The 61915-nt window shown below is 39.6% G+C and overlaps 2 protein-coding genes across 5 annotated transcripts in view; one reads left to right on the top strand and one right to left on the bottom strand.

Moving 5' to 3' along the window:
- Nucleotides 1-7678: 7678 nt before the first annotated feature.
- On the top strand, nucleotides 7679-35566 carry LOC136836292 (zinc finger protein 678-like). Its single transcript, XM_067100363.1, has 3 exons — nucleotides 7679-7772; nucleotides 29941-30087; nucleotides 32194-35566. Exon 3 carries the CDS (start codon nucleotides 32253-32255, stop codon nucleotides 34167-34169), a length of 1917 nt encoding a protein of 638 aa, XP_066956464.1. The 5' UTR covers nucleotides 7679-7772; nucleotides 29941-30087; nucleotides 32194-32252; the 3' UTR covers nucleotides 34170-35566.
- A 6998-nt stretch (nucleotides 35567-42564) lies between these two features.
- LOC136836291 (kinesin-like protein KIF12) overlaps nucleotides 42565-61915 on the bottom strand; it is a 147257-nt gene continuing 127906 nt past the window's right edge. The window contains exons 21-22 of one of the 4 annotated variants that reach the window (XR_010852364.1): nucleotides 45188-46046; nucleotides 42565-43254 (exon numbers count right to left, since the gene is read on the bottom strand). Coding sequence is in view for 2 of the 4 variants with exons in the window: in XM_067100359.1 (XP_066956460.1) it covers nucleotides 46004-46046 (43 nt within the window). In the remaining 2 variants the exon portion in view is untranslated. Of the gene's footprint in view, nucleotides 46047-61915 lie in introns of all 4 variants that reach the window. The other 3 variants (XR_010852363.1, XM_067100360.1, XM_067100359.1) reach the window with 3 other exon arrangements.

Raw genomic sequence — 61915 nt, 5'->3', positions numbered from 1 at the left:
ACAATATCACAGACTGATTCCAGTACAGGCGACTGTTACACTTGGCAAAATGTCATGTCGTTCCCGTAAATTTTCACGAATGGCCAATTTAGTGCATCATAAGTAACTAACTATTAAAACAAATCATTGTCACCAGTCAAACCGATAAAGACATCAAAAAACCAAAACCAAACGTTTCATAGTACTCTGATACTACTGCAACTCCAGGGCACAGAGAAATACTCTTTTACGGTAAATTAGTAGCATACTGGGCCTATTCGCTTCTACCTTTGGCGATATGACACCCTGTCGTATACACAAGATGGCTGAGGTCTCTTGCAAGTTAAACTGATGTCTGGCTTTCCAACCATATGCTTTCATCTGGGCCTCAAACTGGCATTAAAAGAAAAGAATTCCATCTTAAATATATACTGTATTCACTACCAGGAGTGAGAAACTGCATAATGAAACTGTGTCATAGACATCAAACCAATTATGATGAATTTTAGGTAAAAATAAATATAACAGGTTTATTCAGGAAGGGGCTGCGAATGAACAAAACTTACCATACACACTTCTCCTTATGGTATGTGAGGCACCAAGGAGATGCACCCTTCTGGCATGTAGAACTCTAGTACAGTAGCTCGCATGACCTGCCTGACACCAGGAAACCCTCTGATCTACAGATCAGACTGTTAACTTGACCCAAGATACCATGAGCAAGCAGCTAACACACCAGACAGAATAACTGCTTTATCCCCTGCTTAACCCCCAAAAGTAAGCTCTATCAATGAGATGGGCTCAACAAGGGGGCACTGGTTACTTCCTTGAGAACATTAGGCTCTGAATGAGCCAAACAATCCAGTCAAGCTCTGCCTTAAGGGGTTCTGAAGGCAAATTCTCAGGTCCTACTAGATTCTGCAAAGCAAGAGTTGGATCCTCTCCTGTAAGAAAGGCTTACACACCACTCTGCCCTGATGAACACTCAGACTATGGACATGAGCAATCAGACCTTGTGATAGCAATCAATAAATGATGATTCAAAGTTGGCTCGTGACTACTCGAAACTAAGGTCCAAGGTCCCACAGACTTCTCTATGACTGGCTGAGACCTAACTAGAGGCTACACAAGAGCGCTCTTGTTTGCTAACGTACACATACACGTTGGGAGATTTAGGGAAACCAAGTACGTGAACCCAGGAGCCTGCACAATCACGTTGGCATAGGCCTATCTTGCCAATGGTATCATAAAGTGGTGACCTGTTAGCGAACACTGTTACATGCATAATCAAGGAATTATGTAAAAATACACTGGGAGTTCTAGGCAAACCAGACACCACACAAGGATTCACAAGATCAAATGCATACACAGACGGACTCACTACCCAAGAGTATCATACAGCAGTGACCTGCTGCATGTGAACCTTTCACTTGCCAAGCAAGAAGCTAAAGGCAACCCTCCTATACCTATTGGTGCAGAAATACAAACAGAGGAATAGTCAGTCTGAGATAGTACTCGTGTTTCTTATGTAAACAAGGAGACAATGACTTACGAGCATCCTTAGAGAACTGTCAACCTTGCAGACATTCCACTTGAAAGTTAGGGATGTCATCACCAACCCCGAAAATAAGAAGATGATCACTTGAAATTTGATTAAATTTCTTGTGAGAGGGCTTTCCTTCTTCCTACATAAGGAAGACGAGGCAGATGATGTGGAGGAAGAGCTCAATGATGAGGCAGAGGAACAACATGAGTGCTTGCATTTTACCCATTAATCAGTCCAAGAGACTTACTCTCTCCAGCTACAGTAGATGATGGTATTGGGCTTTTCTCTGCTTAGGCTACCTAAGCAGATCGATGAAGAGGCAACAAATCCAGGACAATCCTTGTGAACTGTAGAGAGGGACACTGGTTTACTAACTTGCTCAAAGAATACTGTGTCAACCTACAGCAGACCTTCCACCTGCAGGTGGGTGAACGTTATCACCAACTCCCAACGAAGGAAGGTTCTCACTTGGAGTTCAACATAACTTCTAGTTAGAGGACTTCCAAAACCACCTCTTCTTCTTTTTCTTCCTCCTCCCATAGAAGGAGGACGAAGCAAAAGAGGAAGATGGGAAGGAGCTCCTCAACTAGGCTATAGTGGAAGTGTTGAGGCAGGAAGCTGCATCAGACTCTTCTTTCCAAATGTACAAACAAGGGAAGAGAAAAGGACATTCCTTGTGTTTTAGAAATAAACAAGGATAAAGTGATTCATGAGCTTACTCACAGAACACTATTAACCTTACCTACGACAGACATTCTACCTGCAGGTCAGTGAATGCCACCACCAGCCCCCAAAGAAGGAAGGTGCTTGCTCTAAGTCAGACAGAACTTCCGGTGAGAAGGATTCCATTAACTTTGCTTCCTCTCCCAAAGAAGGAAGAAGATGGAGACGAAGATGATGAGGAAAAGGCAGGGAATATCAATTTTGAGGAGGATGAACATAAGCACTTGCAATCCTTCTCCTTATTCCTGTCCAAAGTCTTAATCTCCTCAGCTACAGTACAAATAAATATTAAGAGGCAGGAGGCTTCATGATACTTCTCTGCAGATGTATGAACAGAAGAGTCCGGGTTAATCCTTGTACTGTATTTTGAAAACACACAGAGATACACTGGTTCACAAGCTTGCCCAGGGAACCCTGTATCAACCCTACCTACATCAGAACTTCCATTCAAAGGTGAGCGAATGCCATTGCCAACCCTAAAAAAGAAGAATGGCATTTGCCAAAAGTAGGAAGAGCTCAAAAACAAGGAGCATTAAGATGATATGCTCTTGCTTTTATTCCCCTGTCACCTTACTCCATCCATGGGTTATATTCTCTTCAGGAAGCAGTACCAAGAAGAGTACAGCCTGTACTCAAGAACATGCACAAGCATCCTGGTCTCACTGTTGGAAAGCATGGCTGGTTGCCTACTTTCACAAGTGTAACGAGAGAGAGAGAGAGAGAGAGAGAGAGAGAGAGAGAGAGAGAGAGAGAGAGAGAGAGAGAGAGAGAGAGAGTGTGTGTGTGTCCAGAAGGAGCCAAAAAGATTCAGCAGTAAGAAAGGCAGTATAATCCCCTTTAAAGTAACAACGAACATCTTTAGGCCTGATGGTCAATCACAGTGCTGTAAAATGTCTTAACTCAGCCACGGCAGAGGGAAAATAGGTTGGTGATGGTAAGAGAGTGGAGGATTGCCTCACTCACCATTTTCATTACTCAACTACCACATTTCTAAGTTTCAACAGTCAATTTCATCCTGTACTCAGGGTAAATTTTTACTTGAAACTATAATCACATGCAGGGGTTGAAAACATGATTTTCCTGTTGTCATGTGTGCTCTGAATGTTTCTGATGTTCATTTTGGCAGCAAGTTAGAAATTTTCAAAGATACTTGACCCCACCCCTTTATTTCTTTAAGTTGTGGGGAAGTAAAGTGATAAAGTGGAGTTTTAGGTAAGGGAAAACACAAAATGTGTGAAATACAAGGATGTGCTTAACCTAAACTTGCTGAGGTGGGGGGAGGTGGAAGGGCTTCGCCATAGGGTACCAGGCCCTTAACCCGGCAGGGGGACACGGTCCTGCTTAATCTAAGCTCTGGCATGGTAAATTAAAATTAGCCTATGAGGGTTGCAACGTAACCTTGCCACACTAAAGCTACAACACCGGGTCCTTACCTGGCTTGGGCCTTCCCCACCCTAGATCTCCCTCTAACATAACCCAGGTCGGCAAGTCCTTACTTATCTACTGTGTGGTGTTATTTTAAAAGCGTTCAATAAACTTTGCCTTATTCAGAATCACAACTTGCAGAATGATCATCATGATGTTAGAATAAATCACTCTAGGTCTATTCACTATTTTTTCTTTTCCCTTCACACAAAAAAACCAGCTTTCTCATTGTAGTCCTCCATAATTCTACGATTCCAGTACCTTTAAACTAGTGTTACTGAAATGAATCAGAAATATTGAAAAAATAACAAAATAATATTCAAATGGGCCAAACATAACCTCAGGAACAAGAGTTCAATGTCTGTACCTGTGGAAACATGACTAAAAAATGAACAAAGACCCACTCAGGTTTCCACATTGTCCACAGAGCCTACAGTATTCACATTTCTTGATGAAAATTATAAAATGAAGTTTCAAATACATTTGTCATCCTTACTGACAATGCACCGAAAAAATTCCAATCTGGAGCCCTACATAATGGCGAGACACAAGAACAAAAGAGAAAAACGTCAATGGTTTGTATTCCCGTATGAACAAGGAGAAGAGTGAATCGGCCGTGAGGATACTTCTTATCGCCTACGAACAAGGAGAAAAGTGAATCGGCCGTGAGGATACTTCTTATAGCCTACTACCCAGTCAAAGATTGAAAAAAAAAATCCCATCTATAACCAGTCAAATGCCAGCGTTGTGTGGTGCAATAATTCATTAAAAGTTCTGTATATTAACAGTACTAAAACTTAAATAAATTCCCAAATGTTGGAAAAACTCACCTAGGCCTATGCATGATTGTCCTCTCATTGTGAAACGGTATGGTGTTCCTCAAGTGGATCCCTTGTGATGACAATTTACCTACGACGATTAAAAATGTCTAATACGCAGCACACAACTATATAACACAGTAAATGGACGCCGATTATTTGTACCCTAGTCACTATGTACACTTCACATCACAATTTTAAGAACAACTTAAAGGTTTTCATGAAACCGACAGTCCAGAAGGATTTACAATTGACACTGAGTGAGCGTCTGTTTACCCTTTGTTCGGTTGCAAACAGTATCTTCCATTTGTCAGAAGTACATAAAAACCTTTGTAAATCAGCCTTAAATAAAATATCTATAAACTTATAAACCTCTTGAATTTTTATTATGAAAAAGTTAATAAAATCTGTTTTATGTGCATGAATACTTCAAGAGACTTCACGATATCTAAAGTGCTAGTATGGAGTCTGGACATTGATAACAATAGAATATTCCCATTAGCCCATTTGCCAGTGTATAACATGAAAATAAGAAATGTTATATAAAGACAAATATAATGTTTATCATGATGATAATCTTTTCTTAAAGAGGGTTGGCCTTGGAGGTGATGGATGAAATTGCCAGCACAGACAGAAACAGAATATCAGTTACTCCCGCCATTCTCATTCCCCTAAGCAACGAGTAATCCAGGATGTCTGAACATTATATTTTTGTTCATAGGAAGAACTACAGCGTGTTAACACTTGCCCAAAATCTAGAGTGGTTTTATTAACAATATTATTATTATTATTATTATTATTATTATTATTATTATTATTATTATTATTATTATTATTGTTGTTGTTGTTGTATTTCCAATGACTTTATCTATATTACACGTTCCTCAATAATTAATGTATGATGTTTCCTAGCATTAACTTCTGTCTAAAGACATTACTATTCATCTTCCTAAGTAGAAATATATTATTATTATTATTATTATTATTATTATTATTATTATTCAAAAGGGCATATCCAGGATTTCAGTCACGTAGGAGGCCGGACAAAAATCCATCCTATCACATTTTAATTTTATTTAATTTTCTTGAAGCATTACCAAGACTATCATTTTGTTAGTAGCGTAACATTAACGATATATATGTTATATATCAGTATATATGTTATATATCAGTTGCATTACATAACCGTCATGATTTTCTCGAACCAATAACTACTTGCCAAAATTTTGGAATAATGAGAACCAACTCAGGTGCATTCACAGTTATTATTATTGTTTTTGTTGCTGTTTATTGCATATGTAACGTCGCTAGAAATTAATTCATGGTGTTTTAGACAATGGAGTTTTTTTTTTATCCCTAATCGCACAATTCCTTTACGTAAACGGAAGCTATTTATGAGGACGTAACAACTATTGATATGTGACAATTCGTCATTTCTTATATAAAGGCTACATCAGGCTGAAATGTCTCCTTGCTGTCATCTAAAAGCGTTCTCTTGGTATGAGGGCATATAAATATTTTGGCTGATACTCCATTAAGCCTGGATTGGTGTCAAATACATTCGCCAGTGATCTGAGATGTAGTATCAGTCGAAATATGTGGTATTCCTGGGATAATCTCATTTCCATGAGCTTCTATATCTAAATATTCTTAGAATATATTCACAATGAAGTAGTTATTGTCTTATTTAACTCGTCTTTCGTCATACTATATGGCAGCTTGATTTCCCTCTTTTACCGGCACTTTTTCCACCACCATTCTGTTAAACTAAAGGAAAAGTTTCTTTCACATCAGTGCAGCTTTTTTTTTCTACAGAAATCAGCAGTCCTCTTTTTGTTCCATTTAATGGACATTTTTTCTGTCTACCAAGAAATTATGGGTTTTCACTTAATAATTTTTAGTATCCCTGGGTCCCAAAAAACCTGACTTCATTGATAAGAAATGGTCAGATTGATTGCTTTAAAGTTAGGTTTCACCCTTTTTTTAGACACTCCTTTCGCTTCCCTTTATTATTCTTTTCCTGGGAAGATAAGAAAAAATTTACTTGCACCATTATTTCGTTTCTCTCACAAGAATGATTTATTGTAAAATCAGGTTCCCATAAATGTGTCATGGGCTGTATAACTACCCACTTTAAAATAATGCTCTTTCCTTTGACCAATAACTGAAGTCCATTTTGTTATTATCAGCAAGGATATAGCTCCTCTCTGGTATGAGGTCAACTTATTCTAGAAGTCGAAGACTTTAATCAGGACACCAAGAGGCTAATGTGATGTTCAAGAGTTAAACTTTGGGGAAATGCACCCTTGACCCCTGAGTAAGTCAGAAGATTTCCGACGAAATCTGGATGTGTGACAGGCATGCTAGCTGGAAAGGGCAATGAAAAGGTGAGGAAGGCTATGATAACAAATATAAAGCGTTATTCTGTGTGGATGAATAACTAGGCAAAATCAATTTGGACTTGTTTGCAGAAGGATGAGGATATGGAAACGGACAGCTCAAGCTGTAAGCAATGCTGTACTTGAGAAAGTGGGGGAGATGAAGGAAACATGGAAAAGAATGACCATGACACAAGAAAATATAACTTAACCACCCATGTGGTGAAAAATAGTGGGGGAAAATGGTTTATCAAATAAACAAATTATTAAAAACAAGAATGAGGGATATTGTTAGGCTTCACAAATCAAAGAAAGATTGAAATTACTCCAAAAATAGGGATGATGTGAATGAACTCTGCTAACAATAATAGGCCCTCTTGAGAATGCAGTGTAGTATTCTCCAGACTCTTGAGTCAGTCATCAAAATCTGAAAATTATCCAAAATGTCATAGGTATTCCTTAAATACCTATGAGCAATTAGTTACATGATCCAAGAATTTCTACGTTAACGCTGGCATGTCTTCTCTTAGCACTCCATAAATATCTCTTATTGTCCACATCTATATAAAATCATATCTATTCAGCGGTGTATAAACAGCTTTGTGAAAGGTAGTATCTACTTTTAGTAGTAACTCTCATAAAATACATTTTTAGAAAAGACATAACAAGGTATAATAGTATAATGTAATAATATAAAATACAAATAATTAAAATGATTATAATAATTTAGTTTATAGTGTACTAATAAGTAATTTAAATTTCCATATAAACAAAAATATAAGAATCATCTCTCTTCCACCAATAAGCAACTTTCTTTGGGCGTTGTATATTGACATTCATTGGAGTCGTTGTAGACGTTTTCACTTCAGCTGTCAAAATCTCGCAATTTCGTATAAGCTGCAAGTAAGGAAAACCGAAGAGTCATTTGTTCTTTTGTTTAAGATTTTCTGAGTCTCAATATTTTCTTAGGATTTGAAAAAAATAGCTGTGTAGCCTTCATTTGTCCGCTATCAAGTGTATTCCACCTAGGTTAATGGTTTATGCTGATCTAGCTTAAGCAATTTAATATCTGGATACAGTCATAGTATAATGGGCTGAGCTGTAGGCTACTCAGGTCCAAAAAGTAGATTCTGATATTTTTAGGTGCAGCCTGTCTTACCATATTGTAGTGTAAGTTAATAGCCAATTGTTGAATGAAGGGTTGTACCGATAGCTTTGGGTAATCTATTTGAATTGGCTCTAAACTAATCTGTTATTAGAATAGCGTAGTCTTGTCTCGTTAGGCTAGCTTACTCTAGCCGGACCTTCAAAGGATAATAGACCAGTCCTAAACACTGTAGCGACCATACTTTTTATTGTACTGTAGTTAAGCCAACTGTGTTGTGTATTTTAGTAGCCTACTATTGGACAGAAGAATTAGCCTGTAGACCAAAAGGAAAGGTCAGGAGTTAAATTTTTCAAGTAGCCCACAGCTGATCTCTGAAATGACTAAGGGTTTTTCAGTAGCTCTTGTATTAAAAGAAAATATGCAATGATTTTTAAAAAATTACTAATTGTTATGTAGGCTAAGTAAACTTTTGTAAGCTAGATTTATATCATTATCATTATGGATAAATTACAGTGATAATGCTTTGTTGGTAAACTTTTCAAGTAAGGGACATTTGACAGCTTCAACAATGGATGAAGACAAAAAGAACTGAATAAAGAACACACATGTTTTATTATATTGAGATTATTATTTAGACTGAATAAACAAAGAGAAGAAAATGACAAATGAGTAATAACAGAGAAATTAAAATTAATTGGTAGTCAGTCATACATAGGCTAGCAATGAAAGGTAGGAATACCAAGACATTGGTGTATGCTACGTCAAGGTAGCTTTACTGTCTTTTAAGCTAGGCTAATGAGTATTAGCATTAGTATTAATACTGCCACTAAGTGCTTTCCACAACTAGCAGTGGAAGAAACAAAAGACTAGTAGTGGGTAAGGTCATTCAAAGCAAGTATCACACACTTGCTCTCAGGGTGCATTCATTAAGGTTGCAAATGGAATTCCTTACTACAGTGGTTTATAGATGATGGCTAGGTACATACCTCTTAACCCTTAAACGCCGACTGGACGTATTTTACGTCGACAAAAATTGTCTGTCGGGTGCCAAGTGGACGTAAAATATGTCGACTACAAAAAGTTTTTTAAATATTCGCGAAAAATACTTATAGGCCTCGTTTGCGAAAAATTTTAAATCGCCCATGTGAGGGATGCTGGGAGTTCACGGATCACGCTGTTGTTTTGTTTACAAGCGTGACCCAGCTATGCGCGAATTTCTTTCTTATCCCAAAAAGAAAGCATCAGCTAACTCTGCTGAAAATCTCAGAAATTCTTTAGTCACTTTGTTGTAATTTTTGCACCATTTTCTATTAGCCTTTACATAAAGTTTTATATATGAAAATGTGCGCAATTTCATGTAGAATACAACAAAAATAACTCATGGTTGTAGCTTTTATCAATTTTGACATATTTTCATATAAATCACGATAAGTGCCAAAATTTCAACCTTCGGTCAACTTTGACTCGACCGAAATGGTCGAAAAATGCAATTGTAAGCTAAAACTCTTACATTCTAGTAATATTCAATCATTTACCTTCATTTTGCAACAAACGAGAAGTCTCTAGCACAATATTTCGATTTATGGTGAATTTTTGAAAAAAACGTTTTCCTTACGTCCGCGCTAACTCTGCTGAAAATCTCAGAAATTCTTTAGTCACTTTGTCATAATTTTTGCACTGTTTTCTATTAGCAGTTACATAAAGTTTTATATATGAAAATGTGCACAATTTCATGTAGAATACAACAAAAAATAACTCATGGTTGTAGCTTTTATCAATTTTGACATATTTTCATATAAATCTCGATAAGTGCCAAAATTTCAACCTTCGGTCAATTTTGACTCGACCAAAATGGTAAAAAAGTGCAATTGTAAGCTAAACCTCTTACATTCTAGTAATATTCAATTATTTACCGTCATTTTGCAACAAACGAGAAGTCTCTAGCACAATATTTCGATTTATGGTGAATTTTTGAAAAAACCTTTTCCTTACGTCCACTCTAACTCTGCTGAAAATCTTGTAAGAGCCTGACGCCGTCTCTTCCAAACACGTGTGTGTTCGTGTGTTCGTCATCCATCGGAGTGGACAAGACAACAAGAGCATCTCATTTTCTTTCTCTAAAGGAACGCGATTTCAACCATACAATATTTCCGTCTGTTTCTCCCTAACCATTGTTGTCTTGATATATGTACAATCACCACTACTTGCATTGCCATGCAAGCATTCTAATCGTGTACTCATAATGTTCCAACGAATCTTCTGTATCAAACTGTGTGTATGTTTCTGTTTGTGGAGACGTCAAACGTCTCGCCACTCCGAAGGACGACGAACACACGTGTTTGGAAGAGACGACGTCAGGCTCTTACAATCTCAGAAATTCTTTAGTCACTGTCGTAATTTTTGCACAGTTTTCCATAAGCTGTTACATAAAGTTTTATATATGAAAATGTGTGCAATGTCATGTAGAATACAACAAAAAATAACTCATGGTTGTAGCTTTTATCAGTTTTGAAATATTTTCATATAAATCACGATAGGTGCCAAAATTTAAACCTACGGTCAATTTTGACTCGACCGAAAAGGTCGAAAAGTGCAATTGTAAGCTAAAAGTCTTACATTCTAGTAACACTCAATTATTTACCTTCATTTTGCAACAAACGGGAAGTCTCTAGCACAGTATTTCGATTTATGGTGAATTTTTGAAAAAAACTTTTTCCTTATCTCCGCTCACGCTAACTCTGCTGAAAATCTCAGAATTTCTTTAGTCACCTTGTCGTAATTTTCGCACCGTTTTCTATTAGGCATTACGTAAAGTGTTATACATGAAAATGTGCGCAATTTCATGTAGAATACAACAAAAAATAACTCATGGTTGTAGCTTTTATCAATTTTGACATATTTTCATATAAATCACGATAAATAGAAAAAATTCGACCTTCGGTCAACTTTAACTCGACCGAAATGGTCGAAAACTGCAATTGTAAGCTAAAACACTTACAGTCTAGTAATATTCAATCAAATACCTTCATTTTGCAACAAACGGGAAGTCTCTAGCACAATATTTCGATTTATGGTGAATTTTTTAAAAAACTTTTTTTTACATCTGCTCGTTACGAATTCATGCATCATTTTGTGATAATATTTTCTCTGTGTTGCTTTGATCGTTTTACAATTTGTATATACCAAAATCATCACAATTTAGTGTACAATACAACAAAAAAAATAACTCATTAGCTTTAACCGTTTTGCTCACAGCGCGATTTGTATACAATTATATATGAAATTTTTTTTTGTTCTGTCATATATTCCAATATTTATATATGATAATGATATTTTTTTTAATTTCTGATGGTTGCATACTAAACTTAAGGCAATGACAAAAAAAGGAGCCAAAAGTGAACTCTTAATCTTAGAACCTAAGCGTGCTGTGATTTTTTGAAAAAAACTTTTTTTCCGCTTCGGCGCTAACTCTCAAACCCCGCTGGCATACGGCAGTCACTTTTGTAAATAGAGGCTCGGCGTTTAAGGGTTAATCATAATGGCCATCATTGAACAATCCTGTCTTAAAGATAAAGATCCTGGGTAGTCTGCAGATATCCAGGCATGAGAACACTCCAGTGATTATAGAACAAAGGGTCTAAAGCATCTAGCACAATACCATCATTTGTGTAGACGTAGAGTCTTGTGAACAACACCAAGTTTTCAGTCGGTATTAATAGATATAAGATATTTCCTATGTTCTTTCAAAATGAAAGTTTTGGGTCAAACATAACACCTAGTACTGTATCATGAAATATTCAAAATTAAGAATTGTATACAGTAATGTTACCTATACAAAGTGAATCTTGAAGTGGGAACACAGAGGAAGATCTGATCAGAGTAAACCATGTATTGATTAAAATCAAATTTCTGTTAAAGTTAACAGTTATGTCATTTTGTAATTTAACCAAACAAATAATAGCAATGGAAACAGCATTGTCTGTGCTCTCCTAGAAGGTAGTGTATTGATCCCTTACTAAATTATTATTATTATTATTATTATTATTATTATTATTGTTGTTGTTGTTGTTGTTGTTGTTGTTGTTATTGTTATTATTATTATTATTATTATTATTATTATTATTATTATTATTATTATTATTATTATTATTATAATAAAATTATTATTCAGAAGATGAACCGTATTCATATGGAAAAAGCCCACAGGGGCAATTGACTTGAAATTCAAGCTTCCAAAGAATATGGTCTTCATTAGGAAGAAGAGAAGGTAAAGGGAAGTACAGAAAGAGATCTCACTTATTAAAAAGAAACAATAAATTAATATATAATATTAATAGATAAAAATGTATTAAAATGCAAGGAGAATAGAAGTAGGGTAGTAATGCATTCATCTTTGCTTCAACTTTTGAAGTTTCAGTTGCACGACATCCTCAGGGAGACTGTTCCACAGTCCAACGGCATGAGGAATAAAGCAGCTCTGAAAAGTTGACAAACAAAGAGACCATCCATTGATGGTCCAAGTCATAAATCCCCTATAGGTAGTGTACATAATCCCTCCCCTATCCCACTTCTTTGCTGTGCTGTGATATTGCAGTTATAAAATCTTTTACAGATGAATGTGTAGTTGTTCTTCTGAACATTAATCTAGGTTGACAATCCAGTACTTATTTTCATTGCCAAATGTTCCTAAATTATTAAAGATTTGGCTTTACAATCCTTGATATGTGCTGTTATAAGACTTTTTTAATGTTTTGGAATCGTTTGTTAATTTTGATATTTTTGTTATTTCATTATATTTGTTCCTACAGAACTATATACCAGACCATTGCCTTGTTTATAGGAGCACCCCTCAGTTAGTCTTTTAAACTTGTTAACAAGGTACAAGTAGTTAACTAGTGGTAGGAGGGTGAGTGGAGGAATCCCCCATTCATCTGAAGTTATTAATCACTTTTATTGTCTTTATTATTATTGTATGTATGGTGTTTGCGATTTTTGTTTCATATGGATTATGACAAGAAAAGTGAACAGTGAAAGGTGTGAATGACGTTAGCAAGTGTTTGGCTTCTCTGTGTCTTTGATGTTATTGTAACCAGTTTGGTTGCTCTGCATTAGCTCTGGGAGTATGCTAGGTGGTCTCCATCACAATGTAAAGATTTGGCAGCAGTGGAGGAAGGCCAAAAGATGCTTGCTGGTTTCTTTAAAGGGAATTACATTGCCCCTGATACTGCTAAATCTTTTTAGCTCCTTCCTCCAGCTTGTGAGTATAGGTAACCAGTTGACCCATGTGCACATGCCCAGCTCTCCCTAGATGAAACAGCAGCAGGCTTTTAAGGTTTGCTGTCTAGTACAGTAATACCTTGAACTTACGCGAGGTTGGGTTCCAACACCCCTTGCACAAGGCAAGGATTCACATAAGTTTGGTACGGTCAGTAAAAATATTATAAATGCTTATTTCTAGAGTTTAAACACTAAATATGACCCTAATCATGCTTCCGAAGTATTCAACTAACTTTTAAATGAAATTAAAGTTACTGCAGTTTCATTTAAAAGTTAGCTTAATACATTACCCTTAAAAAAGAATAAATGGTTGACATAAAAATATAGTACAGTATCATAATGGGTACTGTATTTGCCACACTAGCACATTTACAGTAGGTACATAGGTATACAGTACTAATGTTGCCCCTAATTCATGGGATGCCATTTTCTTTTTCACTCACGGAATAAAAGACTTTTTTTTGCATCACTAGGTAAACTTCATAAGTCACAGTCATAACGAAGGTACACAATTCAGAAAAATAAACATACGTAATGCTCTTAGAGGGTAAAGATAAAATTCAATCAATTCAAAATTATGTAATGTACAGGTAAAGACGTACAGAGAAATAATAAGTTGTAAAAATATGTGTGAGCGCTAACTATGAGAGAGAGAGAGAGAGAGAGAGAGAGAGAGAGAGAGAGAGAGAGAGAGAGAGAGAGAGAGAGAGAATTACATATGCATATTAAAAAGTTGGACTGTAATACAAATTTTCCATATCGATTTTACTCTTAAAAGCATGAAAACTTATAAAATGCTTCAAAAATTAAAGAAACACTTCTGCAGGGGTATCACATATTTGAAAATTGCAGTAACTCACCGAATTTGTATCACATCTTGTAAAAGATGTGCTGTAATTATATGTAATACAGATGGCACCAGCACTTTTCTCCAAGGTTAACAAAGTAATTTTCACAGAACAACACTAATGTCTCTGACATGTTTTAGTACGTTAACGAATTCATTTTATCAAACCAGAGCGACTGAACAACCTCATCTCGAGGTCATATGTGGTCCTAGTGACAAAGACTCTGCGAATGGGGGTAATACAGTAACTGCGAATGGGGGTAATACAGTAACTGTACTGCCTTTGTATCAAATTTATGTACAAAAATATAAATAATACAAATTTTCCATGTCAATTTTACACTTAAAAGTATGAAAACTTACAAATGTAATTCAAAAATTAAACAAACACTTTCTGCAGGGATATCATCTTTGAAAAGTGCAGAAACTTTGCGAATGGGTATCACATCTTGTAAAAGTACACTAATTGTAGGTGCTGTAATTACCTTTATATCATATTTATGCTTGTACAAAAATAAAAATAATACATTTTTATATAAGTAACTTACCAAATAATTACATAGCTATAGTTTCTACTTTATGCGGCAGCTCAAAATTCAAAATTCGCGGTAGCGCTCTTTTGTTTTGAGTGTAGGTATGTTGCCCCGCCCACTTTCGGGGAAGAATAGGTACAACTTAGCTAAGGAGCTCAATTTGTTTCTGCCGGTTAATGACTGAACACCAGTTATTAGCAGCTCTTGTTTTCGTTTTCACCGAATGTCGGAGATCGTCTCTGGTGAAATACTCTTTTGTTGGTAGCGCAGCTATTAGCTTAGCTAGTTTTTTGGATAATTTGATTGGTACATATTCATTTGGAATTCTTGACCATTATGTCTGACTCTAGTTTATCCAGCTGTAGGTACTACAGCAAAGGCTGCAAACTAGACTCCGTCGTCAGTAAAATACAACCAACATACAATTTGTTGTACTTGTAGGGAAACAAATTTGTTCTCCTGAATTGACTTGTGACGAATGTAAAGACTGGGATCAGGGTAAATGGAAAACTTTACAGTCTCATTTAGACAAATTGAAAAGGGACAGAATTAGGAAAGCCACAGCTAGGGCCGAAGCAAAGGCTTCTGCTAGTATGGGCCATTCTTCAAGGGAAAATATTGATGATTTACCTATCCCTTCGACGCCTGTGACAGCCTTTTCTCCCATTTCCAGCCCTCCAGCTTTTCCCTTCACTCCTGTACCTAATTCTTATTCTGCTGAACCCAATGCCATTGCCAGCTTAGAAGCACGGGTAGACCAGAAATTTAATTTACTTGTAAATACGGTGTCCCAAATTGGGAATTCTGTGAAGGTCCTAATGGACAAATTTAATAGTGTTGTGTCAAGTGATGTGTCAGTGGAGGGGGCGGCTGTTCGTCCCACCGATGCTCCTAGACCAAGGTCCCTGCTAAACTCCCCTTGCAAACATGGGAGGAAGCAAACTAACAGTCCAAGGGAGGTCGGTGGGGTTTGCCCATGAGCAGTTGTTGCCTCATCCGAACCCGTTGTCCACCGATCCCAGGCCGCGGACGAATACCGTTGGAAGGTATTAGATTAGATACTCACACTCTTTCTTCAGTGGATCAGACTTCGCCCCACATCTAAGAGACGCGTGACCGTTTCTCAGCTTGTATCTAGACCACTGAAAAGGCTAGGCCCTTCTATGGACTCCGATTCTCCCCCGCCTCATAAGCGAGCAGTTGAGAGAGGTCATAGCCCTCTCCCGTCTTGTAGTTTCTGGGTGTCACCGACAAGAGATTCTCACTCTCTTTCTCGTGCAAGAAAACGCCCAGGCAATGTTCGTAAACGCCAGTTCACAGATGGTTCAGGATCCGACCTTTCACCTTCAGAGCGCCCAAAGTTCGAGCGCCCAATGTCCGAGTGCCCAAGATCCGAGCGCCCAAGATCCGAGCGCCCATCATCGTATGAGTGCACACCTTCGTCTGAGCGCCCATCACCTGAGTGCACTGCTCTAGCCTTACCTGTTCGGGAACACCCAGCTTCCAAGACGGAAGAGCCCGTGTTGGACCACTCGGAGCGGGAACGGCAGTCTTCAGAGCGCCCATTATTGGCGAACCAAGCATCCACGGACAGGGCATTTGCTTCAAAGGAGTCTCTGTCTGCTTCTACAGCGGGTGGGCGCATATCATCCATGCGCCCAGTCGCGGGTGGCGCATCTTCAATCAACCCCTCTTCTAATGTGGTCGTGACCTCTCATCAAGAATTTCCTTCAGTCCCTATAGACCTTCTTTTTGGCGCCCGCCTCAACTCGGCTTGACAAAGTGTTGAGTCTTCTTGAGAAACCAACTCCAGCGGTACAGGACACCGCACAGGACTCCGAGAATCTCCAGGATCTCCCTGTTTTGTCCACCAAGAACCTGTAGAAGAGGAACAGCCCACCTCTCATTACACCGGTTTACTCAGGTTTTTCCTGGTCTGCTACCCGTCAGTCCTTTCCTCCCCCAGTCGCCCTTTATCGCTGGTTCAGCCTACCTCGACATGCATCAACCTCCAGGGTACCACCAGACTTACGCGTCTGGTGTTGTCTTCTGCCTTCTGGCTTTCGGGCCGTATGGATGCCTGGCTTGCAGAGAAGAGGAAAGTCAGGAAGGCAGTTTTCTGTTCACCTCCTTTTCACGCTTTAGTAAGACAGAAGTATCTGTCTTATGCAACGGGGAAGCTCCACCTTGGGAGGTGCTGCCCTCTCAAGTGAGACTTCTCCAGTATAATTGATGCCTCTCTGCCGTTCGGCCTTCGCCTCAGCAGAATTCTTTTTTCATCCCTGAATTGGACCACCTTCTCAAAGATATTTTTAAAGTATTTGAGATTTTTAGTTTTCTTAGACTGACTATAGAGCCTTGACTAAGAAAATAGAAGATCAAAGCGCTCACTACAAGAAAACTTCGCATCGGACTGGCTGGGTGTTTTGGGGTGCGCAGATAGAGCTGTTAGAGATGGAGCAGTAGAGCTAGCTACTGTCTATACAACGGGAGTACTCAAGAAGCGAGATTTGTGGTGCTTGTTTGCAGCTAAAGGTGTCACTCCATCAGAATGTTCCTCGCTTCTATTTGCTCCTTTAGTCAAGGATAACCTATTTCAGCAAGACATCGTAGATCGGATTTCCGTCAATCTTCAGAAGAAGTCAACCCAAGACCTCATTACCCAATCCACCAAGAGATCGAATTTTCTTGCAAGAACAACGTCTACTGCAACTACTAGGACGTCGTCACCCCTGCAACAACATCCCTTTCTAGGAGGTAGAGGCTGTCTACTGTCCCGTCCGAGAACCAACCTTCGAACCTCCAAACCATCTAGAAAACCATTCATCAAGTCCAACATTAGAAAATGCGACTTCTGTCCTCTGTGTCCCAGTGGGAGCAAGACTGTCACATTTCTGGCCAGCATGGGGAGAAGAGAAACAAACTGTGGGTGCTGAAGGTTTTAAGAGAAGGTTATACAATCCCCTTCGAGGAAAACCTCCATTAGTAACCTCCAATCAACTTAGCAGCCTACTCAGTAGACTCAGAGAAGTTTTCAGCCCTATCTCGAAGTTTCAACCCTTCTGGAAAAGAGAGCAGTGGAAATAGTAGGAATGTAAACTCAGGATTTTACAACCGTCTCTTCGTGGTTCCCAAATCATCGGGAGGATGGAGACCTGTCCTGGACATCAGTGCCTTGAACTACGCTTGTTCAAACAACGAAATTCAGAATGGAGACGAATCAGTCCAGTTTTGTCAGCCATCCATCAGGAGACTGGATGGTCACGATCGACATGCAAGATGCGCACTTCCATATTCCAATTCATCCGACTCAGGAAGTATCTAAGATTCGTGTTCCAGGACAGAGTCTTCCAGTTTGGCACTCTGCTTTGGACTATCCACGGCCCTCAAGTTTTCACTGGCATTGCGCCCATTACTAAATGGCTTCATCTTCTGGGATAAACATTTCTCTTACCTGGACGACTGGCTCCCTACGCTCCCCCTCGAATTATCAATGCACGAGGACTTACGGAAAACGCCATGCGTCGCCCAAATTAGGACTTTGATAAATTTCAAGAAGTCGCAATTAGTCCCCACTCAGTCTATTCTCTATTTGGGGATAGTGATAGACTCTCGGAGTTTTCGGGCTTTTCCATCCCAACAAAGAATACTTTCTTGTCGAAGGAAAGTCCAGGACTTCGTGACTCCCAACTCCTGCTCAGCCAACGAATGGATGAGTCTTCTCGAACTCTCTACATCCATCGAGAAGTTCGTTCCATTGGGCAGGCTGCATTCAAGAGCACTTCAATTCTACCTCAAAGCCAATGGAACAGGAAGTCATTCCCGGACTCGTTCAGTTTCAACATCACTCCCAGATAAAAGAGGACCTCCAGATGGTGGTTGGCAAAAGACAGATTTTCGGCAGGAAGGTCTCTGGCTCCAACGTAACCCTGACCTAACGTTATTCTCCGGCGCTCGATCTGGGTTGAGCCCTCTCAACAACATGGAAGTATCAGGAACTTGGTCTCCTTCCGAGAGAAACACCATCAACGTGAAGGAACTAAAAGCAATTCATCTTGCACTTTCTACATTTTGCAACGATAACCTACTACAAAACAGTAGCGGTGCATTCGACAGCATGACCGCCCTAAGCGTACATCAAGAACCACGGAGGGACCCATTCTTTTTACACTCAACGAAGCTTTAAGGAGCTTCTTCTTTTGGGCAAGGAACAACGAAAACTCATTTAGTGACCGATCATTCACGGCAAATTGAACGCCCTGGTGGACGAATTGAGTCGAGAAGACAGGTCCTACTGACGGAATGGTCACCAATCCACAGGTATGCACCGACCTGTGGAAACTGTGGGGAAAGCCGTTGATAGACCTGTTCACGACGTCGAGGAACAATCGTCTTCCGGACCCGGACCCACAAGCATGGGCAACAGATGCCATGTTGCAGGACTGGTCGAATCTCGACCTTTACGCCTTCCCTCCCTTCAGCATGGTGAGGGAAATGCTGAGGAAGTTCAGTTCTCACGCCAACGTGTCAATGACACTAGTCGCTCCCTTTTGGCCCCACAAAGAGTGGTTTCCCGATCTTTTAGCCTTTTGACAGACTTCCCAAGGCTGCTTCCTCAGAGGAGAAATCTTCTCAGACAGCCACACTTCCTCCGTTACCATCAAGGATTATCCACTCTCGCTCTGACAGGCTTCAGACTGTCAGGGAACTTGTCAGAGCGAAAGGATTTTCAAGAAAGGCTGCAGAGGCTATTGCTAACTGCAGACGACAATCTTCCTCTGCAGTCTACCTATCCAAATGGACAGTTTTTAGGAAGTGGTGCCAAGAACAAAGAATTTCCTCTTCTAAAACTTCTGTAACTCAAATCGCAGATTTTCTTTTATACCTCAGAACAGCGAAAGGATTCTCAACATCGACCATCAAGGGTTACAGAGCGATGTTGAGTTCAGTATTTAAACATAGAAGATTAGACCTGTCTTCCAACCAAGACATAAGTGATTTAATTAAACATTTCAACACCAGTAAGCAAGCTAAACCCGCAGGAGTCGCTTGGAACTTGGACGTGGTCTTCAACTGGCTTTCAGGTCCATTGTTTGAACCGATAGAGTCATCGTCTCTTCACAGTCTTACGAAGATGACATTATTCTTGGTGGCACTTGCCACAGCCAAAAGAGCCAGCGAACTTCATGCCATTGACAAAAGGATAGGCTTCTCACAAGGCAATGCAGTATACTCGTTAATTTTAGAATTTTTGGCCAAAAATGAGGATCCGGCTAACCCTTGGCCTCGCTCCTTTTCTATCAAGAGCCTCTCAGAAGTACTAGGCCCAGACAATCAAGAGAATGTCCTCTGCCCAGTAAGAGCTCTAAGAGTATACCTCGAGAGAACCAAAAACCTTAGAGGTTCGGCCCCTAATCTTTGGTGTTCTGTTAAAAATCCCAGTCGTCCTTTGTCCAAGAATGCCCTATCATTCTTTTTAAGATCTGTGATTTCGGAAGCACATTCGGGAGTTCAAGACGATTTACTACCCTTGTGCAAAGTAAAGGCTCATGAAATAAGAGCTGTTGCAACGTCTTTGGTTTTTAAACTGCGGGACGTTGAGACGGTGTATGAAAAATGCAGTACTTTAGGTCCGTTCTTCGCAGCTGGCATGGTATTGGGGGATGAAGGATAGGAGGAATGCCTTCCCTTTTCCTCTATCCACTCTTCTTGAATAAGGGCAGTCGTACTTCTTGGGAAGTTTGGTGTACACTGATCTTAAGTGTCATCAATTGGTTTTTATGGTTTTGGCTAAAACAAATGTCAATGCGGTGTAGGTTAATTTTATCTGGTCTTTGTTATTCTGTTGTACTGCGCCCAGGGCAAGGGCAATCCACATATCATTATGTGACCCATTTGGATTTATTAGCTTTGGCAACCTGCGATTGACCTCCTACGTTGCAAATCACCCACTCAGTAGAGGTGACTCTTGGCTCTACCGCCACACCACTACAGGTCGAGAGGAGCCACGACCAGAGGCAGTACCTGTCTGCTGTTGCTCCCTCACCAGGTAAGGTTTCAACAAGCATTCCAAGATGCTAGCTAATTTGCTATCCCAAATTACCCCCCATATCAAGTAGTTTGTTTGGGTAGTATATGTCCATTCATCCCACCTCCACTCAGTGTGGGATTCAGCTATGTAATTATATGGTAAGTTACTTATATAAAAATGACATTTTTATAATAAAATAAAGTTTTATATATACTAACCAAATAATTACATGATCGGAGCCCGCCCTCCTCCCCTCTCATGGACATAGAGCATAAACGAATTGAGCTCCTTAGCTAAGTTGTACCTATTCTTCCCCGAAAGTGGGCAGGGCAACATACCTACACTCAAAACAAAAGAGTGCTACTGCGAATTTCGAATTTTGAGCTGCTGCGTAAAGTAGAAACTATAGCTATGTAATTATTTGGTAAGTATATATAAAACTTTATTTTATTATAAAAATGTCATTTCAGAATCACATTTGGGGATTCAGGACGATATATTGCCCTTATGTAAGGTCAAGGTACATGAAAATAAGAGTGGTGGCTATGTCTTTGGCCTTCAGATGTAATCTGTCTCTTCAATTTTGAAATCAACATATTGGAGATGCAAGCCAGTGTTCGCTATGTTCTACCTACGGGATATCGAAACGGTGTGTGAAAATTGCAGCATTGTGGGTCTGTTCTTTGCAGCTGACATGGTATTGGGGAATGAAGGATAGGAAGAATGCCTTCTTTTCCTCTGTCCACTCTCCTTGAGTAAGGATGGTTGCACTTCTTGGGAAGTCTAGTGAGCACTGGGTTGTGAGTGTCACCAATCTTTGTTTTTTATGGTTAAAATGTTGTGGTGGTGTAGGTTAAGATTTTATCTGGTTAATTTTCCGTTGTACTGCGCCCAGGGCAAGGGCATATACACTTACATATTTATTTATGTGCTTTTTTTGGATTGTAAGCTTTAGCAACCTGCGATAAACTCCTACGTTGCATAGCACCCACTTAAGTAGAGGCAACTCTTGGTTCTAGTGCCACACTGCTACAGGTCGAGAGGAGTTTCAACCAGAGGCAGTACCCATCTGCCATTGCTCCCTCACCAGGTGAAATGACAATAAGCATTTCATGATGCTAGCTAATTTTCTGTTCAAATTCTTCTCCATATCTGAGTGATTTTTTGGGTAGTGTATGTCCATTCATCCCACCCCCTTTCAGTGTGGGATTCAGCTATGTAATTATTTGATAAGTTACTTATATGAAAATGACATTTTTATAATAAAATAAAGTTTTATATGTACTTACCAAATAATTACATGATCAGAGCCCTCCCTAACTCCCCCTTATGGACATAGAGCATAAACGATTTGAGCTCTTTAGCTGTGTTGTACCTATTCTTCCCTGAAAGTGGGTGAGGCAGTCTACCTACACCAAAAACAAAAGAGCGCCACTGCGCTTTTTTAATTTTGAGCCACTGTGTAAAGTAGAAACTATAGCTATGTAATTATTTGGTAAGTATATAAAATTTTATTTTATTATAAAAATGTCATTTTTATAATAAAATAAAGTTTTATATATATTTACCAAGTAATTACATGATCGGAGCCCGCCCACCTCCCCTCTCATGGACATTAGAGCATGAAATGCATTGAGCTCTCTGCTAAGTTGTTTCCCTAAGTCCCGGATAGTGGGTGGGGCCTTATCACCTACACAGAAACGACAGAAGCGCCGCCATGCGAATTTTGAATTTTTAAGGTGCCGTAGGTTAGGAACCAATAGCTATGTAATTACTTGGTAAGCATATATAAAACTATTTTATCATAAAAATGTCATGTTTTTTACTCCAAGTCTAACTAATCGTTCTTTAGTGGCAAATTGTTTATCATCTTTAGATGAATGTGCACATTCTGAGCTAAGGAATGTGCAACATATAAGTAGAAATGTTTGACAGTGGAAAAAGCAAACATCAGGCACCATACATACTCCCTCTGAAAGGACAGGATTCATAATTCCACCCGAATTTCAAAATCTTTATTCTGGAGAGAGATTCTCCTAGTATGATTCTGGAGCCAATGACGAAAATCAAATATTGTTTATCACGAGTGATGGCATTTAGGATTTAAGAAGATATAGAAACTGGGCTATACAGGCAGTCCTCCGGCACTTTTTCGGCGATTTTTGGGCTTATCGGCTCCGAAAAGTGCCGATTTTTGGTTATCGACGCCTCTGTTAGGTATGTATCGGCGCCAATATCCAATTAACGATGCCAATAAGTGTAAATTGGCGATTTTCGGTGCCGAAAATTGCCGATTTTCGTTGCTAGACAAGCGCTGTAAAACCAGATCACCATTAACCGAGCCCGCCGTAACTGTGGACTGCTTGTAGATGGAACGTTCAAAATGTCACCTGATGTGTTCTATCAGCTATTTTACACTTCATGTGCAGGTTGAAAGCTCTAGTTTTCCACGTTTTACACTTCTTGCTAACAAAACAGAAATGACCTATGAAAACCTGTTCAACATAATAAAAAATTCAAGACCCCCCACAAGGAGGCACTCTATAGAAAGATTGTGAACCTTGGTTTCAAAAACAGATACCACGAATTTAGTTTAAAGATACAGTGTTTTTCTGCCTTGGTTTTCCTCCCGAGTCATGATGTTGTTACAGGCCTTGAAGAACTACCAGAAGATGAAGATATTCCTGAAGAATTTCTTTCCTATTTTGAATTGACGTACATTGGTGCTGCGAGAGGAAGAGGTAACAATAGGGGAAGGTCAATGCTGTTATTTCCAATTCCTATTTGGAATATTCATTCAAGAGTGGAGTTTTGCTTGCCACGTACCAACAACAGCATTGAAGAGTTCAACCGTACTTTTTAAAAAAATATTGCATGTCATCCAAATATCTGGAAATGTATTGCATTTTTGAAAAAGGAGGAAATTTTAGTGCAAACAAAATACTACAATCTGAACGAGGAGGTGAGATTCGTAATCCAAAAAGGTACAAAAATATCAGTGATAAACTGAAAAGAACTGTTGAGCTGTGACGATAAAATCAAATTTCTTTGATCTTTTGCTTATAGTCTCCATTCATATTTAATAAAAAAAAAATTTTAATGTTCTTATTTGTAAAATATCCATTTTGTTTCATTATATTGTAATGACATTTTTATGCTTTCAGTCAACAAAACCTCATGCCTTTTATTTTTATTTATTTTTTATATATGAAATGTTGGTGAATAAAACTTTTCATTTTAAGTCTTCAGGCTTTTATTTAATAAAACCCCCATTCTGTTTTTTTAATTTATTCTAAAGCACTACAGACAGTCCCCGGTTAACGGCTGGCTCTGTTAACAGCGATCCGGTTTTACGGAGTTTGTCTAGCGACAAAAATGGGCAATTTTCGGCGCCAAAAATTGCTGATTTCTGCTTATTGGCGCTGACAGTTGGGTATTGGCGCCAATACATACCTAACAGAGGCACTGTCAACCGGAAATCAGTGCTTTTTGGCACCGATAAGCCCCGAAATTTGCCAAAAAAGTACAAAAATCGCCGATTTTCAGTTAGTGGCGATTTTCGGTTATCATCACGCCCTCAGAGCAGAACCCCGTTGATAACCGAGGACTGCCTGTATCAGGTTTTGTCACTTAGGTTGGCCTTCAAATAATAAAATAAGCACTTATGGAAAGAGAAATGGTAGTTTTGGTCCAAATGAGCAATTTTATGAAAAGAGGAATGAATTTTTTTTTTATAGATTGAAATTGTGTTCATTTAGGTTAGATTTTCTGAGCTCAATTATCAATGGCAATACAGGTACAGTATTCCTCACTGGCAATTTTCTCGATGGCTGTTTACCCCACTGGCTATTTTCTGCCTGGCAATCTTCTGGCTGGAATTTTTCCAACTGGGAATTTTCCTAGAACCATTAAACACACTCCAAAACCAGGCAGACTTTAAAGTTGGCCAATTTAAGAAAAAATGCATCAATGGAAAGAGGAAGATATGCAAATGCATATGGTGTAAGAAAAAAATTCTAAAAAATGTTCTCTATCTTCCATGGGAAGTTGAAAGTGACTATTTACAACCCTGTGTGGTGCCTCTTACAAGACTCATAAAAAAATGCAAATTTTATCAAGTTATACATGTTTTTTCTAATTTATTTTATTGTATTTTGTAAAATTTTAATTACAGCTTACGCAATATCATAACAGATAAGAACTAAAATCAGTAACAAATTCTGAGTATATTTGTAAAATATTTACAAGATTTACCAAGATGGGGAGATGCAGTAACTTTTTGTGAGGTATACATGTTTTTTCTAATATTTCTTTGCACTTTACTTTGCAAAATTACAATTATAGCTAACATACTATCATAAAAGATAAGAACTAAAACCACCAGCAATCCCTGGGTACAGTAAACACCCTACATGTTGGCGTCCTCATGGTTAAGCGTACTCACACATTCTTGGTTTCTCTGTGGAACATATCTAGCCATCATTCGGAGAAAATTAAGCCCATTAGTATTTTCACTGAGAAATATTCACTAATTACTGTATTTCATATATTTCCATGAATAAATGCACTTTTTGATAAAACTATTAAAATACTCAGGTATAAGCATTTTTACAGGCTTTTCTTAGTTTAAGCTATCAAAATGGGCAGTTCTAAGTTTTAGAGGGGTTTAGCATTCGATTTGACCTATTCACGGTGTGTGGGGCGATCCCAGCTCTACTGGGGTTCACTGTATACTCATGAGCAAATAAATACAAAGACATGAAGGGGTAGAGAGGGGCAATACATTCCCCCATCAAGTCTCAAGGCATACTGATCCCTCTCTGTCCTGTTCTGAGCTACTACAGTTGCCATAAGTTATTTATGGACCATTGGAATGCTATGAACATCTTTCCTGCTAAATTCATCCAAGTCATATGGCGCATAATATTAATACTCATATGAGTTAGTCCGTCCATCACTCAAAACCTGTCATAGATCATCATATGCTGATGCCTGTCCATTAAGGGTTAACTTGCTACAGGTCAGTGCTGTATGATATTTCTAGATACCATGCTGATATGCCTGCACATGATTTTGCAAAACCTTGAGTGGTGCTTGGTTTGTCAAGATTCTTGATATGTGTGCAAGATTGTACCATGCATAGATAGTTCACTCACAGATCACTGCATTACAATACTGCTGAGTAACATGGACTGCTGTGTGCATGTGATTGTGCTGACACTTGGGGTGTTCTTGTTTTGTCCGAGACTTCTGGTGTTCATGCACATGATAGCACCTGTGAGTGTTCATCCACAGCTTTTACTAGTTTGGTTTCAGCTGATCATTTGAGAGTCTAGAATTGAGGATGCAATTTCAAGTGATTATTAGTCAAGCTCAACTTGTTTGCCATACAAAAGTTTTTGAGATGCGAGTGTGGACCATAATTTCAAGTGGTTACGGGTCAGCCTGGAATTGTTATTCAGCAGTCAAAACCATTCAGTCCAAATGTTCGTGTGTCTGATCCTAGAGCACTGACCAGGGCAGGCTAGTTTGTTAACATTTTTTCTGGAGAAACTCCAACTCATGTTTGGGGAATCTATCAGGACCTGGTTTTCATATCCTTTAGAATACCTCCAGGCAGAGTTAGAACAGATCATCTGGCTCATTGTGAGCTATGATATCAGGGAAGCAACACTACCCCTTTGTTAAGCTGATCTCATTGCTAGAGTCTGTGTAGAGGGCACTCAGGATGTCAGGCATTTGTTCTGACTGCTATGGTTGCTGCTTACTTGTGGGGTCCTAGATGAGGTTAACAATCTGATCTTTGGATCAGGAGGTTTCCTGCTGTCCAGTAGATCAAGCCATTTATTTACTCCCTGTTGGCGCACCAGAGGAAGTTCTACTTGTTGACAAACTATTCCTCTTCATGCTATATTTTTTTGTCTATGAACTTACAAATGACCTCCCTATACATGATCTGATGGGGAAACTGTCCTGACCCCCCCTCCCCATGAAACCAGACTTCTTCCTATAGGAAAGGCCAGGATTCCATGTTAGCCCTTTCAGCCTCTTTCTCTCTATGGCTCCATCTATGAAGGGCAGTGAGAAAAAGAAGAAGGAGGGGATGCTGAGGATAACAGCCCCCTCTCCAGCTGTCACAAGTAGAGGGATGCCTGTTATGCCATAGGAAAATGTGGTAGAGCAACTTAGTAATACATACATTTTATTTAACATTATCATTTTTACACAATTTTAGGGAAGAAAATTTGAAATTTTTTTTCCCCCATAACTCATTTCCTGGTAACATTCTTGACTCACTCTCTAGGATCTCCATACATTCTGGCTCTGTAGGCAGAGGTGAAGGGGATATTGGAAAGTAATGCACTGGAAGTTGTAGATGACCCCTTTCCATGGTGGAGAAGGTGACTGGTGGTTGGAGGAGACCATTGATCTGTCATTTTTTAATGTGTTTGTTCTATAGATTCAGTTCAAGATGAAAACAGCACTTTATCCATTGGATTTTATGAGGGAGGGTGACTCTGAGCTTTTGTAGAAAATGAAGGATGTATACTTCCATGTGCCCATCCATCAGTCCTCCAGGAAGTACCTCGTTTTGTCTGCAACAAGACTCTACCAGGTCAAAGACCTTTGTGTCAGATTAGTGACTAACCCCCAGGTGTTCATACAAGTGTTCACCCTTGTGTCAGCTTGGGTCCATTTGCAAGGTATCCTCTTTTTAGAGTGCTTGGACAGTTGGCTAGTTCTGGTATCCTCAGAGGCACATTTGTTCCAGAACAGAGGCTGCCTTGTCACAATTTGTTGTGACCTGAGTATTGTGGTAAACTTGGAGAAGCCAGAGCTCAAACTCAAGCAGCAGGCAAAGTACTTGAGCATGCTGATAGATGCAGCAGCAGCAAGAGTCTATCTGTGAGACTTGCAGACTCAGGGAGGTTTCAGCACAGTTTGTATTACAACAAAAACAACCAACTCAGCTTTAGTAGGTAGTCCTCAGTCACCTGTTATGTCTTGAGAATCTCTTTCTTTACAAGCTCCTTTTGCTTTGGCTTCAGTGGCAATTGAAGTAGTAATAGTCAGCTTTGGGTAACTGTCCTTCTCAGCTTGTGCCCTTGAGAAGGGAAGTAAGTACAGGAACCACCTTGTGGGAATTGCCTTGAACCCCCCACCTCCAGGGATGCTTCTGTTGTCAGATGCATTGCAGGAGGGATGGGTAGTCGCATGAATGGTTTCTCCTTCTTAGGTGGGTGGACAGAGGACAAGCCTCATTTGCACTTCAACATCTTGGAAATGCAAACAGTGCAGTAGCCCAGCAGCCCAGCAAGCATTTGGAGATCATATGATGGGTTATTCGATAGTGTTGATGAGCAACAACTCAACTGTATTGGCTTGCATCAACAAAGAGAGAAGTACAATTTTCCTTCACCTCTTGACAGTTGGGAAAGCAGATTCATGAGTGGTCAGTTTGTCACACCATCAAGCTGTCAGCCATGTACTGTACAGTATAATTGGAGGGAATATTTTTGTGGACCAGCTCAACCACCAGGGGTAGTTAGTTGGAACAGATTGGTTCCTACTTTCGTGTGTGGGGTAAAACTTTCCAAACTTTAGTGAACTCTTTGTGTTCAAGAAGTTCACCACATGATCATACAGGAAGCACTTGATGTTCTGCTCTTCCATTCCAGACCCCAGCCTGCCATGAAAAATGTCTTCCAGCAGCCCCTGGGACATCTGTGTATCTACACCTTTCCTGCCATCAGTCTGATATGCCAACTGATCAGCTGAATGTTTGTCAATTTGGATCTCACCCTCAAGACTAGTTCTGCTAGCCTTAGCCTCATAGTAGTGTATTGATGAGTTGCTTGGCCTTTTGAATCTTATCTGGCTCTCAGAGAGCTGAGGATTTCTCTTGTTCTCATTTGTGAGTTTATGGTAAACTCAGAATCCATCAGTTTCTGACAAGAGACTCGAGGGCCTCTTGGTACCTTCCCTTCCAGAATTTGTTTGTAGGTAGCCAGATGAAATGCTTTTGTGCCTAGTGTGAGGCTCTCTTTATTGAGAACTTTACCTTTTAGGCCAGAGTGTCTTGGTCTCTTTAGTACCAGCTGGCACTAGGTGGTGGTGTCAAAAACACCTTTTCTTTCTATAAGTAGTTTCATGAAGTCATTAAGAGGACACACAGTTCATCCTGTGAGAAGGACTGTCATCTAGTCCTGGAAAGAGCTCATGAAACCAGGGGTTTTATAGAACTTTACAGTTCAAAGGCAGCAAGGACAGTAGTCTGATGGTACCAGATTACCCTTACCATATTTTACCCTAGCAATGTTGCCCACAGATCCTGGGACTCTTCTCCTAAGGACCTGTGGTGGCTGCTCACGAGGTTGTGTAGTCTCCAGGCTCGTTTGGAACAAAGAGCTCATGAAACCAGGGGTTTTATAGAACTTTACAGTTCAAAGACAACAAGGGCAGTAGTCTGACAGCACCAGATTACCCTTACCCTATTTTACCCTAGGGATGTTGCCCACAGATCCTGGGACTCTTCTCCTAAGGACCTGTGGTGGCTGCTCATGAGGTTGTGTAGTCTCCAAGCTCATTTGGAACAAAAAAGAACCTTGTCACAAGTGCTCAGATTGCATAAAGCTGGAGATTAAATGGGTGTGACTGACTCTTTCTTCCTTCTGTTTTTCCTCTGGACAGGCCATGATGCAAGTAGGCTTCACCATTGTGTATCCTATCTTAGAACCTCACCTCATAAGGTGTGATTTCCTCCACTCTCCCTTTGCTTCCCATCATAGAGCAGCACTTAGTTCTCTGAAGTTTTCATAGAGTGAGAATTCAGATACATCTCACTCTGGCTCAGGGCCCTAACGGTCTTGCATCCTAATGCCAGACTGCATGGGAGCCTTAAAAAGAGTAATTGCTCCCATGCCTATAATTGTGACCCAGAGCATGGCATCTCCAGGGGGGAAATTAAATTTGCCAGTTAGTTGAAAGACTGTCCCTCCAGCTAAGGAGAGAATCTCATACAGAAAAGGTATTGGTTTTTATTCCCATGGGAACAAATCATAAATGATTAAAATGTTAATTTTGCCTAGGTATGGAAACCGTACCATGTAGTCCCTCATGATGTAGGAAAAAGTGCTTGATGACAGCAGTTAGGGTTCTCCCCTCAATGACTGATTGAGGAATACACCTATGTAAAAGGCTCTGGTTTGTATAATGTATGTGTACCCATGAAAATACAAATAACTTAAAGATTTGTGATATTTTTCTTCCTACAGGGTATTCTAAGCTGCACTAGATTCCTGCATCAAAGAGTACAAGGCCTAGGTGTCAGGAAGATACAGTAGTTAGATTTAAGGTTGAAAGTTAACAAATTACTGTAAATCCAACAATAAATCTACTTGACTGCAAGCCTTCAGTTTCAGGTAAGGGTGATTTAATTCTGTAACATGAAATTCATATGTTAATACTGTAATATAATGAAGTGAATCAAGAGTGAGTAATGGAATTTATCAATCGGAAAGAAAGGTGAGTGTCTTGTATGATATAGTCTTTTCAACATTAATCCTGTAATGCCATATGCTGATATAAACTTCGCTGTATTTTAGTTTAAACCCTGGAAGGTTTAGGAATATTGTAAAATTCTCTGTTTTCTCAGCTTTTCCATGCTGTTAGAGGGTGCTTGTTCTTGTTGGGTAATAACCTTTTCCTGACTTAGGTGTACACTTGTATTTTTAAAATGGCTCTTGACTAATTGTTCCTCTTTCAGCAATAATTAAATGCTCATGATTTTTTATTTGGCACTAAGGTGTATTTGGTTATAGTGTACAGTATTAATAACCGTTGCTTTTTGAGAGGGAATAATAATCTGGCTCCTAGTTGTAAGTGGGCCAGTTGAGGTAAAGTGAAAGGATTTATGAGCTGGGCATATGAGGACCTCCAGGAAGCAAAAGCCAGAATTATATAAAAAAGGTGTACTATCATCTTAGTTTGAACAGGCCATGAAGAATTAGCTTCTCTGTGGAGTTCAGGTGCCCTAGCAACTTTTTCCATAAGTTTGCAGGCAGTATGAGGTCTTTAAGAGCATGAACATTTGTATCTGTTAATGATAATGTTTAGTCTCAAATATTGGCACATATTGATACAGTAACTGAGGTTTCTCCAAGGTTCTGCTAAGAGGGATGCTCTGATCAGCCAATTATTGAACCAAATGCCTTTTCTGTGAGCCCAAATAGCAACTTATCAACGACACAGCTGAAGATGTGGGGCTGTGTTCAGCCCAAAACAAAAGAACTTGAATTGGAAAACCCTGTATTACCAATAAAGGAAAATCCTCAAAGACTTGTGGATTGGGACTTGAAAGTGTGCATCTTTTAAGTCCATGGATGCTAAAAAGTTAACCTCTTGGGTAGAGTGATGAACTGATACCATTATCTCTATCTAGAAAGGTGTTAACTGCAAGAAGCTCTTCAGAGGAACAATTTCTATAATGGGCCTCCATCCTCCTCAGAGTTTTTGGGGGAAACAGCTGAATGTTAAAGGCTCTTGAGATCATTGGATGTCACCTCTCTAGCCCATTTTTGCCATCATTGATTTCATCTCTGTCGAGTGAAAAAATTCCTGAGTTCCTTGCATATAGCACAAATTAGGTAGGTACTAATCTCACTGGGAATTTGTCTCATGAATGGGCATCCGATAAATGTTTCAGAGTTTGAGCCCCAGTGCTTGGCTTTATAGCCAAATTTTGATACAGTAAGTCAGCCATTGATGAAACAAGATCACCAATTCATATTGTGAGAGACTCATTAAGCTCATGTGAAGGATTTGTTTTTAAGAACTTAAAGTTTGAAGCATATGGATAGCTGATTGAGAAAAGATCATAGGGAATGGATGAAAAATTACTGGCCAGATGGTTTCAGCAAAGAACCTTTAATACCATCTACAGCATGCTACATAGGGACACTTGAGTAATCTCTAAATGTTACAAAAACAAAACACAAATTACTATAAAAGAAATATGTAATTAATAAAATGGCTTGGAGATATTTGCAAAATACTGTAGTTTTTAAACATAGTGTGTGCTAAATGATAAATATATTTTCATAGTAGGTTATATCTCTTTTCTGGTTTTGACCTTATGCACTATGTCAAGGAACTTATCCCTGCAATCTATATCTTCTCAGGCCTTTGTGTGATGATGTTTGCATGCTAGGGAATATGAAATTTACTGAGTGTTTTAGGTATTTCAACCCTACACTTTTTTAAGGTGGTATATATTTTAAGAGTTTATTCATGTTGTTTTGTTCATGCATAATGCCTATAACTTGAGTGGAAGAGAGCAAGAAAATAAATAGAGATGTATGGAAATCAGAATTTTTATATCCATGACTCCAGTTGAATCTTAACCCTCATGTAATTTAGCAATACAATATGATATTTGTAGAGTACAGTATATGCATGTAGAATATATACAGTACAGTATATGTAAATGTAAATACAGTATATATAATCATGTTATTTCATATGTACAGGTAAATGGATATGGAAGTATTGGAATCGAGCCTTAAAACAGCTTCTGAGACTTCATAAAATGGAGGTGGAAAGCTGTTCCAATCCTTCAGAAACTGTATGTGAAAGCAGTACTTTCAACAGTGGAGGCCTTGAAAGTTCAAATGTGAGTAATACAAGTGTGATTCCTAACTCTTCAGGTAGTATTGAAGTAGATACACTTTTGGATAATGACAACATAAAAAGTGGTATTGAAATTTTCAATGATGAGACAGTTGGGAGTAGTGATTTAGTGTTTCCTCCAGAAAGCTTAACTGCAGACCCAAATCTTACAAATGCTTTTGATACAGATAACTTTCATATAGGCAAAAAGTCATTTGCCTGTCCATATTGTGGGGAATTATATGACCGAAAATGTAATCTCACACTTCATGTCAGAGGTCACTTTAAAGCCAAGAAAGTGCATGTATGCCAGCTATGTAAAAAGACATTTACCAGAAAATGCTATCTTGACAATCACTTGAAAGCTCATTCAGGTGAGAAGAATTTTTCCTGTGATGAATGTGGGAAAAAATTTACCTTTAAGTGGAATTTGACTGCTCATACCTTAGTTCATACTGGAGAGAAACTGTTTAAATGTGAATATTGTGGGAAGCACTTTGCTCGAAAGCATGAATTGATCGTTCATAGTCGATCTCACACAGGGGAGAAAAAGTATTCTTGTGAACTTTGTGGAAAATCATATGTACATAACAGTAGTCTGCTTTTGCATATCAAAACTCACACAGGAGACAAAAAATATGAGTGTGAAATATGTAGTAAGAAGTTTGCGCAGAAGTGTCATCTCCGTGATCACACAAGAATGCACACAGGAGAAAAGAAGTTTTCTTGTGAGGAGTGTGGTAAGAAGTTTGTTCAGAAAAGTCACCTTAATAGCCATCTCTATACCCATTCCAATGGAAAGAAATTTTCATGCGATATTTGTGCCAAAGAATTTACACTGAAGTCTTCACTTCTGGCTCATTCCAAAATTCATACAGGAGAGGTGAATTTCTCTTGTGAACATTGTGGCAAGAGTTTTTCAAATAACTATCGTTTGAAACGTCATATACGAAGCCACAGGGGTGGGAAAGATTATAATTGTAAGGTGTGTGGTAGGAGTTTCCAGCGACTACACAGTCTCAGTATTCATCTCAAAATTCATGATAATCCAGGAGAAACATTTCCTTGTGAGGACTGTGGAAGAGTTTTTCACAGAAAAATATTGCTCCAAACCCATACAAAAGTTCGTTCTGTAGACAAAAAGCTAATATGTAAAGTGTGTGGGCAGAGCTTCTTTAGGAAATGTGAATTTTTCACTCACAGTAAGACTCATCCTGGAGAGAAGCCGTATGGATGTGCTAAATGTGGAAAGAAATTTTTTCACAAAAGAAGTCTTACAGCACATGAGAAAAGAGTTCATATTGGTAAAAATAATTTGATCACTTGTGAAGATTGTGGAAAAAAATTTGCAAAAACTCCTGGTGACACTATAGAAAAGACCAAGTGCAGAAAGTGTGAAAAAAAGAAAACGGACCATTCCTCAAACTATCAGATACCGTTTGTTGGCATTTTAACAGAAATTGAGTGTAGTGTCTGTCAAGAAATATTCCCAGATGAAATGCAAATGAAAGAGCATTTTCTTCAAAATCATAGTGAGTGTGCCATAGGAGATTCCATTGAGTCTCAGTCTGCCAGGCAGTTGGAAGATGAGAAGACTAATCCTTTGACCTGTGAACAAAGTAATGAGTTGTCAGATTTACAGATAAAAAAAGAGAAGATATCAGAAGAGACTGAACATACTGTACCAATTGCTTGTGATAATATTAAAGTAGAAAAGAATCAGTTATCTGGAGTAGAGACTGAGGAATTGGAAATTGATCATAATAATTATGACACTGCAAATGAAAGCAGTTTTGTAGCAGTGGATTTTATCAAGCAGGAGAAAACCAGTGAGTGATGTGTAAGTCCAGTATTGTTGCCTTGTTTTCATGTTGAAATCAGTTTTTCTGCATTTCATTACCAAAATATATAACAGTAGTCATGTGAACATCAGTAGCTCCTGTAGCATATGGTATAGCATAGAGATTTGTTACAGTATGTACATATATGAACATTATTGTAGTGCATTAGTATAAGTAGTTTTTGTGAAATGCAGATGTCTTTTTATATATATCATTTTTATTTCTTTAGGTCATGGTTACAGGTCATGAAGTTATTAGAGGTGTTAGTGGTTGATGAGCAGAAATACAAGCATGTTCAGTTCAGTTGAGGCTAACTTAAGCATAGAAATTCTTGCTGACATCATTACAACTACTGTTTGGATAAACCTGTTTGTACGTAGAATAATTTCAGAACAAATGCTTTACAGTAACTGTAGTTGTTGAATCAGGGAACATCTTGTTAATTTGCTTGAGGGTATATTTGGAACTGAACTCATGTTTTCCATTGAAAACTTTTATAGAGAAGAAGCATAAATTTGGTAAATAATCTTGAAGATTGGGTTAGCCTCCAAATGCATTTTTTTTTCATCATGAAAGGCACAACAAATAGTTTAAATTTCTCAAGTTGGAGTCCACTTTACAGTACTAATTGCCTTTCGTTCACTTTTGTATTTAGGCTGTATATTGGTAACCTGATTTTATGTGACCTCCACTGTTGTATTGTGTTGGAAAAATTTTATGCAGCTTTTGGTTGCAGTCCTGCATTTTGGCTCTTGAGCAGTAGTAATGTATAAGAGAATTTACATGAATATATAATCAGGTACACATAAGCTGTGAACCAGGCTCACATTGAAAGATTTTCCAAAGTAACTTTAAAGTGGTTAAAAGGTTTTAAGTTTTTAAAAAATTTAGGTTTCTCCATAGTATTAATCTGTATGAGAGTTTTTTATAATAATATTGGTGGTTGCAGCACCTTGCTGATAGAAAATACAAATAACACAAACTTGTGAAGACTAAGTTTTCCACTCATCGTTCTCATGTCAAATTTAATTATAGAATTTCAAGTATGCTATGAAATTTTTTCTATTGTAAATTTGCTTAGTACTTCATTTATTTTTAGTATTTTGGCTTGTCTTTACCAAATACCATTACTCATTCCATAAGGTTGTACATAATTTTGACCAATATACTGTAGTCTCAGATTATTTTGATTACTGTACTCGTGCACTGAAAATACCATCTTTCCAGAGATTTTAAAATATATATCATGTGCTTTTTTTTTTTTATCTAAAATGTAACATTCTTGTGTGAAGTTTTTCAAGAGATATAGTGATATTTATTCATGAGTTTTATCCCTTTAAGTACCTACAATTGATAAATTCATAACTTAGCATATTAAAGATGAAGTATTGATGATGCTCTTTTATTATGCATAGTTACTAGGAAATTAGGTAAATCCCTTATTATTATACAAACACTTTGACTACACAGTTGCATCTTACCCTGTTTATTAATTTTCTGTAAGATTATTCAGAAATTAATGATCAGGTCATTTGTAAGGCCATGGGAAAGTTGGCCATAAGCCAAGATTAATCTCCAAGATTTTAATGAAAATACAAAGATGGATTTAAATCAACACCAAAGATGGATTTAAATCAACACCATAATTACTGTGTTATTACTAAAGCTTCATTGAGTGGTAATGCCCATAGTGTGCATGCAGCTTGTGCTGTGTAGCACACTTCACCTTTACCTCTCTTCATCAGTGCCACAGCCATTTCTGACCCTCCGTCTCCAGAGACCTTTTGGCTCTTTCTTTCTAATCATTTGTTTTGCATTGATATAGATTAACATTTCTCTTTTCCCTTTGTTTTTCTCCATGAATAATTCTGTTGGAATTTGTATCATTAATTTTTTTAAGATGGTTTATCCAAGGGAGTCTTTTCCCATTTATAAGTATAATTGGAGCCCAAATTTCCATTATTCAGGACCTCATTTATCACTCAGTAGTGGCAGTGTATCCCGAGGGTCTTTTTCAAGCTATGGCAGTGAAACTTATTAAGTCTCTCACGTCAGTCTGCCATCCTTTCACACTGAAATAACAGGATTGTACACAAGTACAGAAGTATTGTTAACACGAACCTTCGATTTTATTTGGTGTGCTCTCTCAAATAAACTCTTTTGACAGAGTTCACCATCTCATGTATTAATCCCTTTTCTGATCCTCTCCTTCTGGTGACAAGTTTTTTTAGAATTAAAGGTGAAGCCAAGGATTTTCCGTGCATACAGTATACTGATTTTTTAAGTTTCTTAAGAATACTGTTATGTGCAAATGTTTTGAATCCTCAACTAAAACAAATCTGCATGTGTAAAAGTGGTAATTTTGTCTTGGCCCAAAACCTGAAGTCAGACAATCCCATAGTAATTCTAAAATACCAGTAGACTCAGTTAGTGTTGTCTTTAAATGTGTAATTGAACAAATAAGAAAATTGTATGTTTTTAGGCTGAAATATGTCTGTCACTTTCGGAAGTACAATACCTCCTTTACTGGGTGTGTGACATACTGTACCTTTATTGTTATACTGGACATCTATAATGACAAGGTACAAACTGAACATGCAGACCGAATTATTCATTCTCAGTGTTGAGGCTCTACTGCATGTAAGATAACTCAACTAGTGACAAAGACTAAAGGACCATTTTCTCAACAAACAAATGACATTAGAGTCCTGGTGCATGTACTGTAGTTGCATCATGAGGCTTGGAAGATAATGGAAACTGGTGGCTTGATAATTGAGTACATTGCATATGTTAGAATTACCAGTGCTTGAGAGTGTGCCCGTTTGACACAACCCAGCTGTCATCTGGGCAATATTTGGGCCATTTTCTACCATTGTCAGTAACAGTAATGTCTCTGTGGTACTGATTTTTCTACTTGTGTGTTTTACATAAAACTTTAACACCTTTTTTATGGTTTGATAGATGCTTTGTTGAAAAGAAACTTTAGCAAAACAAAGGCATGGATAATTTTCGATCCTTTTTATTTCTGTACTATTTTTTTTTTTTTTACAACTAGAGATGTAGATACCAGGTATTCATAAGAAAATGGGTTTCAGAAATATGATGAAAGTTATTTTGAATGTCTAATGACTTTCATGTTCTTTGAGGTCAAATGTGAGAGAGCCTTCTGATAATTTGGTGGATTCCCCAAGACTTTCTGCACGCTCTGAACCAAACATTCATGGTGTTGACTTCTGTACCCTCTTTAACATTGTTTCTCACCTCATTTCCATTCAGTTACTTGAGGGGGAGAGAGTTAGATGAAATGATCACCAAAAAAAACTGGTCGTTTAATGTTAAAATGTCTCATGTTACAACTTCCACTCGGATTTGGACAAGTATAGCCAGCATAACTGTGGAAACTGATAATGAGGTTTATCACCTTCAGACGAATCAGAAGTGTTTGTTGCAGCCCATGCATGGTAACATGTTAGGGAGGAGAGTTGGCATAATTTTACTCATTAATTTGTTGATTCCTAGTGGCAGAGGTAAGTCGATTGTTTTTGACGAGTTGTCACCTGTAAAGAGCGCTATACATATTTGGCCTGTCGTTGTTAGTTCTGGTGAAAATGAATGCATTCAGCCAGATTTTTTATTAGTTGAGATGGGTATGAACACTCGCTCAGCTCTACCTGTAAAGGTAGACAAGAAGAGCCCTAGTGCTTCTTTGTCTTGCACTATTCTTCACCCATTGTTCCCTTTTTTCCTATTTTTCCCAGCTCTCCCTCATGTCTCGTTAAAAGCTACCACTGTTAGAACAATGTTTTATTAGTTCTGGATGGAATGTATGGCTGCTTAGTTGTTCCTATACAGGTAAGAAAGAAGAGTACTAGTGTTTCTTTCTCTTGCACAATTTAGTGCCCAGTTTCTAGAACCACTGGAGGAATTTTGACAGTCCTTAAATACCTCCGTTCAAGAAGAGATGACTTCTTATCATTTAAGTGTTTCCATCACTAATAGTAAAGAATTTAGAACCATGCAAGAGGAAGTCCAGGCATTACTAGAAAAAAATAGCCTTAGAAATTATATCGGAAGTAGTGCTTGTGTTTTACAATTGCCTCTTTTTAGTGTCATAGACATCAAGTGGTTGGAAGTTTCAAGTATGACAAGTATGAGTAAACTCCTATCAAGAAATGATTAGCATTATCAAGGATCTTACTGTTCTTTAATATTAAAAAAATAAGGCCAAATGCACTCAGCTAGAGGCAGAAATTGACTTTTCTGGCAAAGACTGGGATAGCATGGAGGATGTGCCAGGAAAAGCCAATAGTCCAGTGTCCATTTGTTGAAGGAGTTTTGGATCACCTTCCGGACCATCACAGGTAGGACTAATGTCTTCATCACAACACTGGTCAATTTCATGAGTGACTTTTGTGGCACCACCATCTACTGTCTCATCACCAACTTGAATCATCTGCCATACAGCCACCATTTCACCTTGGCTCCTCATTAGCTCCTGATGAGGACTGAGATTAGCTTCTCCCTTCAAGGGGTAGAGGCTATCCTACATGTAGCCCATCTGTCCTTTATCCATTCCTGGCTACGTGCAGTATTAAGTTAGCCTAACACCTTTTTTTTTTTTTTTGGAAAATTTTAAGTTGAAGTTTATTACTGTATGAACATTTTCATGATTCATTTTTATTTTAGCAAGTGCATGATGCTTATGAACATTTTCACAATTCATTATCATTTTACCAAGTGCATGATGTACTCTCTTGTGTCATTCAGCAGGAATTACTGTCATCAGGCAGGTAGCCCACCATGTGCTTGAATGTCCTACACTGTGGCCAGAAATTATTTTTTTCCAATCAATTTTTTTTTCAGACCTATCATGACTTCAGTATAGTAGTACCTGAAGTAAACAATAAAATTTTTATGCATTTATACAGCTATAAATCTAACGTGCAAGTGAAAATAGTACATCCCAGCCACTACATTGGACTTTCTAGCTAAGGGCACTGCTGTATTTTTTAGCTTTTATTGGTTTTTTTGCTATTGCTAACGTCTTAACTGGTGATGAACCACTGAATTGCTTGCATATGTTAGACAGAAAAAAATAATCATATTGAAGAAAAGTAGACTCCCCTTTGGTATGCTGTATTATAACAGTTCTTTTGATACAGGACCTGTAAAATGGTTTTCCCTTGCACAGTTCCCATATACCCCCTTTGGTCCATTAAGCAGCAAAAGTATTGTAAAAAATCACTTAATGAGTAATGTGTTGTAATTAACGAAATGTCAAGTTTGCATTTAATTTACAGTAATTCTAGGAAATGAAAAAGCACATATGTCTTTTTAATTTTTATTTTAAACAAAATACAGATTCATTTTTAAAAGAAAAAAAATATATCACAGGGTAGCAAAAAAAAGCCACTGTATTTGTTTGAAACTGGTACATAAAAAGACAAAACTATGTTGTTCAGGTTCCATTTACACAATAAGAAAGGTTTTGTTGTGATGTACCAATTTCAATATATCATTAACCACTTCTTTGTGATCATTTACTTTCCATTTTATAATCCAACAGATTTTCAAAATATTCAGTTATGATTGCAGTTCACAGGGATGTGTAATGATAAATATAAATAATTCATTTGACATTTGATACTTATATTTCAGTACCATGGTCTTGATTATCGTCTTATATTTCACTACCATGGTCTTGATTATTGTCAAGCAAAATAGGCTTGAGAATTTCATAGTTTGTAAACTATATTCCTGTACACAGTGAGATGCACAAACTATTGTAAAATGTACTCTTGTTGTGTATAAGAAAACGACGTAGAACCTCTTAGACATTATGCACTTTTATATGAACATTCATGAACTTACAAAAACTTATATTTGTTAATAGATTTTACATCGTAACATATTCAGGGGCTTACTTAAAACTGTTTACAGCAGTAAGTTTTCTAAAACAACTAAATATAAAGTTGCCATTTCTTGTTTTTATTAATGTATTAATAAAAAATGGGCTGTTATTTCTTGATTTACAAATGAAGCACTCTACGAACTAGAGATCACATATTAGCTGTTTCCAAAGATATGGCACCATCAATTAATTGTCTGGGATTCCCACCATGACCAGCACAGCTTTTTTATCATGATAGGAAAAAACACATAGCCTGAGGGTTATCATACTGTATATAGAATACTTATATCCTGAGGACTATTGTTCTCTTTCAAAACACTGAAGATATAAATATTCTGTATGAATACAGTAATTACAAAGTTATTTCTTAGCAAACACACCTAGATGTATTGCTGAGACTGTAATTTTCCAGCACCTGACCAACTAAATACAGTAGGAAATTGGGTAACTCAAAGTATTTGTATCCAAGTACTGTATACAATACATAATACAGTATAGTGATACAAGTAACACATTACAAGAGACAAATGACTTACATATTTATTAACACTTATTTTATTGGTGTTGATTTTCTGAGGTAACTACTGTAGAGCTGATCAATTTGATAATTCTGAAAGTTGAGTTTTTGCAACATGTTTAGGGTAGCAATACAGTAATCTTTGACAAAGTATATTTTAACTTTTAGTGGTGGTAGTGTTCCACATGGAATAAAATTATCGTTATTAGAAACTTCCAGTATGCTATGAATTTGGCTATTTTTTAACGAAGTTTTTCTAATCCTTCTTCTTAGGTAATTAAAAGGGATTTTTGGTGGGTTTTTCAATTTTATGGATCGAATACTACTGCAATATTTTATCAAGATATGAACTGTAAATACAGCAGCATATTTGTGAAATGTACTATAAACAAAACTAAAATATTTGAGCTTCAATTTTCATTTTGGGTTAAAGGATATGGTAGATTCTTTAAAGATGAAATAACTTTGAATACATACATGACAGAATTCACTGTTAAAACACACATTGTTTGGTGATGGCAGAGAAGTGGTGAAAATAGCAAATTATTGATTAGAAACTGAATATTAAAATGGTATTCAGACCAATAATGAATCCAGAATACGACCTGGTGCTAACAAATCACAGATGTTCTACATACAGTACACCGAGATATATATATATATATATATATATACACATATTACCACTCTATGGTAACAATTTACAGTATATCTAGCATCCATTACACCAAGGACTGTATTTGTTGGCAGTTTTATATGAGTACACATACAGTGTACAGTATGCTGTATAGGTATATGCTGTGTATAGCAAAGTTATAAAATCAAAATCTTGAGAGCATGGTCTAAGATTCTTTCCAGTAAACTGTAAATCTTTTGAAATTGTTTTATATCATTAGTTTTTAATTATTTTAATTACATTACAGTAAACCCCCCGTATTTGCGTTCTCATGATTCGAGGACTCACGCATTTGCGGGTTTCTCTGTGGAACATATCTAGCCATTATTCGTGGAAAATTCGCCCATTCGCGGTATTTTTCAGAGAAATATTCACTAATTACTGTATTTTCATATAATTTTCATGAATAAATGCACTTTTTGTGATAAAACTAGTAAAATACTCAGGTATATGCATTTTTACAGGGTTTTTCTGTGTTTAAACTATCAAAATGGGCAGTTCTAAGTGTTTTTAGAGGGGTTTTAAGTATTCGTGGATTTTAGCTATTTGTGGGGGGATGTGGGACGCATCCACCGCGAATACGAGGGGTTCACTGTATTTCATTTGCCCTTCCCTCGAAGACTTCCAGTTACTGTTAAACCATTGAAGACTTCCAGTTACTGTTAAACCATTGTGGTTGCTAGCAGAGTTGCTCGTATTTTTTAGAATCGACTATTGTTTTAATAATTTTCAGTTGTCAGCACGTGTATGGTGTTTGCACAAAACCAGAAAGAGTGGAGAGAACTCATTTCATTCCATTAATGGTGATGATAATTATGTAGTTACCTGCTATGACTACAATTATTTCTTATTAGTTGAACAAGACCACTAAATCACACTTCCAGAATGCTAAGGCTTGCCCGAAAGATATTTCTCTAAATGAAGGGTGAATACTGAAGGAAGACAAAGTTAAAGAAGTTGGAGAGCTATGTAGAAAGAGACCAAAAGCAAAAGGCAGTGAAAATTGCAGTTGGACGCAAATTTAGTGAAAATTGCAGTTGGACTAAAAAATTTGCCTGTAAATTTTGCAGACAAAATATATTTCATTGTTACTGCAGTCATTAAAGTCTCGCTCTTTATACTTTATGGCTTTAACTGATAATTTTTATTTATAAGCTATGAACATCACACAGTTAATCTTTCTTGGTCTCTCTTAATTTAAATTTCATGTGAGACAATTTTGCATTTAGTATAAAATTTTTAAAATCTCCCTCATTCCTTTAGCCTCCTCTTACATGGTTTAGCTTATTTTTTTTTTTAAATAAAGAGCTCCAGTGGATTTCATAAGCCTAGTTATTTGCAGACAGATCACTAACAGTTTAATTTCAATTTGTCATAAGTTACTCATGCTTTACTGCAGCATACTTGTAACAGGTAATTTGGGATGTACTACATCTTAGCCTAGCATAATGTACTTTTCTTTGGCTTCTTTATTGTTGCCTCACACCAGTGGAATAATTTTGTTGTGTGCTAATATTAGTTTTCAACAATGTACAGTCAAACCTCGGTTTTCGTATGATTCGGTTTTCATCAACTTTTTTTGTCTAAATTTTGTCCCAGTTTTCGTACATCTGCTCGGTTATCATACAGTTAAAAATGCTCCATCCCAAACTTGTCCGCTTGACTGTATACCTCACAAAGTGACCCAAGCATTCGTGACCCAGTCTACCTTTGTTTCTCATTGAGTGAGCATCACCCTGTGCATTCATCCGAAACATTTCGTAATAATCCGTTGTTTTTTGTGCTGTTTGATTGAGTGTGACTGCTAAATAAGCCACCATGGGGCCAAAGAAAGTTCCAAGTGCCATCCCTTCAATAAAGAAGATGAGAAACACAACCGAATTCAAGAAAGAACTTGTAACAAAGTATGAAAGTGGCATACCCATGGCCAATCTTGCCAGGATGTACGGGAAGTCCTTATCAACGATCATTTCCACCCTGGCAAAGAAAAAAGAAATCAAGGAAGCTGATGTTGTGAAAAGGGTAGATCACAAATAATCAAAGATGTTGAGAAGTTGTTGCTGTGGATCAATGAAAAACAGTTAGTGGGAGATAGTGTTTTTGAGGCACTAATTTGCGAAAAGGAGGAGGAGGAAGAGAGAGGTGACAATGTGCCTTCTTCAGTGATTTAGGACATGTCTGCAAAGTGGAGTGAGTTGCAAAGTTTTATGGAGAAATATCACCCTAACAAAGTTGTTGCAAGCTGTGTCTGTAACATGTTCAATGACAATGCTTTGTTCCATTTTAGGCAAATTTTAGATATTTTGTGACAGGGGTCCAGTGACTCTCAAGCTGGTCCTAGTGCCAGTAAAATACAAAGAAGGGAATTAACTCCAGACAGGGCCTTGATACGTGAAGTCCTTATGGAGGGGATTTTCCCTTCCAAACAGTAACCTCTCCTTCTCCCTCTCCCTTCGTCGCCGTCTTCCATATGCCAACAAGAGTCTTCAATAAAGGTAAAAGTGATATTAAGTGTTCATTTTTCCATTTCATTAGTCATTTATATTCATTTCTCATTGTTTTCTGTACATAAAACTCGTTATCTGTAAAATGTATTTTTTGTTAATATTTTTGGGTGTCTGGAACAGATTAATGGGATTAAATTATTTCTTATGGGAATTATTGCTTCAGTTTTCGTATGATTCTGTTTTTGTCAGATTTTCTGGAACGGATTACGTGATTACGTACAAAAACTAAGGTGCCACTGTAGCTTTGTTTTCACCTTCCAGTTGCTATCTTATGATTTTCCTTTTGAATATTATTTGCAATTATAAACCACAAGCTAATCTGATTTCGTTCCTTGTTTTTAGCCACATAATTGTCAGATTGTCCTTCAAAATTTGGTTCTGTACTCATAGAAGAAAATAACATTTTTACTGTAATTCATGAAATTTTTTGCAATATCTGACTTCAATACACTTTAGTGCTTCTCTACAATCTTATCTGTTGACCTCCTTATATCAACATTTTTCATTAACTACAATTCACAGAAACATTATCTTACCATATCAATGTTGTTATGTAATCTCTCCTTTTATTCCTTTGCATGACTGCCTAATCAACTCTTATAGGGATAGTTGCACTGAACTGCAAATGTACCCATTTAGCTAGACCACTGATAGCTTGCCCTCTACAAAAAACTTGCTCATTGTGAGTGGATCCATGCATATACAGGATGTATATATGTGTATGCATAGAAGTAAAACCAAGCTATATTTCACTGTTATGTCCTATTTTATCCATAAGAAGTATATATTTCAGCTTAAATTTTCTTATCTCATATCTACAGACTTGAGTTCAATAAATAGACTAAAGACTAAAAGAACTCTTGTTAAGACATGCATTTATCACTGTAATAGATAAAGAACAATAGTGAAAAGTCTCTGTTCAGACAGTGTAATCAACAAGGACCATAGCTGAAGGAAATATTAAGTTATGTGCTACAAAACTCAAAGTAAAAGTATATGGTACAGTAGTCACAATAAAATTAAGGCATTTTGATTATAGAAAAGTCTGGTATGGGAGAGTAGGGCAGTTCTAATAAGTTTACAGTGACATAATCCTAATATAGCATGATTTTACTTTATATATACTGCATATAAAATAAATTGCCTTAAATAACAGTCCCACAAACCTTGCTAAATAAAACACTGGATATATTTTGTAACATTTTCCATCCAGCACAAATCACTGGCCATCAATCATTACACAAGATTTAGGAGTATATTGGGAAGTTAATGTATTCCAATTTCTTTGAGAAAGATTTTAACCAGTAACCAGTTCCAGTTACTACCAGTATACAACAAAGTACAGGACTGTATATCTGAATATCATCTTGCACACATACATAACTGCTAGACTTGAAACTTACCTATGATCACATTTATATGGTGGTTTATCAGAAGATTATTCTGTACTTGAAGCAATCACAATGTGTTTATTCAAGTAATGTACTGTACACCTTTGCCACTATAGTTTATCAAAAGATAATGTTAAATTTGGAACTTTCCTATGATCACAATGTCACTTGGGATTAAGTATATACACATCTGTGACAAATTCGTCACAATAATCTCTGCTGACATTTTCTTGTTATTAGCTGCTTAAACCAAGCAGCTCAAAAGAGAGAATTATATCATAATTTTCACAAATCTTAAGGTTTATAATTGTTGTCCACTGTCACTGCTAGGTATGCAATAGCCACTCAGAAAACTCCTAGTTATTTACAGAATGCTTCACCCACAGACAACATCAGGTATTCATTCAGCAAAGTCCGTTCTTCCAACCATAAATGCCATAGTCAATTGCTTCACTGTTATACTTCAAGCAAGAATGGTATAAGTGCACCTTCTTTAATAGCAGCTATTATAATGTCAAGAATCTTAGGAATAAGAGAACTATGTAAACAATTAAAAATTGCATTATCCACTTCATGCTTTGCATTTTTGCTAGAAAGACTGCTTTTAAGGCTCAGTCTGCTTGTAAGGAGATAGTTGCCATTAGTTGTTTGTCCTTTCCTCTTATTTCTCCAAAAATTGTTGAACTCTTGACATACTTGTACCAATAGGATGCTTTTACATAGTTTTATCCAAGTAAAAATGTTTGACTTTCCTTATCCCTGACGAACATGGTGCACTATAATTACGCTGTTACCGTTTTTGGGTTGTCAGTAGTAGGTGGCACGGCATTAACTTCGTAATGGGGCGAGGAGGCGGGGGAGGAGACTTCTGCTGAGAGAAATAACACAATATATAACATATTTGTTCTTTTAAAAGATGCTGGTTTATTTGAAAAATTTACTTGAATATAATTTTTTTCTTGTTTTATAATATAGTTAGTTTGGGAAGAAATTAAAATGTTGGAAATCATTCCATCACTAAATCATAATACAGTAGGGTTAGTTTATATTGCAGGAATTTAGCAAGTGCCATGATAATAAGAATCTCTATTTAGGTCAACACACTTTCCCAGTACGAAGAAAATGTGGGTTGTGATTTTAGTGATATACACAAACACTGGTGTAGCTTTACATACAGCAAAAGAAACATTTGATAAAGAACACTGCATTAAACCAACACAGACTTTTATGTCCATTATGGAATACAGGCAGTCCCTGGTTAACGGTGGGCTCGGTTAACAGCGATCCGGTTTTATGGGGCTTGTCCAGCGACGAATTACCGCGGCCGCGCCGAAAATCGCTGATTTCCGCTTACGGCGCCGATACATATAACAGAGGCACCTGGAGCACTGAAAATCGGCGCGCCGCACCGAAATCACCGATTTTTGGTTAGCGGCGATTTTCGGTTATCATCACACCCTCAGAAACGGAACCCCGCTGATAACCGGGGACTGCCTGTACAGTAATGTTAAAAATGCTAAAAATTATGGAAGAAGTATAAAGCATACATACCACATTATTTTATATACATCCATAATAATAATCATATACAATAATGCATTGTATTCTTATTTTTAATATTGCAGTAAACTCCCTGAACACCTGAATTAGCCCTTAATCCCACTAGCCCAAACAACTGTCAATTACCCTTCCCACTATAGTTGGAATTTTAACAGCCAGCATTACCAATGCTGCAGGTAAAATCTGTCACTTGAGCTACCATAACAAATGGTTGGCAACGCTGACACAGGTGTGCGCCGATACACTCCATTTTCATCAATTGCTTTTTGTTCGCACTGCTGGAAGGTTGTTTCCTCGCAGGCGCGAGGTTTTAACCTACGTCTCGACTTCTTTTGTATTTTGACCCTGGTGAAGACCTGATTGTATTTTACCGGTTTCTTCTGGTTTTTCTGGATATCTTCGATGTGGAATGTCTTTAAACTGACTCGCTGGTTCCTAGTCCGATTGTCATCATGGACTCACCTTCTACTACTGTGCTTCTCGCTCACGCCGACTGCCCCTACGACCGTGGGATGCTGGAGCCCATCGCTTCTTTCTGCCAGAGACGGATGAGTACCTGAGACATGATGCATATTCTGTCAGGTATGTAGGAAGGTTAAATGTAGTCTAGACTCACTGCGATGAATGTTCCTTTGGAAGGTAAAGATAGAGGGATTACATCTGGTCATCGCAAGTCTTTGGCTAGTAAGGGCGGCAGACATTGGTCAGACTCCTCGTTGCCTCAAGTGTCTCAGGCTTCTGCCACAGGTCAGTTGATGGATTTAGCGAGTTCAGAGGTAGTCAAACAGATAGAGGATAGGATTGCAAGCAGTATGGAAAGTTTAATAGCTAGTCTTCTTTAACATTTCTCAGATAGGGATAGTAGTAGTATTAGGATGTTTAATAATCCTTCTTCCTTTTCAGCTCCCCTGCCTGTTCCAGAACCAGCCCTAAGGGGTGCTGAAGGTAATGGCAGAACCACAAGCCTCCGAGTGGGTAGGGTCTGCCGGCCCCCTCAGCGTGGAGCAGCCAGTGAAGGATCCCCCCCCCCCCCAAACCCCCTTGTAGTATTGATAAATTTAACGTTGATAATGTTAGTCAGGATCAAGATCTAGGTGTGATAAAGGACGATAGGTTTGGGTGAGGTAGTGAGAAGGTATCAAGGATGCAGAGTCATTCTCCTGGACGGGTTCCTGCCTGATTTGAGGGTTTTGTGCTCTGGCAAGAGTTTCTGCCTTCATCACTTCTTTCGGTCTGGCTCAGTCTCAAGTCAATGTTTGTTATGGTGGGCAGAACCCTGCTTTGCTCCTAACCACTTCATCGACTGTTTCTGAATCTCCTACTGTAGTTTCCCCTTTCCCTGTGTTTTCTACTCCTCCATCTAGTAAGGCGGATTCTGGTGTGTCCTTTCGACTTCTAAAAGTAGTTTACGGGACCTGCAATTGGATGTGGCGGAATATAAGGTGGATTGCTGAGTTTTTTCGAAGGGTACAGACCTATGGTGAGAGGTTGTTTTTCAAATGGTTTCTCTACATTAGAGAGTACCTGACACAGTAGTGTCCAGAATTCATGTCGGATATGTTTCAGGATTATTGAGGGGGGGCCAGATTCAGTGTACCTTCTGTCTTTTTCGTTCTAAGTTTTCTTCTGGGTTATCTGTTGCTTCATCTCCTGCTCCCACATTCTCTGTTGCTCCCTTTTCAGTCTCCTCTTCAGCCTCTTCTTCTGCTCCGGTCTTTCCTGCGGCTTCTGCATCTTCCGTTTTCCCTCCTTCTGATTTTGGTTTTCCTCCTCAGGTAACTTCTTTTTATAAAGGCCGGCCATTCCTCTGCCTCCCGCCTTCCTTCCTCAGTACAGTCTTCCCCAGGAGTGAGCCTCCCACAGGTGAAAACTCAGTTTCGGCAGAGATTTGGGCCGCAGGTCTCATGTTCCATCCTTCGGTAAGTGAACCCCTTGCTTCCGCCTGCCGGCTGTTCTGGTAGTATCAGGTATTTCACAGGGTTTTCCCGTTACTTCCAGTTTGGGTTTGCGCTCTGCAGTTTTGGCAGGGTCCGAGGGTAGCTTCTACCTCTTTCATTCTCCCTCCTCCTTCTTCATCTTCCTTCCCTCTGCAAGTGGTTTCGTTTGCACATCCTTCCCCAGGATTTAACAAATGTGGGTTTGGCTACTCTCACTTGTCTTCCCCTTGGTAATAATGGGGAATTGGCTCCGGGTTTTTATAGGTTTAGCCTTCTCTTCCCGGAGGGTTCAACTATGCAGATTCAGGTCCAGGTACCCGATTAGGTGTGGGTGCGCAGTATTCTGGTTAGGATGGTCTGCTTGCGGACTGTTCATCGTTGTCCAGGCTTCATTCAGTGCCTCCTCCTTTGTCGGTCCTAGACCGTTCGGACATTGCAGAACAGGATTCTTATCTGAGGTACAGGAGATTCTGGCAGACTTAGATGTCCCTCTCTGCCAGCAGTAACGACATGGACGATGCTTGAGTATGTTACTTCTTCTGCACTTCAAGCAAGAGCTCCAGACCTCCCGATTTAGTCAATTCAGTCTTTTTTTTGAGGCTTTTTATGACACTAAGCCAGCTCCTGCCTCTTTTTTGTGCTGGCTGGTTTGGTTTGATCGGGTTAGCCAGGCTTTGGAGGAGGCAGACGTTTGTTTAGCATCGGTAGTGGCTTCTAATAGACAGCACTCTTCTCTTCTCTCTCCCGCATGAAGATTTATAGCTTGGAGGTAATCCATTTAGCAGGTGTCAGGTTGCCATTCAACGAATCGGGTTGAGGCAATCCTGTTTGTCGCCAAGGCCGATCGACTCCTCAGGGACTTCTTAGGAAGCAGGTGCTTGACAAAAGCTGCAGAATCAGACTGAGGCTCTTGCACACTCTTTCCAGATGCTGTCAAGTTTATTGTAATGGGGTTCTAAAGAGTGATGGCTATGTCCCTTCGGATCCGTGACTGTTGGCAGCCTAATGAATTTATCTCAAGAGGTCTGGCTCACCAGGCGAATGCGTTTGGCTTTGTCTACGACATTTGGAGCAGGAAAGTCGAAATTTCTATCTTGGTCATCTTCCCCCTCAGTATCCTGATGTTCATAAGAGGGATTGCTTGGAACACCATTAGCCTTAGCCAGTATAACGAATGTGGTTGCTTCTAACTCATGTCTCCGGTGTCGGCAATTATGCATCGTCGAGGATACAGAGTGTTGAGGTGTCTAGACGATTAGTTAATCCTTGCCTCCTCTCTAGATGAGTTAGTAAGAGCGAGGGAATTCTATGGAATTTTTAACCCATTCAGGTAGGAGGATTCTCTCTCTTTCTTTGAGGGTTTTCACAACCCTGGAGAGGATCCAGTCAGTCCTTCAGCAGATAGAAGGTTCTCACCCAGTGAAAACGGCCAGTACCAGCTTGGAAGCTCTAGAGAATGTCTTCTCTCTCTCTCTCTAATCCAGGGCCTCGTGTCCAGATGCACCTTCTCTTCAGGTATGTCTCAGGAATCACTGGGACTTCCACAACGAGAACGCAGTTATAGTCGGGAGCCATTCTTGCCTGTTGGATCATCTGTGGTAGTCAGTAGTGCATCTGACACGGGGAAGGTCTATCGACTCCCCTCTTCCAGACATTCATCTGTACAAAGATGCCTCAGATCAAGGTTGGAAAACATCCTTGGAGGAAACCCAGGCCTCAGGCCTCTGGGAGGGTTCAGGAACGAGAGGAGTCAATACATCTTCGTGAAAATCAGGGCTGTAAAGAAAGCCCTCAGTTGTTTTCAGTCCTAGTGTGCAACAGAGTACAGTAGTGGCTATGTTTAGTGACGGCATAATTGCTGTGTCGTATCTGAAGAACTGAGGGGGGGGGAACAGGCTCAACAGAACTGTATTATAGCACAGAGAGTCCTGAGAGGGTGCGAAGAACGAAAAGTGTCTCTTCTTCCCAATTTATATCCGAAGTTCAACGCATCAACGATTCGCTAAGTAGCCCTGGCCAGGCATTGTGGGGAGAGTGGACTTTTGGCTCTGAAGTAATATGTCAGGTTCTCTGGAAGTGGCCAGCAACTGTCGACTTATTCACTACGTGATTAAACCATCATCTTCCTGTTTACTTCTCACCAATGGTGGTCCGCATGTCGATAGGCATCAATGGCACGTTACAAATTGGAATCACATGCAGGTGTATGCCTTTTCTCCATCTGGTCTCATTCATCAGGTAATAGGGAAATTGCGGGAGAGTGTCAAGACGTCTATGACTCCATTAGCTCCCTGCTTGCCATAACACGCTTGGCTCGAACTCCAGAGCTCCTGCAGAAGTTCCATGTCCCTACCATGCAAAACTTCTCAGATGACCGCATTCTCACTATTATTATCCAAAATCTCGCTGCTGTACCTGGTTGCAGAGACTGTAGAGAGAGCTACAGACAGTCTGGACTCCCCAAAGCTGTGTCTAGATAGTTTTCTTTTAGCTGAGAAAAGCCAGCCTGTAAGTCTTACCAGGTTCAGTTGGATGAGGTACAGAAGTTAGTGTCGTAAGGAAGGTCATTCCATCTCTAGACCTTCCATAGCCAAAATAGTTGATTTTCTTTTATTCCTTCGGAAATTAATGGTCTTTCGTATTCGGCTATTGCTGACTACCGCTGAACGATTAGCGGTACAATTACTTTCCACCTTCCTGAAATCTCTAGTAGTAAGATAATCGATGATTTATTATGGTCCTTTAAGACTGAACATCCTGTCTTGCCGTCTTGCGCCCCTCTGTGGGACTTTTGGAAGTAATTCAATTTTTCTTGCGTTCTTCCTTTAAACCCATTGAAGCTATAACGTTAAGACATTATTGACTAAGAAGTTGCTTTTTCTTATGGCTTTAGCTTCAGCTAAAGGGCTGAGTGAGCTTCAGGCAGTTTCTAGGTTGGGTTCCTATCCGAGAAATGATACGTATGTCTGTCTTCTGGAATTTGTGACGAAGACAGTCAGAGGTTAAAATTCTGCCTTGTTCGTTTAAAGTTCTTATCTGCAAATGTTCATTACCAGCGATCCAGCGGAGATATCATTATGTCCGGTGCGAGCATTAAAGTCTATTTATCAAAGGCTGGGAAACTCCGTCCGCTTCCGCACACACTTCCGTCTGCAGAATCCTTCCCGTCTGCTGTCAAAGAAGCGATTAGTTACTTTCGGAGGGAGGTGATTTCCCAGGCTTCTCAGGGTTGTTCTTCATCATCTTCAGCTCTGTATTTCCCCAACCACACAGTATTCGAAGTATGTCCATTTCATATTCCTCTCCCAGGAATTATTCACTGCTGTCTATTCTGGAAGCAGCTACTTGGAAGTCCATCTCAGTGTTTTACTTACTTTACTTAGGGACGTTCGATTCGCCTCATAGCATGTAACGTCGAAGTCTATTATCTAGGATGCATTCATTTAGCTGAGGTGGTATTCACTTAGTGCGGAGGTTCGAAGGGTTATTCTCTTAGTCCACGTGTAGCAGCATGTCTATTATCTAGGGTGCGTTCATTTAGCTGAGGTGGTATTCGCTTAGTGCGGAGGTTCGGTGGGTTATTCTCTCAGTCCACGTGTAGCAGCAAAGTCTATTATCTAGGGTGCGTTCATTTAGCTGAGTGGTATTTGGTTAGTGTGGAGGTTCGGAGGATTATTCTCTTAGTCCACGTGTAGCGGCGAAGTCTATTATCTAAGGGCATTCATATAGCTGAGGTGGTATTCACTTAGTGAGGAGATTCTTAGGTTAACCAGATAGAGGAATTCCTTTTTAGTCTTTAGAATTCTTAGGCAACAGTGATAGTATAATCACATGAACTTAGGTTTAGTACGTTTTAAGTATCTTAGTCTTTGATAGTTTCCTCATGAGAGTCCAAGGGGGTGCTCTAGCAGGCAGGCTATTTCACAGTCACACCGAGATACTTCTTCGCGTCAACACATTGGGCCTTATCCACAGGATCAGTGGTTTGGCACACCGCTTCATTTCTCCATACGAGAGGCTATGAATAGCCATACGGGGAGGTCAATGACCAAGAGTACTGACCTGACTGTCGATCAAAGTACTTCCATCCTGTCGATCAAAGTACTCCATCATGTCTCACTGAAAGCATTGATTGATATGGTGAGTGTATGACTAAATGATATCTTGTGCATAGCAGATTGGTGAGCTACCATCTCTGCGGTTGTCAAAGTGGCGTGCACAGAATTGATCCTCCTCTAAATGTTGTTAATCAGCTAATTCAGGAATTCAGGAGTGAATTGCCATATGGAAGTGAATAATAAAACTCAATATTGTAATACTTACCTGAACACCTAAATGATTCTGCACTTACTTTCCCACATCAATTTCGGGACCTTGAATAAAGCAATTGACGAAAAATGCATGTCGACGCCGACCTATGTCAGCGCTTACAACCGCTTGTTATGGTAGCTCAAGTGACAGATTTTACCTGCAGCATTGGTAATGCTGGTTAAAATTCTACCAGTGGATGGGTAACTGAGAGTTGTTCGCTAGGATTAAGGCAAATTCAGGTGTTCAGTAAGTATTACAACATTAGTTTTATTATGAAACTTCATACTGTATATGACACAAATGGAACCCAATTCACTAGGAAGGATCCATGAATTTTGATATTCTTATACGGAGAAAATCTAATTCTTGGGCATTGTTCTGCTTCTCTACAGCCTATCCCTTTTGTTATGAAAGGAAGAAAATAAAACCATGTTCTCCAAAGGTGTAAGAAACCCCGATCAAAAGAGATTTAAATTGCAAAGAAACCCCCATCAAAAGAGATTTAAATTGCAAATGTCTTGCACCCCAATATTCAATATGAAATCTCAACCACATTGCAGGGAAGACCTTGATGCAAGACATTTGGTTTGTATCTACAAAACAAAATTTATTTTACAAGATTGTTTGTTCCTACAGGAATACAAACCATTCCCTTTTATATAGGAGCATCTTTCAGCACAAACTAGAAACTGGTCAAAATTTGGTAACAAGATAATTAACTAGGTGGTTAACAGGTGGAGATGGGAGGTGAGTGGAGGAGTATCTCACTCACTGACTGTCACCTTCATTTTTAGTTTTCTGTAAAAGAAAACCATTGTGCCGGCTTTGTCTGTCCGTCCGCACTTTATTCTGTCCGCACTTTATTCTGTCCACATTTTATTCTGTCCACACTTTATTCTGTCCACACTTTTTTCTGTCTGCCCTCAGATCTTAAAAACTACTGAGGTTAGAGGGCTGCAAGTTGGTATGTTGATCATCCACCTTTCAGTCATCAAATATACCAAATTGCAGCCCTCTAGCCAAAGTAGTTTTCATTTTATTTAAGGTTAAAGTTAGACATAATTGTGCTTCTGGCAACGATATAACATAGGCCACCACCAGACCGTGGTTAAAGTTTCATGGACTGTGGCTCATACAGCATTATACTGAGACCACCGAAAAATAGATCTAGTTTCAGTGGCCTTGATTATATGCTGTGGCGGCTGTACAGAAAACTCGTTTTCGGCGCATTTTTTACTTGTTTCTTTCGGCCCTATGTGAGAAGGATTTGCTATTGCGCTTCCCATGTTGACTGGTTGAAAGCTTGGTGGTGGATGAGTATTCCTCATTTTGACCTCTGTTTGGTATGTTTGTTCATTATTATTGTATAACTGGTCTGCTTTTTATTCTATGGAAAAAAAATAAGAAATATGTCACTGCGAAGGATGTGGTTACCCCTATGGGCAGTCCTTGTCACCCCTAGCAATGGAACCTGATACACTATGTACTTTTTGCAGGGGTAGGGCTTGCTCAAGGGCTTCCCTTTGCAAGGAATGTGTATTATGGGACTCACAGTGGATCAGGTTAGGGAAGAGAAGGAAGAAGGACAAGAAGCATCCACCGGCTTCACTAAGGGGAAATACTTTCCCTCATGACACCACTGGTCCCATCTAGCTCCTTCTTACCCCAATCTTCTATTCCTTTTTACTCTACAAGTGTTTCTACCTCAAAAGGGAGTAACACCAGGCCTCAGACTAAATCTACTCGCTCAAGGGTGTAGATGGTTCTGATGGAGCACCAGCAGCTGCGTTTCCCTTGAATAATTCTGACTGACACTGATGCCCTGTTCTTGCAGAGAGACATTATCACTCTAGTATCTCAAGAAGGTACTGTCTTCCTTTAAAATTCTGGGAAGCCCGTCATTCACTGCCTTCTTGGGCAAACTGGCTGAGAAGGGGGCTTTAATACCGGAGACCTCATGTTTGGTCCAGGATGCATCTGCTATCCCAGCCTCTGCAGTTGCTTGCTAAGGAAGGGGATCTTCCTATAGCGGTGGTTCTCCCAATAGCAGACCCACTTGTTTCTGGTGTTTCGGCGAAGTCTTCGGTTCCAGCCTTGGTGTGTAAGATGAGTGTGTCTGGCATGGGGAAAGGGAAAAAGTGCTGGCAGCCTTCTCCTTTCATCATCGTCTTCCTCATTGTCGACTTCATCAGATGTGTCTTCCTCTGCCTCATCCCTGGACTCCATTTCACCTTGGCAGAAGTGGAAGAAGGGGAAATCAAAGACCTTGTGCAATTGGTCCAGGGGGGCTCCTTCTGTATGCTCTCCCCACTGTGGGGCATTAGAGATGCTTGCTCACAAGGTAACCATTCTACCTTTGGCAGAACTGGTGCCATGGCACTGGCTCACTTAGATTTGGGGTTTGCCTCATCCCACTGCGAGCAATTGGGCCCATGCTGGGATGAGGCTGCATGTTCTGCTTACCCTCAGTCACATGACCCCAGGGAGGCCAGTGCAGTAGACAGCCCTTCTTGCCATGTTCTCCTGGAGCCTCATAGAGAGGGGTATGAGCAACCTGTATGTTTGGCTCACTAGCAGAGGGTAGGTTTTCCTTCTCAGCCTTGTTTTGAGAACTCAAGGAGGTAGCCTACCCCATCTCTGTGCTCACAGCATTCCTGCTCTCCAGAGCTTGCGCATGCAGGGTGATCCTTCTTCAGCAAGAGGTCCCTAGTGGCTTCTTCCACCTCTTTATTTGCCTGGTTCACCTTGCTTCCAGGAGGAGAGCAGGAGGAGTGGTTCAAGGGCTATTCTTCTCCTTTGCCTTCATTCTCAGTTACAACTGAGTATCAGAGCAGAGGGGCAGCCTAGTCAAAGTCAGATCATAGTCCTGAAAGTGACTCAGCTGAGTCCTGGGCCTTCTCGCTGATGAGAGACTTGTCTGGTTCACATGACTGGGAATACCCTAGAAAGCAGAGTTCTGGTGTATCTCCTTTGGCTGAAGGGGCAGCAACTCATGCCCATGGGGATCTACTAGATCCAGATGGACCAGGACCTCTTCAGGCTGAGCTGATGCTGTAGTTTTTGGCAGTTTTCTGAGATTATTTCAATTATTCATGAGCGAAATAATCGGAGGGAGGCAACAATGGCTTCCTCCAGGTTGACTGTTTTGTCAAGGGAGATAACTTTTGGGTCCAGTTCTGAAGTGAGGCCCTCAGTCTGGTTGCCCTGGTCACAGCCTACTTGGGGTGTCTTGTAGGAGTTCCTTGCCTGTAGCAGATCAAGTAAACTCCTTTCACTGCCGTTTTCACACCAGGGGAGGTACTATGTATCTGAGAATGCAGAGGCTACTTCACTGGCACTTGATGCATCAGTCTGTAGACTGACCAATGACCTGCTGTTGGAGTGGTTATGTCAGAAAGGTGCTTCCTTCTCCGTTGCAGAGATGGCTGTAACGGAGATGACTACAAGGACCAAGCTTCAGACCATATTGTGGCTTGACCTAAGGTTGAACTTGCTTACGGCCTATCCACTTCAAGCGTCTCATCTAGAGACAAGAGGCCAATGTACTGGAGGTGTTGTTGGTGTCATGAGGCAGAACTGACTTCCCTGGCATACCAGGTACCAACCAGTGGGCGAACCTGGTTATCCTAAGAGGGGTATGATTGCCTCTCGCTTCTCTTGCCAGGTTTCACTCGAGTAACTTCATGCTTCGGAATAGTTCAGTGTTGGGCTCTTCTTTACTTTTCCCTCAGAGTAAGGTGGAAGTAGCAGGAGATCAGAGAATGGCAGAGTCCCAGAACTCTGCGGGTTTGGCAAAGCCTTCCATGTCTGGGTTAGCAAGGAAGCCTTCCTTCAAAACCAAAGACAAAGCTCCCAGCCTTCAGAGTCTTCTCAGCCCATTCGACTACTTTCCTCTGGCAATACCAAGAAGGTAGGTTACTGCTGAGGGTGGTGATTCCCCTCCTTCACTGCCATGAGTAGTGGATTGCTAGTCTCACCAATGGGCCATGTGGCAGGAGCAGGGAGCTGAGGCCTTGGTGTTATAGGATCCTATTCATGGATGTTTTTTCCCCCCCTAGGTTACTCCAAATATTTTCCAATTCTACCCTCCAGGTTTGTAGATGTCTTGTGCCGTAGAGGCTGAGGTGGAAGCGATGTTGGAGAAAGGTGCCACTGAGGTCATAGCAAACCAGTCACAGGGGTTCTACAGTCACATATTCCCAGTGAAAAAGGTGACTGGAGGTTGGTGACTGGTCATCAACCTCTCCCACTGAACAAATTTGCCGTACAGACTCAGTTCAAGATGGAAACAAACAATTGTGTTGGAATCCATCAAAGTGGGTTCATCAAAGCTTTTGGAAGTACCTCTGCTTTGTCTGCAGCGGGATCATTCACCAGTTCAAATTACAGTACTATGCTTCGGACTGGCAATGACAAGGTGTTTAACCGGGTATTCACCTTGGTGTAAGCTTAAGGTCATTCAGTGGGTATTTGCTTACTGCGATACATGAATGACTGGTTAGTCCTGTCAGCCTTGAGGATGTGACTCCTACTCGACAAAGATGGTCTTCTACAATTTTATCACATGTTGAGGGTTGTGATCAACTTGGAGAAGTCAGATCTCAACCCCATGTAGCAGGCAGAGTACCTGGGAATGCTCATGGACTCAGCAGCAGAGAGAACCTACCCCACAGACAGTGCAGCTCCTGTCCCAGCAGGAACAACCATCTCGACTTTAGGGATCATTCACCAGTTCAAATTACAGTACTATGCTTCGGACTGCCAATTGCAAGGTGTTAACCCAGGTATTCACCTTGGTGTAAGCTTAAGCTCATTCAGTGGGTATTTACTTACTGCGATACATGAATGACTGGTTAGTCCTGTCAGCCTTGAGGATGTGACTCCTACTCGACAAAGATGGTCTTCTACAGTTTTATCACATGTTGAGGGTTGTGATCAACTTGGGGGATGTTGTGTCTGACCCTCTTTTAGCTGTCAGTGCAGATGCACGAGTGGGTGGTGCATCCAGCCATTGAGCTGTCTGCAAGGTACATTCTGGGATGGCGAAGTGTTATTGCAGATCAACTCAGGCACCAGGGTCGGGTAGTGGAGACTGATCCCTACACCCTCTGGCAATAGAGGATTAGTTCTAGCTATGGAGGTCCCATGCTTAACTTAGCTGTGATCAAGCTGAACAGGAAGCTTCCTGTCTCTTGCTCCCTGGTTCCAGATTCCTGGGGTGATGATGGAAGATGCTGTCCAGTACCACTTTGACAACCTGGATGTGTATGTGTTTTCACTTTTTATTTTCATCTGCAGAATGGTAAACCAAGTATTTGTCTTTGTTGGCCACATGCTGAGTGGTATCCCAAGCTGCTGTCTCTTCTGGTTGAGGCACCAGGAGAGCTGACCCTGTGGCCCACCCTTCTGTGCCAACCACACATTCGTGGGTACCACCAGGTAATACACTCCCTGCACCTTCAAGTGGAGCTTATCCAGTTTCATGTGAGGCGCCTAATGGCAGAGTGTCGTAAGCGACACCGTCGCCGATTTGGAGTTAAGCACACTAACGTCCTCTCTGACACTCTAGTTGTTGGGAGAAGAAATTTCAGTTCAAATTTCCCACAACAACAAGGTCGAAATTCGTTTTGTAACATTACTTCTTTTCCTTAGTGACGCTGCACATGGCTGCACTGGCTGGTCTGGGTGGCAGAGAGTTGCAAGCGTCCGTGGTGCATAAAGCAATCATGAGTCCAGACGCCCTGCCACACCTCCCGCACAACCAATGAGAAAGGCTAGCCATCAGCGGAGCCGCTGGCTATCACTGCAATAAAAACATTCTTGTACCTTCCTTCCCCATGATCGCCTCTGGATTTAATGTGCTTCTTTTGTTCTTATTCATTAATAATACTGGTTCCTCTTCATCATGTCCGACGAACGAGAAATGACAATGTTCCAGGACCTTCCAGGCAGAAAGAGAGTCAGGACTTGCTAATTGGAAGCAAAATGTAGCCAAAAGCTTACGTAACAAAGGTGAGGGCGTATGTAAGAGAAAAGATCTGGTTCCATTCCAACCCCAGATTTTCATGACATACTTCAACCAGCTTTTTTTGTGATCAAGATACCTCACTGCTACTCCAGACACCCTTTCAAGATACTCCTGTGAGAATGACGGGATAATGATTTACTGGACTATGACGTTTGATTCTTGCCTGAAGTAATGGCTCTTCACGTTTTTTCCAATCAAATGTATTTTAGCCATTATTGATGGCAATTATTATTGTTTTGCAGGTGAGACAACTGTATCAGCCTCAGAGTATTCTGATTAAAATATCTTATTATCTTTCTGCTGCTTTTTTATTGTGTAAGCATTACCTTTTAGGTCTTTTGAAGTGAACAAAATCACCTAGTTATTCCTGTAATATTAAGATAATCAAGGAAATTATCCAGAATGATAAATAAAACAAAGATAATATCTTTTGGGGGGGTCCTAGAGGGGTTACAGGGGCATTGGTGTGTGTTTTTATGGGATTCAGTGTACCGCAGTATAAGATTGATTTCAAGATGAATGCAGTCATCGCTTTATCTTTCGGCATGCATTAAACTCTTGGCTATTTTGTTTGCAGTGATGGTTTGAAAGCAGACACAATAACCTTTTATTTTAAACAAGCCCCCAGTGTCGTACCTCATTTAAATGCTGAGATATCGCATTCTGAAAGTAGTCAAACTTTGACTGCGTTTTTCTCCAATTTTAGTTTTTGGTGCTTGAGACACTCTGCCGTTAAGCGCATCATGTGTGAGAAGGAGGCTTTTCTCACAGGGCTGCAAGGAAGATGTCTGAGTACAATTGATGTGATAATAGAGGTACCTCTCTGGTCAAGATGTCTGTTCAGCAGATCACAGACTTCCTCACCTATCTTTGCCAAGACAGGCTTCTCTCAGTAATTGCAGGCAGTCCTTGCTTATCGGCAGCGTTGGTTAATGGCGTTTCGGTATTACGATGCTTGGCTAACGACGTCGTTAACCAGATTTTCGGCGTCGGTAAGTGTTTATCAGTATCAGTAAGCGGTTTACTGGCGTCAGTAAGTGGTTTATCGGCACTGACAAGCAGTTAATGGCGCCGATAAGCAGTTTATTGGTGCTTATGACCTAAACGCCATTTATTACCATAATTATTGGCGACTTTCAGTTATCTGCACTCGGCTGGGAACGGAACCCTCACCATTAACCAGGGACTGCCTGTACATAGCTACTGCTCTGTCCTATCACATTTTTTTTCAACTAAAGGGAAGCTAGACCTCTCCTCTTTGGTTGAGCTATTTCGAACAGTCTTGTCCCCATTGGAAACTCTGCCCTGTAGTGGGAGTTGTCCCACCAGGGTGCCCTTTGAGCCCTTGTCTTGTTCCTCAGACCAAGACATTACACTTAAGACTGTGTTCCTCTTAGCTCTGGTTTTGGTGAAGTGAGTGGGGGAGTTGCATGACCTGTCCTATCTTGTCTGGCATTTGGGAGGGTGGGGACCTCTCATTCTCCTTTGTGCCTGAGTTAGTGACCAAAACTTAGGATCTGTCTTTCCAAGATAAGCAGTTTGAGAGAAAGAGGTGTCCAGGAACACCCTTTCTGACTTCATGAAGTAATCAGTGGGACCTATACCTCCTCCTCCTCCAAGGAGGTTGGCCATCCTTCTTTTGTGAGGACTCACAAAGTCAGGGTATGGGTCTGTCCCTTGCTTTTTAGAAGAACTTTTCAGTTATCCAGGTAATGAGGGCATGTTTCTAGCATCACCAATGTACCTTTACCTCATTCTGTCATTCTACCTGAGGGATGTTACCCACCAAGTCCCTAACCACCTTCTCCTGGGTACCTGTGGTGGCTGCCCAACAAGTTGTGTAGTCACTCAAGCTCTGGATTCAGACAGGGTCAGTATCGTATCTAATGTATCTAGGCCCAGTGTAAGGCTAAGGTGTGAAAGAGGAATGCCTGGATTCCCTTTCCCTTATTCTTTTAGGAGCTGCTTCCAGGTCAAAGTACATGCTAGAGTTGGACAAATTACAGGTGAGTGCACTTTGGGTATGTATTCTCATTTGGGATAGGGAAGTATTTGCTTGTCCTCTCCCCTATAACAAGGGGGAAAGTGGGTACGGTAGTGTTTAGTTCTAAACCCAGACAGTTCCCGGTTAACGGCAGCCTTGGTTAATGGCAATCCGGTTTTACGGTGCTTGTCTTGCGAAAAAATCAGCAATTTTTGGTGCCGAAAATCAACTATCTCCACTTATCGGTGCCAATAATTGGATATTGGCGCCAATACATACCTAACAGAGGCGCCGATAACCGAAAATCGGCACTTTTTGGCGCGACAAGCCCCAAATTTCGCTGAAAAAGCCCGAAAATCACTGATTTTTGGTTATCATCACACCCTCAGAACAGAACCCCCACCAATAACCGAGGACTGCCTGTACTTATAATAGCCAGAACTAAACTGCCTTCCAACATGAAGTTTCTTACTGGAAGCATCATGGTTCTGTGAAGCATTCCTAACCCAAGTAACCCCTGCTTGCTTTAGAAGGGGCACTCTGGGCCCAGGCCCTACTACTCTGGCCAACTTTTTTGCCAGACTGGTAGGAGGTTACAGGAGCTATGTTTCCCCTGTTTGTGAAGCAACTGGGATCATGGCAATTCCATGGCGGCTTTCAACTTCAGTCATTCGTAGAGGACCTCCCTCCCTCCAAAAGAGTAAGTCTCCTATATAAAAGGCAGTGGTTCGTATTCCTGTAGGAACAAGTGAATTTTAAAAATAATTTTTGCTTTTCCTATGTATATTTAGTCCCACCTCACCTGCCTCAATCAGTCCCTGCACTTGTAGGAAAGGTAAAGACAACGGTTGGTGAGAGAGGGATACTCCCCAACTCATCCCCCAACTGCACTTGTAGGTAAGGTAGAGACAACGGTCGAT

Source organism: Macrobrachium rosenbergii, chromosome 56 (assembly GCF_040412425.1).
Source record: "Macrobrachium rosenbergii isolate ZJJX-2024 chromosome 56, ASM4041242v1, whole genome shotgun sequence".
NCBI classification, from domain to species: domain Eukaryota; kingdom Metazoa; phylum Arthropoda; class Malacostraca; order Decapoda; family Palaemonidae; genus Macrobrachium; species Macrobrachium rosenbergii.
Note: the sequence above shows the minus strand (reverse complement) of the source record. Positions and strands in the feature narration are given on the sequence as shown.

Coding starts and splice junctions, on each gene's coding strand:
- LOC136836292 (XM_067100363.1), top strand. CDS start 32,253: ATGGAGGTGGAAAGCTGTTCCAATCCTTCAGAAACTGTATGTGAAAGC.